Here is a 72,089-nt window from a genome sequence, read left to right on the forward strand (position 1 = left end):
AAGGAGTCTGGACCTCATGTTCAGGTCTAAAAGCAACCTAATTTCAGGTAACCTTTGAAACAGGGATAAAACTATAAATTAAATTTTTTTTACTAGAAAATTACAATCTATTTAGGTTTTTATTTTTAATATTTTTATTTCAAAATTTTATGAAAAATAAAAAATAGTAAAAACAATAAATTTAAAACTAAAAAATACTGAAATAAAAGTAAAAAATAAAAATATAAACCGATCAAATCTAAAGATAAATTATATAAATCGACATTTTTTTAAAAGAAAAAAACTATTAACACCGATACCTGCAATATTAGATAAACAAGTTTCAAGTATGTTAAGAAGGTGAGTCTTATTTTTCTAAAAATGATGTTAATTATATACATAGCTTCTAAACGCACTCAAGAGTAAAAAAGCTCGACCTGCATAGTTCAACAATTGAGGTTGTTATTCAAATCTCATTAACATTCTTGTAGATTTACAATTGTTAATTGTAGCTTTGATCCTATGGATTATGCTTAATATTTGCTTATCTTTTGTTTCAATGTTGTTCCGTGGTTCTTGAGTCAGTCGGTTGTGATGTGTTAGAATGAGGATCGAGACCTGAGCACGGCTTCTGAGGTGGAGGCTACATTAGTGGGTCGTTAGTTAGTCGGTGGATGGAGTTATTTATAAAGACATTTTGATATTTAAGTTAGTGTCCATACGATGAAACGATTAGTATTAAGATAACGATAACATACTCGAAGTGAGGGGTAGGAGGCTATGGCCCTCCAAATATTTATAAAACTAAAAGTGTGACCACTTATTTTATTTGATATAAATTATTTAATTAGTTTTTATTTTTGTTGTAAGTCTTCTACAAGTTTTTAATCTAAATTCAAAATTTACTACAAGCTTTTTTTTTCTTTATATATATATATATTTATTTTAAGGTCAACAAATTTTCACTTTTTCATTTTTATTTTTTAAGTTTATAATAAAAAAGATAATGTATTATTTTAAAGTAGAATGAACTAAACAAAATTCAACTATAAAATAATAAATAATACAAACAAATAATTTTATATATTTTATTAATTTTAATATTTTATAAAACAAAATTGTTTTTCAACTAAATTATAATATATATATATATATATAAAAGTCTAATATTTTAATTTTTTATATCGCTACTATTAAAATATGTTGCACAATATAATAATTGGTATCATAATATCAAATAAAAAATCTTATTATATTTTAAGTTTATTATTTTATATTTTTTATTGATCTTCAATATTTTTTTTAAAAAAAAAATTGATTTGGACAAAATATATTTATTATAAATTTGGATCCTATTATGTTAATTGTAATTTTTTAATTTTTTAATAATTTATTACTATAATTATAAATTTATAATGATAAAAAATAAAAATTAATACATTTAATTTAAATATAAATCCTCTTATATAATATATATAATTAATTATATATTTGACCCCTAACATCTTTTTTCAAGATTCGCCACTGGGTAGGTCCCTCTCTCTTATTTTTATACGCTCAGGTGGGCCTCCCTTCTTGTTAGACCCAACTTTTTCAAAGCTTCTACCAGTGGTTAGCTGTCAGAATCACGGGTTATGTGAAGGACGTCTGCCCGTACAGCCTGTTGGATTGGACCAGAACAAGCGCATTATAACACCCTACCACACAGAGTCTTACGCTTAAGTCGTAAAGTAGAGGTGGCAAGTTATTACAACCTCTAAAAGTAAAATACATACATAAATATAATTGAAAGAATTCATATCTAGGAGCTTTGAAGAATAAGCTAAACAAAAGCGAAAACAGAAAAAATTGTGTCACACTCGCAAGGTTAATCGTAAAACGGATAGGTGAAATCAAAAGAAGGCTAAAAACATAATATACAGATCAGAATTCCAAAACACAGATATCAAACTCTAGACTCGACCTATGAAGCTAAGGCTAGCCAGGGTATACATATATATACATAACCCAAAGTTTTTTCCCAAAAACATAAATAAAACACCTCTTTCTCCAAATAAAATAACCTCTAAGAGGGCAAAATACAAAATATACATATATACATAGCCTAAAACAAAATATAACATCCCAAAAGAAAGTTATTCGCATGTAAAGAGGGCTCCAGACGCTCAACGAGGTGCCTATCGACCTGCATCTGAAAAATAACAGAATATCTATGGAATGAGAATCGAAAGTTCTCGGCATGATAAATGTGCCCACATAGTTAATATAAAAAGTTTCGAAAAAGTCAGAGGCATTTCTAGAACTTCAACACTCAGATTTCAACTTAAAGATCTGACTAAACCAGAAATTAAGTAAGTTATCTAAGATGTTCAAGTTCTAAATCTAACTTTAACTTAACACTTCACTTTCTGTCTCCTCTATTTCTCCGAATCATCGGTAGAACAACTCCCTCACACCTCTGCCAAGAAGGGTCTCTCAGAAAATATACACATGCAAGTCAAGCAAGAAAATCATAGATAGATGTGCAATTACAGCAAGTAGAATAAGTAGCAGATAAGCAGAGTTAAGCAATTAAGAAAACTAAAATAATGCATACACAAACAAAACATACAATTGCACATGATGTATGCCTGTCCTATGGCTGATGAGTATCATTTGTCAATTATGTAGCCAACCCGACATGTCCTGGTGGGTAACCATTGGATAGTCCCTCTGTGCGCGCATCCCCAAGCTTAAAAATAATATCCATGGAGTCAAATTTCAAGTTCAATAATATAATATTCCATAGAGTCAAACTCTAAGCTCAATATATATATACCCATGGAGGAATCCGGAGAGTTAAAGTGTCTGGTTAAAAATTCATACTCAAAACTTAATTCATTCTTTTCTAAATAAATCAAACTTAAAGCGTAATCATTTTCTTAATAACTCAAAATCAAATCATAAAATCCTTAAACCCAAATATTTTTAGATAATCACTTCAAATGAAACCCACAATTTTCATAAAAACTTCGACAGCATCTCCTCTAAAACTTTGACTTTTGTCACCCTTTACGGATCCCAACTACCAAATCAAACACCTCTCAATCATTCAAATTATTTCCAAATCAAATTAATTCCAATATTAAATCTTTTTCAAAAACAACCAACTCTAATAGGGAACCGTTTTCAAAATTGAATCACCCATCACATACCATATACACAATTCATCAATAATTCATTCAGTTCATTTCCTATCTTAAGGTTTTCTAGTCTAAGTTTTCACATTAAACACTAACTATGAGAAACCAAAACATACTTTAGCCGATTCCTCCCTAAGCTCAGAACACCTCAAAGACCTCTCCTTTCACAAGCCCCAAGCTTCCAAACGATAATTCCTCAAGTTTAATCACCCGGATTTCATTCTAAACCGCCCAATTGAACTCCAAATCAACCAGAACACAATCTATTTCACACAATATCATTATAATCATCATATGGTTCACTAATTCAATGACTCACAAGGGTTTAATAGTTTCTTACCTTACTCACAGATTAATTGGACAAAAAATTAGTGACTATCCGCTGCTAGAGTTCACCGAAACCATCAAAATTATTCAATTCGTCAATACCCAAACTCTAAAATCACGAAATTGAGAGAGAGAACTGGGTGAGAAATGCAAATTTCTTACTGCTTTTTTCAGATAGAATTGAAGAGAATTCCGAAACGAACATATGGCCGCTGACGGCTCGTTAATCGAAGCTCCAAATTAAAAGTTACATACGATTGAATTTCGGAGACGTTAGGATTCTTTTCTCTTTAGGTGAATCTCTCTCTTTTCGGCGTATTTCATAGAAGAGAAGGAAGAAAGCTCATTTTAGGTGGTTTTATAGGTTGGACCTTGGGTTTGGTTTGAATTCGGTTCAATTAATTTGGTTTGTTGACTTGGTTTTAGACTAAAATATTTAAAATTAGTGACAAAATTTGTATTTTTAATATTTCTACTCTTCTAAATTATGAAATTTAATTTTCTTAATTTCTTTGAATAATAATTAATTTATTAACTAATTATTTATTAATTTTGCCGTGTATACACGCATACTTTGTCCCCCAACTTTTGATTTTCCGGAATTCAGTTTACTACATCTAAAGATGGTGGATGATGGTGATGTTGATATAATAGTAGAACGGTAAAAAATCCCCATGGCGTTATGCCATGACATCGCAAGAAATAGCAAAAATGTCGAATACCTAAAAAATGTCTAAGAAATTAGACTATCATCCCCTCCATGGTAGATCAAGTCAACCAAATGTGTAATGTGTGAAATCGTCAGCTTACTCAAAACCTGGAATACAACAGAACATATAGAAGTATAAGCATTATATTATGAGAATTCTTGATAGTTCTAAACAAGCATGTGCCACCATGTAAACTCCAACTGCCTTAGATTTTACACTCTTAAAACGTTTTCGTATCGAAGGTAAAATTCTTGATTATCCTAAGGGCGATGAAATCAAGCAATCACATCTATGTACCAGTTGAAGGCTCTTTACAATCAGAACCTTCACTCACAAGCCCTTAAGTCAACTAGAAAGTTTAATAAGATTAAGAATAACCTATTTACCTTAATCACAAGTCATTAAATAAATTAATCTGAAAAAGATTATAGAATGGACAAAAGAATTTCTTCAACCACACAAGATTTAAGATGGGGAATAAAAAAGAAAGCAAAGGCAAGTTTTTCTCTATGAAACAACAATGCTTCTACAACAAAAATTTCACAAAAGAAAGTCCATCCATCACTAACTTGAATAGCTATTAGCTAAATAAAAATCCTGAATTAGAATGAATACATATTAAGCATGGATGTAATTTGAGTACAGAAGGTGAAAACAAACGAAGTTAAAATTCCAACATTCACTTTAAGGATGAACATGAACCCTAAACCCTAAACCCTAAACTTGTAAAACAGGTTTATGATTAGAGTCGGGTTGAAACATTCTAGCTCTAGATGAAGTAAACAACTGAATTCCGGAGAATTAAAAGCTGGGGCACCAAGTATGCCCTGAAGCGGAAGACAAGCATAGGATTAAAGCTACAATTAACAGTTGCGAATCCGCAAGAATATTAATAAGATTTGAATAACCAACCTCTATTGTGGAACTACGCAGGTGGAGCTTTTTTACTCTGTTGAGTGCATTTAGAAGCATATGTATATAATAGAGATGGTCTTCCCCCTGGCATTCTCTAGGACAGAGATTAAGATCTGCTACTTTCACATTGTGCAAATTGTTGACAGTAAACTGGCTTAGTCCAATAAATAAGAAGAAAGTAAGATATTCAAGTGCCGGAGCGTCTATTTCAACTTCAACTTCTCTAGGTGTAGATAACTTGCAACCATGAACTTCCAGCCTCTTCAAGGAATTAGGAAAATTTATCTTGGGCGTGTTTCTTACGTTAAAATGGAGATAAAGATCTTCAAGGAGCGGGCAGCCAGAGAAAATCTTGTCCATGGGAAACGATCCACCGATGGAGAGTCTCATGGTCCTGAGGGCTGGCAAATGAACAGACGAGATATTCTTGACGCATATTAAACCATCCAAAGTGAGTGAAATGAGAGAAGTGCAACTGAAGATGCCACGTAGGACGCTGGAAGAAGGAAACCACATGAAGTTGTATGGACCCACAACATACAAAGAAAGATCAAGGTGCTGGAGTTGAGGTCCAATGGCAGCAAGCAACCAGTAATTCAGAGAACGTTCATGGAACGAGCCTTCAACGGCGTAGCTGGATAAGAGACGGAACTTGCGGATGTCTCGATTCCTACGCTGCACAAGAACTCCGTTTACGAAAGCAGAAAAGTGCACGAAGGACCAGTGGTATTGCTCGCCCTCGCCCTCGTCCTGGTCCTGGTCCTGGTCGTCTTGGTCGAGTTGGAAGTTGAAGTCTTGGAGATGCTGCCAGAGGTAGCGCCACCTGCGAGAGAGGAGGCTGGTGGAAACGGCGGTTTTGGTGGGGAGGAAGGACAGAATGTGGCCGATGAGGGAGTCCGGTAGGGCACTAATCCTGTCCATTTTTCTTTTTTCAATCCTCTCCATCTTGAACCTCAAGGGATGCTGTTAGGTTTTGCTTAATGGCAGCTGTGAATGGCAATTGAATTTGGATTCGAAGAGTTTTTTTCTTCACATTCCTTATAGGTTTTGCTTTCGCCGTTCAGAAAATGAAAAAGTCGAGGAACCAACTATATTGAACCAATTCAAGTTAATTTTTGTATTTTTAATTTCGGTAAAAATTTAAGTGTATTTAACTTTAAGTGAAGTTGATAGTTAAAAATTGTTAAATAATTTAAATAATTTAACTAAATTTTCATCTAATTCGTTTATCAATTTTACGTTAAGTCTAAGTTTTCACTTTTAATTTTAAAATTTGAAAAATTAAGAGTAGTGTAAATTATTTTTTTTATAACAGACCTCTCATCTTAAAACTAGTTGGCTCTAGTTGACTATACCTCTAATTTTAGTATTCCTTAATAAAAAAAAAAAAAGAACAACAAAATGACAAAAGTTTAAAAAATATTTCTAAATTTTATTTCGTTTTAATTTTGTCCTAAAAATTTTCGATTTGTATCAATTATACTCTTAATGGCTAATTTTTCAAAAAATTTAAAACCGATTCAACAATAATTTTATAAGAACAATCCACAACACAAGCAAATCAAACATAATTTTCATGCATTATTGTTAGATTGGTCTTAAATTTTTTAAAAATTTAGCCGTCGATGGTATATTTGATGCAAATCGAAAACTTTTGGGACAAAACTGAAACAAAATAAAATTTAAGAGTATTTTTAAAATTTTTGCCAAATTTTAGGGACAAAAAATATACTTTACCCTTTTGTTTAATTACAATCTTTTTATTTTATTATTTTAATTTTAATTTATTTTATTTTTGAGTTGATATTAAATTATTACAAAATTATAACAAAAATAAAAATCAAAATAAAAAAACTAAAAAGATAAAAGAATATTTTTTTATGATTAATTTTAAAAACTAAAATATTTTTTAATATTAAATTTATTTAATTTTAACTAAAATTTTAATTTAATTATAAAAAAATAAAATAATTTTATAATTAATTTTAAAAAGATAAAAATATCCTTTTAAGATAAGAGTTATTAATTGTTTGGAAGATTCAAAATTTATATTTAAAAGATTATATTACTTTTTAAGAATAAAGTTATTTAATTTGAATTAAAAATTTAATTTAATTTTAAAAAGAGTACACCTCATTTTAGTTTAATTATAGAAAAAAAAAATATACTATTTTAACTTTTTAAGATTAGAATTATTTAATTATTTTATAAATTAAATATTTATATTTAGTTATTTAAATTTAAATTTTAAACGCACCAAATCCATATAAACAAACAGAAAACCAACTCCAACCCGATCTAAATCCTATCCAACCCGGACTTAAGCCTGTCCTTTTCTTGTAATTCGTGTATCTTTGTTGTGACTTGCCATCATCGGACCTTGCAAACACTGTGTTGCGATAAAGAGACTTTCAAGGACTAGAGAAACCACTGCCATCGTTTTGATCCTCATGGCTGCCACTGTTCATCCTTCGCTTCTGCTTCTCTTCAGTGGTGCCGTTTTGCTGCGCCATGGCTTCTGTTCTTTTCTGATTTCAAAACGCTCCGCATGAGTTTCGGGGTTGATGCCAAAAATCTGGGTTAATGCCGGAATCGCCTAGAACCGCTTTGCATGAATTCAGGGGTTGATGACTTGATGCCCAAGAATACCTCAGGCGGACGTCAGCGTCATTGTGCCTCCCAAGCATCACCATCTTATTTGGGTGTCTCGTTTTCTCCTTCTGTCACCTCAAAAAAACTCTCATCAATCCCGCTACGTTACCAACAGCATTTCTGCCAACTTCTGCCAACTCTTGTTTATGACTGTGTTTAATGGAAGTGTCTTTGTAGATGTGTCTAATAAAAATGTCTTTTTTATGACCGTGTCTAATGGAAGTGTCTTTATATATGTATTTTCTGGATGTGTCTCCTTATACATGTATTTTAAAATATAGAATAAATGACCATTTGTACCCATAAAAGATGAATACGCTGACATTTGTACCCATAGTAGCCTGAAACTAAACTTGTACCAACGATAGATGCCCTCCGTGTGACAAAAGTGCCCCGCCTTGGATCTGCACTTGGTTCGTGGTAATCCGATCCTACGTGGCCCTCCAACCCTCCAAAGCCATATCTACGTGGATTTAAACGTTGGTATATGAAAGGGGAGAAGGTTGCACGCATCAAATCGAAACCCTAGGTAGCTTCCTCCCCCAATTCAAACCATACCCCCCAAAAATTGATGCTTGTTGAATCTCATATAGTGTGAAGTGCACCCACGGTCAAGAAGAATTAGCTCGTAACCCTCGGAATGTCTTTGCGCAGATTTAACTCTGCTGCAAATGATGGAAGTCGCAGTAGTTCTTCAAGTTCGAAGAAGATGAAGGTGAAGAAGCTGGACGGCAGATGCTTCTGTGGCAGAGAGGTTACGTTGATGGACTCTGGCACAAGAAGGAACCCTAATAGATGGTTCATCAGATGTCCTCTATGGGCGGTAAGAGCCAGACGCTGTTGGAGTTAAGGTGAGAAATTTTTCTTTGAATGTAAGTTGACCAATGTGTGCGTTTTTTTTTTTTTTTTTGTCAGACAAGAGACAGTAAATACTTTGTTTGGGTTGATGAAATCGAAGAAGGATGGGAGGACATAGCAAGATGTTTAGCCAAAAGACATTTGGAGCATTCTCATGCAAGGCATGATGATAGATTCACTTTCACTGTCACTGAACCTGGGGAAAATCAGCAAGCACCCTCAATGTTGGCGAGAAAGATAGACAAATTTAGGGTTGAAATTATGGGTGAAATTAGGGGAATTAGAGTGCTGCTTTTATCCATTGCGTTTTGTTTGATGTGTGAGTTGTATTTGGTAATTAAAATGTAAGATTTGTATAGAGTTGGGATCTTTGTTAATCATGAGAGAATGAATGTATTTCCTGATATTGGCATGACATGATCTCTTCCTTAAATTGTTCTGTTTTTTTTTTTTTTAATTTCCGATACAATAACATAGACACTTTGAACCTGTTGCTGCCATCTAAGTTCATTTCGATAAAGTTTATCTCTAGACACTCACATATCGAAATGCACATGAATCTCTGTTTTCTACTTAAGGATCCATAATTAAGCTGAATCTGTGACATGGAAACCTGATGGTTGTGGTTTTCAATATATGAGTGTCTTATAAAATCAGAAGAAGGTTCTGTTAGAATAATGATAAAATTAACCATAAATTAGTTGAGAACACTTATACATAGATGCTGCAAGTTCCGAGCATTGTCACATAAGCCAAAGAAGGTAAGTTTTGACAACTCAAAGCATAACCTCAAGACCAGCATAACTAACTCAACAACTAGACAGACCATGAAAATGCATAACAAAATACAAAAGTGTTGTATGTTTTCTTTAGTATACTAAACCAACCAAAAAGCAACCATAAGTAATCTTTGAGCACTGTTGATTACATCAAAACAGGAAAACATAACATTCTTATAGGATGAAATTCCTCTCTTGTGGACGTCCACCCACACATCAAAACACAGTCTATGAAATTGGCGTTGAGTTACTGCTCCCGCTTGAGAGACCATTTTTTTCTCCGCCTGATGTACCTATCCTGCCTCGACCTCTGCCTTCACCTCTGCCTCTAACAGTTGTGCCTTGGCCTCTAGCACTTGCAGCCACACCAGGTGTCGGCATAAACTGCACAAACTGTGTGGTTGTGCCTGCACTAGCACCTTGCAGTGGATGAGGTGTTGTTTGAGAGTTGTGTGTGGAAGGGGTTGTAGATGGATGGTTGGCAGATGGTGTAGATGCTTGTGTGTATGTACAGTCGGAGGAGGTCATTTGACACTTCTCCTTTTAGGTTGTTTTTTGGCTGTTCCACTGTTTGTTGGAGGTTGTGGTTGTGTGATTGCTGGTGGTGGCATCGGTTGCGGTTGCTGGATTCCAAAGATCAACCAAATCAAATGTGTGAGTAACTAAACAAGTGAAATTAAGGAATTTAATAATGCAATGAACTAACTTGTGCAGGTTGGGGTGTTGTGGAACCGTTTCCCACTTCAGTTGCTACTGCTTCAGCTTCTGCAGCTTCTAATGTCTCCTCCCAGTACATTTCAGCTAGCATATCCTCATCCTAATCACTTGCAGGGACTTGCGGTCCAGCACTCCCTTCACCCATTGCTTCTTTTCTCTTCTTATAGCTTCTCTTATTTTGACCAGTCTACGGAAAAAAGTACTCATTAAAATGTTCAACATGAATTTATAGAGTTGGAATAATTTCAACTAGAATTGACTGAACACACTTGGAGGCAGTATTTGCATACAATAGTTTCAATCCTCCTTTTTGTTCTATGAGGGTCACTCTTCTCCTTAGAGGCATCGTTTCTCTTGTCTCTCTTGGTTGAAGGTCTTCCAATTGGTTTTTTGTATTGTGATGGCAGAATGGGTAGGGTGTCAAGGTTCTCCCAAAACTTTTGGCTTGGAACTGGATGCATTGAAGTCTGATATGCTGCATTGTAAGCACCCATGGTGAGCCAGTTATGTGCATACTCTTCGGGTCTTCTGTTTTGGTATGCTAAAGCAGCACAAACATGTCTACAAAGTAGCCCAGTCAGTTGCCAGAGTCTACAACTGCATGTACCTTTGCCCAAATCCACACTAACCTTCATGGGTGACATTAAACTTCATACACATTTCCCGCATCATTTCCGGTAGAAAAAGGCCTCCATTTTTTTCTCTCTCTCTTCTCCCTTTCTAATATGCTCTATTGGGTTGGGGCTAACCTTCCGCTGTACCCAACCAAAGCTTTTTTATTCCTTGCCATGATCCGCATTATGTAGCACCTCACTTCCTCTAACATGGTAATAATCGGTTTCTCCCTCATCTTCTTCACCTTGGCATGAAACACCTCGCAATTATTATTTGTGTAGTTGTCCATCTTAGGGTATTCACTAAAATGTGCTCTGCTTCATTATTTTGGACTAATCTTGTCCAAGTATTTCCAAGCCCCAACATTGATCTTTTATAGCCTATCCATTGCAGCATTGAAATCTTGTGTTGTAGTGGCCTTAGCACATGACCACATACACTTTTTCAACTGCAAGTCACTTCATTTCTTGCGAAAATTTTGCCATATATGCATGGTACAGAATCTGTGGTTGGTGTTTGGGTACATTTCTTGCACGTCAGGTATTAACCCTATAGGTATACATTAAAATAAACAGCTTTCAATATATGACAATCTAATGGACAAGATTCTTCAATGTATGACATTCAAAAGATATGGTAACAACGACTAGCTATAATCATACTTCAATAATCATATCTTCAGTTATCATAGCATAATTATCATACTTCAATAATCATTCTTCAGGCATAATAGCATAAATATCATACTTCAATAATCATTTTTCAATTATCATACTTCAAATTAAGTCAACTATCTTTTTCATCAAGCATCTAAACCTAGTTCAATAATCATACTTCAATTATCATACTTCACTTACATATGCGTCAATAATAAGAAGAACTGTAATCAACTATCCAATAACAGACTTAAAAAACAAGTACCTTCTACATATCGGACATGAAGTTAAACCTGTTTGCCTGAAAATCTCCCACATCCTCCTGAAAGATCTCTAAAAACCACTTCCAACTTTTCTTGTTTTCTGATTCTACAATTACATATGCAACATGGTAGATATGATTATTTGTATCCTGTCCTATTGCTGTTAACAGCTGACCCCTATAATACCCTCTAAGAAAGGTGCCATCCAACCCTATAAATGATCTGCAACCACCCACAAATCCCTTCTTGCATGCATCAAAACATACATAGATCCTCAAAAAAAGAGGATTTGAATTAGGCATAGGATTAGTCTTCAGTATCTCATTAGCATAATCACGAAGTATTGCATATTATGCAATCTCGGACCCCTCAATCCTCTCCTTTGCCTTCTTCATAGATCTATAAATTTTTCTCTCGTTGATTAGTACATCATACTCAGATCTGAAGAACTGGTCAATCTCTCTCACTGTCAAGTTTGGCTGAACTCTTATCCTCTCCTGCTCATCTATCACCCATTTTCCATCTGCTGACTTGCAATGATTGTCTTTACTGCAAGTGTGTTCCTTCACAAAAGTCTTTACCTGATAACTTGCTAAAAATGTCCTCTTGGTACAGTATATTTGCCAAGGACAGTCCTCATCATAGCATATAGCCTTGGATCTTGTGGAGTCATAGCGTGTAAAGAATATGCTTCTTCCAATGTTGATATTAAACTTTCGGACTGCTTTCCTAAACTGGTTGAGAGTTTCAAACTCCATACCCAACTCCAACCGCACCTGGCTAACAGGGGCATCGGCATTATTCTGAGAAAAAATTGGACTCTCGTCAGAATCTTCATCACTGGCTATGCTATGCAAGTCATCTGACTCATAGTAATGATACCTAGTATTGTCATCAGAAAATCCTCCTCATCAACCGAGACATAAAAGGTTGGAGGCTTGTCCGGATCAGGGTTCGGAATGAAGGATTGTCCTGCAGGGAGAGGCCTTCTTGTTGATCTTCTCTTATTCCTCTTTGGCCGTCCCTCAATCTCATTTGAAGGATTGGTTTCATTATTTTGGGGAGTCATGTTGGAGTCACAGGGTGGGACTAACTCAGGGATTGATTGTAAAAGTTGATTTCTATAAGGCTGTGGGATGTATTGGATGAGTTGTTCAGGTGCAAGAGATTCAGAGACATTGGCTTCAGAGGGAGGGACTTGGTCTGAATCATCAGTGTGGGATGGTTGCTGGTCATGCTCAATAGGTGGCTGGGAAGCTTCAGAGACATTGGCTTCAGAGGGAGGGACTGGGTCTGTTCCATGAGTATGGGATGGTTGCTGGTCATGCTCAACAGGTGGCTGGGAAGGTTGGGACTGAGTTGATGGTGGTTCATTGAAAGAGCAAAACCGTCGGCTTAGAATTTCTTCTCGGTAAAAGAGGAAATAACTTCGTTGCAAGTATAGTTCCAAACCGACAAGTAATGCTCAAATCAAATTTTAATGTTTTGGTTGTCATAAGTACAAACCCCAATAAGAATTAACCGAAGTATTCAAACATCGGGTCGTCTCATAAGAAATTGCAATGAAGTGATCAATTATTGGTTATGAAGGAACAAGGGGGTTTGATTTGATATTTGACAAGAAAATATAAATGAAAAGAAAGTAAATGACAATTACCTAATAAAAGAAAGGGAAAGAACTCTTGGCTAGGCATAGGAATTGAGATCACCATCCTTGTCTACAAACCATGTGTTGAAAATTATGAGGGACCAACCCATTTAATCTACTTCTATGCTTGAAGTACGTACAATGTCTACTTCAAGATTAAAGTACGTCAAATAGGCTTGATCAACATCAATCCATAAATCCTAACCTAGCTACTAATTGACTTAGTAGTAGACTAGTGTCAATGGTTATCAAATTGACCACTAAGAGTTCTCAAATCACCAATTCCATGAGATCCAATGACTCAAGGACACTCAATTCCCTTAGCCTAGGCCAAGAGTAAAGAAAACTACTCTAAAACTAGTGAAAACATTTTATCAAACACCTAGTGTGCAATAAAAGTAAACATCACAAAATGCAAGAATTAATAAAAGCTATAACTAACAAAAGCAAGAAATCAACAATAGCAAGTGAGGTAAACATCAAGAAACATAGAAATATAAAATTGTATTAAAAGGAAATTGAAATCAACAAGAGTGCATCAACATAAAAATAACATGAAAAGGAAATTAACAACAAGAACTAGAAGAGCAAAGGTGTAATAACAAGGAATTAAAAGGGAAAACTAAATCAAAACAAGAATTGAAAGTTGGATCTAAGAAATTTTAACCTAAACTACCCTAAATTCTAGAGAGAAGGGAGAGCTTCTCTCGCTAGAATTCTAACATATAACATCATGAAAACTACGCTATGGCTTCCCCCCTCATTCCCTTGCAATCCTTGGGTTCAAAAGTATCAGAAATGAGTTGGATTTCGGCCTCCTTGAGCTCAGAAATTGCCCCCAGCATTTTGCCTTTAGTGAAGTCACGTGCAGCTTGTCACGCGTACGCATGGGTCACGCGTACGCGTCGCGTTGCAAAATTCCTCTTCACGCGTGCACGTGGGTAACGCGTGCGTGTCGCTGGCGAATCTCCTTCTCACGCGTATGCGTGGGTGACGCGTGCGCGTGGGAGTTCAGCGAATCCTCATTTCTTCATGAATTCTCCATTTTTGCATGCTTTTTCTTCATTCTTTCAACCCAATTTTTGCTTTCTAATCCTGAAGTCACTTAACAAATATATCAAGGCATCGAATGGAATTAAAGTGAATTAAATTTATCAATTTTTGGGCCTAAAAATCATGTTTTTACTCTTGAGCACAAATTAGGAGAAATTCACAAAACCATGCTATTTCATTAAATAAATGTGAGAAAAGTTGATAAAATCCCTAAACTTAACACAAGATAAATCACAAAATTGGGGTTTATCAAACCTCCCCACACTTAAACTAAGCATGTCCTCATGCTAAACCAAGAAAGACAAGAAAAGGGGTATGAACATTTATTCAATGCGAATAAACTATATGCACCTATCTATATGCATGCATCTAGATGCAAAATGATGCTACTTACTTGGTTAAAAATAAATCAGTTCTCCAAGAACGTATATGAACAAGTAAGGCTAAGATCATATCACGATTCATGAATCCCACCAATTCAAATATCAAAATGAAGTTCAAATAGACTTGCAAGAAGAGAGCTCATGAAAGCCGGGAACAAGGAATTGAGCATCGAACTCTCAACGAAAGTGTATCCGCTCTAGTCGCTCAAGTGTATAGGGTTAATTCACTCAATTCTCCTCTAATCATGCTTTTCATGATTTGTTTTTCATCTAACAATCAACAATTATTCAATGCATGCATACATTTATCATGAGGACTTATTCATAGGTTGTAATGGGACTAGGGTAAAGGTAAGTGTTCCGAGGGTTACCTGAAACTGTAGGTCGATCTCGATCGAGATCTGCGGTGGTGGCTGGAGCTGACATGTCTGACTTATTGGACTTGGTGGTGCTGCTGATCCTTCATCACCGGAGGGTGGTGGTACCTGCAAGAGACTCCGATGCTTAAGTTAGCATGGGCTTTAAGCAGATATTTCTTATAGAATCAGAGTATGAGTTATATCCGATGCTTAAGTGTATTTCATATACTCGAGAATTTTGCCTTTGGGTTGATCTCCGGTTAAGGCTTCTTGGATGCGAAGCGTTTCTCTTCTTTTTAATTGTAGCGCGCGTTATGCTTTTCTTGGAAACGTGCGAGGGTTTAAAATCTCATAAATATTCCTTCGCCGTTTCCTTTTTTCCTCTTTGCTACTTCATTTTTGAAAATTTTCAAAGTGTCACGTTACAGTTTCTTTCTCTAACTCCTCTTCGTCTTCTTTGCTCATCGTTTGCAAGGCGTTTTGCTCCTTTACGCCCTCTATTTTCGCATTTCCGTGCTTCCCCCTTTCCTCGCTTCGAAAGTGGTTGTTGGTGTGGGTTCGTTGCTATTTCTTCCTGATCCTCCCCTTGCACATAAGTATTCTTGGGAAAGTCTAGATGAGGTCGAGTAGGCCTTTGTGCATGTGTTGGAGGAAAATTAGGGAGAGCCTCCCCATCTCGACACGAAGAAGTTTCTAGGAGATCCTTCCCTTTTTCATGCTGAATTGGGTAGTGGCCAACTTCTTTTATGTTTTTACTTTGTGGTTGAATTTTTACCTCCATCTATTTGTGACTTGTTTTCTTGGTTCCTTCTTTGCAGAGATGGTGAAATCTACGGACTCCATGAAATATTTTCGTAGGGCTAAGAAAGCAATAGCTGCCCAAAACATCTCGGCCAAGACTGCAGAGGGAGAGTCTTCTCAGGTTCCTCCAAAGAAACCAACATCGGGTGCTTCTGGGCCGAGGAAGGTTATTCCGACCCCTCAGGTCCGGATTGTCCCCTCTGACCCAGTTCGACCATCTTCTGGTGTTGCCTCTTCTCCTACTGCTGGTCCTCCTCCTAAAAAACAAAAAACTGTTGATCCTTATGACTTGGATGCCCCTGACTTTGATGCCGTGGGGTTTATTGATAATCAAATTGCTCCTTATGGTCGACTTCCAATGGACGATGTGTCCATCCTTCATCATTTAAATTTTATTACCAGTAACAGTATTCGGATGGCCCATATGGGAGCAGCTCTATTCCGTACTATTCAGGGTTCCCCAGTCCATGCGACTAAGGCTTTTCTGGAGGATGCTAAATCGGATTTTGATAGAATCAAGGGGGTGAAGGATGAGCTTGATGCCAGGGTAATTAAGCTGGAGTTGGATTTGGAGAAGGAGAAGTCCCGTGCTACCAGGGCTGAGGCGGCTGCAAACTTGGCAGAGGAGATGGCAAAGAAACATAAGGAAAGTTATACACGCACTTATGCCGAGGTGTTAGAGCTGAGAGAGAGGCTTGATTCTGCCCGTGCGGATTACGCCGATCTCCAGGGTCATCTTGTAGATACTGTGACGGGTGCTTATGAAAACTTAAAGGCACAGGTGCGAGTTCTCGCTCCTGAACTCGACCTCACTCTCTTTAGCCTGGACAATGTGGTGGAGGATGGCAAGATAGTGCCTGCTCCGGATGATGAAGATGACGGGCCTCCTCCTGCACCGCTAGCCAAAGCTTCTGCAGCCACGACTTCTTCAAATCCTTCTGCTGAGGTCGACCATTTCGAACCTGATCCTGACTGTCAAATTCTTAATCGGGAGGATGGGACTGTGGATGCCACCCCTATGAAGATCGTTCCTCCTCCTTCAGCCACCGATGCTACTACTGGGGAAACTTTGAACCCCTTATGATTTCTTTGTTTTATCTGTACAGCCCGATTTGTGGACTTTTGAACTCTATCGTTTGATTCTCGTGACTTTTAGTTGCTTCTATGCAACTTCATAAGTAGAAAAACAAAATACGTTGAACTCTTGAGTCCTTCTTTCAGGTCACCTTCTGAGTTTTTAATGGTAGCTGTGTTTCTTTTGATACGTTTGATCGTTCTTTTGCAACCTTTGCAAATTTTTATAGAGAGCTGGTATTTCTGCTTGTCCGACCTCTTTTGATCATTTCTGGTTTTGTCCACTCTCTGCTTTGGTCGAGGTGATCTTTTGGGCTAATTTGTCCGACAACTTTTTTAGTGTTCTCGTAGAACCTTTTTAGTTAGTCTAAACAATTTTGATAGCCTTGTCGTAGAGTTATGGCTTTTTGGGCAAAGTTGTGTCCCTTTTAGCGCACGATTTTCATTGGTTCGACTTCTTTTGTCAATCCTTCCTAAGTTATTTTTAGTAATCCATTTTTAGTCAGACCCCGTCAGGCCACTTTTCATGGATTACTTTTTATAACTTTTTTGCATTGATCGGTTTGGTCCGACTTCTTCTTTGTCGGTCCTTCTGAAGTTATTTTTAGTAGTCCATTTTTTGTCAAACCTCGTCAAACGTCAGGCCACTTTTTATGGATTATTTTTTATAACATTTTGCGTTGGTCATTTTGTCCGACCTCTTTGTCGGTCCTTCTTAAGTTATTTTTAGCAGTTCATTTTTAGTCAGACCTCGTCAGGCCGCTTTTTATGGATTAATTTTTATAACTTCTTGCATTAATCTGTTTTTATTGCTTTCACCTTGCCGACTTCTTTGTGATCGGGTGATGAATTTGGTTTTCATTCTGCCGACTTTATTGTGATCGGGCAATGAATTTGGTATTCATCTTGCCGACCTTGTCGTGATCGAGCGATGAATTTGGTATTCATTTTTCCGACCTTGTCGTAATCGGGCGATGAATTCTTGCACTCAGATTAATGCGTCTTGGTAGGAAACTTTTTTTAGGAAATCTGAAAAACTTTATTCAAGTAGGAAATATAAAATAGGCAAGAATATATACATATAAGTGCTTACCCTTCTAAGTCGGGCAATTTTGTAGATCTTGGCCTGGTGTCTCATTAAAAAACCTTTTCAGGAAAAAGAGTACACCTTGACCTAAGATCTTTATCACTTTCTAACTATAGTACCTTCTTAGGTTACAGGCATGCCTTGGTAGCTCTTGCTGCTCGAGTTCGAACACCTTGTAGTAGCCTTTTCCCAGTACCTCTATAACTCAGTAAGGCCCTTTCCAGTTGGCTGCTAGCTTCCCTTCTCCTGATTGTCCTGCTCCGATGTCACTTCGGATTAGGATGAGATCGTTGATGGCGAAACTTTACTGGACTACCTTCCGGTTGTACCTTGAAGCCATTCGACATTTTAATGCTTCCTCTCTAATCCGAGCTCTTTCTTGGACCTCGGATAGTAGGTCGAGTTCTTCCCTTTGATTTTGGGAGTTGATGTCTTCATTGTAGAGGATCATTCTGGGGGATCCTTCCTATATCACCACTGGGATCATTGCCTCCATTCCATAAGCAAGTCGGAAGGGTGATTCTCCTGTGGTGGAGTGCGGAGTTGTCCGATATGCCTATAGGACTTGTGGGAGCTCTTCGGCCCAAGCTCCCTTTGCACCCTGTAGTCTCCGTTTTAACCCGACTAGTATGACTTTGTTGCCAACTTTTGCCTGCCCGTTAGCTTGTGGGTGTTCTACGGATGTGAATTGGTGCTTTATTTTCAAGTCAGCTACCAAGTTCCTGAAACCTGTATCAGTAAATTGAGTGTCATTATCTGTGGTGATGGAGTAAGGGACCCTAAACCTTGTAATAATGTTCCTGTATAGAAATTTCCGACTTCTTTGAGCGGTGGCATTGGCTAGGGGCTCTGCCTCAATCCATTTTGTGAAATAGTCCACTCCTACAATGAGGAACTTGACTTGTCCCGATCCTTGGGGAAAGGGTCCGAGGAGGTCTAGCCCCCATTTTGCGAATGGCCAGGGTGACGTTACACTGATGAGCTCTTCTGGTGGGGCGATGTGGAAGTTAGTATGATTTTGATATGGTGGGCATGTCTTGACGAACTCTATTGCTTCTTTGTGTATAGTTGGCCAGAAGAATCCAGCTCAGAGTACCTTTTTGGAAAGAGCTCGTGCCCCAAGTGGTTGCTACACATGCCACTGTGTACTTCTTCCAGGACTTCCCTTGTATTGGAAGTTGGTACGCATTTTAGGAGGGATGTTGAGATCCCTCTCCTATATAAGTTGTCGCCCACCATAGTGTAGTACTGTGCTTCTCGTATCAACTTCTTTGCCTCCTTCTTATCTGTGGGGAGTGTTTCTGTCTTGAGGTAGTTGATAATAGGGGTCATCCACCCTTGATCCTGACCAGATATAGTTAGAACCTTTTCTTCCTCTGTGATTGATGGGCTTTGCAATGTTTCTTGGATGAGGCTTCTATTATTGCCTCCTGGTTTGGTGCTGGCTAGTTTTGAGAGTACATCAGCTCGAGCATTCTGTTCCCGAGGTATATGTTGGACCTTATATTCCCTGAGTTGTCTGAGCTGCTCTTTGGTCTTGTCCAGATACTTTTTCATGGTGGGATCCTTAGCTTGGTAATTTCCTTCTATTTGTGAGGTAACTATTTGTAAATCGCTGAAGATGGTGAGCTTTTGAACTCCTACCTACTTAGCCAGCCTCAAACCAGCCAGTAATGCCTCGTATTCGGCTTGATTATTTGAAGCAGGGAATTTGAATTTTAGTGAGAGTTCGATTTGGGTTCCCTGATCACTTTCTATTATCACGCCTGCGCCACTCCCTATTTTGTTTGAAGAACCGTCCACGTAGAGATTCCATTTTGTGGGAGTTCCCGGGGTATCCGTGTACTCGATAATGAAGTCGGCCAGATACTGTGATTTAATGGCTGTCCGAGCTTCATATTGTAGATCGAATTCGGACAACTCGACTGCCACTGCAGGATTCTTCTAGCTAAGTTTGTTTTCTGCAAGATGCCTTTTATGGGCTGGCTGGTCCAAACCTTGATAGTGTGTGCTTGAAAGTATGGGCAAAGTCGTCGAGAAGTGAGTATGAGAGCGTATGCGAACTTTTCTATCTTTTGATAGTTTAGCTCGGGCCCTTGTAGAGCTTTGCTGATGAAGTAGATGGGTTGTTGCCCGCTTTCGTCCTCTCTTACTAGTGCTGAGGCTATTGTCCAATTTTCCACTGCGAGGTATAATATGAGTGCTTGGGGAGAGAATTGGGGTTGAGGTTGAGCAAGCTTTTGTTTATGTACTAGAAGAGAATTGGGGGGAGCCTCCTCATCTTGATACAAATAGGTTTTTGGGGAATCCCTCCCTTCTTCGAACTGAATTGGGTAGCTGCCGATTTCTTTGCTAGCTTTATCTTTGTTTATTTTGTTTGTTTTGTCGATCCATCTCTTTCTAACTTGCAACTTCGGTTTTGCTGCTTTATTTTTTTAGAGATGGTGAAGACCACTGATTCCATGAAGGCTTTTAAGAGAGCTAGGAAGGCAACTGGTGCCCAGAATATTTCGGCCAAAGGTCCTGGGGAGGGATCTTCCAATGTTACGCTGAGGACGTCGACCTCGGACACTTCTGGGCCGAGGAAGATCATCCTAACTCCCCAGGTTCGCTTGGCTTCTTCTGATCCTCCCCAGCCGACCCCTGGTGCTGCCTCTCCTTCTGCTGCCGGTCCTCTCCCCAAGAAGCAGAGGACTACTGAGCCCTTCAATTTGGATTCCCCTGACTTTGATGCTGTAGGGTTTATGGATAACCAGATCGCTCCTTATGGCCGACTTTCTATGGACGACATGTCCATTCTTCACCACCTGGATTTCATCACCCGGAGTAGTGTTAAGATGGCACACATAGGTGCAGTCTTATTTCGAACTGCTCAGGATATCCTAGTTCATGCAACGAAGGCCTTTATGGAGGAGGCCAAGTCAGAATTTGATAGGGTTAAGGGGTTGAAGGATGAGCTGGATGCCAAAGTAGCCAAGTTGGAGCTGGATCTAGAAAAGGAGAAAGCCTGAGCTACTACCGCTGTGGCTTCTGCCAATCTGTCCGAGGAGACGGCGCTGCAGCATAAGGAGAGCTATGTCCGTACTTATGGCGAGTTGTTGGAGGCAAGGGAGAGTCTGGAGAATGCTCATGCTAATTATACTGAGCTTCAGAGTCATCTGGTGGGTAGCGTGACTGACGCATATGAGAACTTAAAGGCTCAGGTCCGAGTTCTTGCTCCCGAGCTCGACTTGAGTCATTTTAGTTTGGACAATATTGTTGAAGATGGTAAAATTGTTCCTACCTCAGATGATGACGATGATGTAGATCCTCCTCCTAAGCCATCAGCCAAAGCTTCTGCTGCTCCGACTTTTCCAACTCCTACCGCTGAGGTCGGCCATCCCGAGTCGGACCCTGATGTTCAGATCCTGAACCGGCCAGATGGAACCGTTGATGCTGCCCGCTTGCGACCCGTCCTCCTTCACCTCGGGATGCCGCCACTGGGGAGTCTTTAAATCCTTTATAATTTGTTTGAGTATCTGTATGGCCCGACTTGTGGGTCTTTGAACTCTATTTTTGTAATTTTGGATGATTTGACTTTTGTTGATGTTAGGTTGCTTTACTTAGTAACCTTTGCCTTTAGAAAACAAATACTTTCGAGCTCTTGAGGTCAATTTTGAGGTTGCCTTCTTGAACTTTTATTATAGTATCTTTTTTGCTATACTGGTTTGCACTTTTGCCACTTCCAAGAATTTTTAGATTGTGGGAGTCTTGCTGTCTGACCTCTTTTGATTGCCTTTGTTTATTTCCTGCTTTAGTCAAAGTGACCTTTGAGGCTAGCTTTGTTCGGCTATTCTTTTTAGTATTCTCATAGAACACTTGTAAATTGATTTTGGTGAGGTCGTGGCTTTTTGGGTCGAGCTGCGTCCCTTCTAGCGCACGTCTTCTTGTTGGTTGGTTTCTCTCAACAAACCAGGGAGAGTTATTTCTAGTAATCCCTTTTTTTTTAATTGGACCTCGCTGATTCTCTTTTTATAGGTTTACTTTTTATAACTTTGTTGCTTTAATCGGCTTGGGATGACTTCTTCATGTCGATCCCTTCTAAGTTATTTTTAATAATCCATTTTTGATAAGGGCTGGCCAGGCCTCTTTCTATGGATTACCTTTTATAACTTTGTCGCTTTGACCAGTCTGGTCTAACTTTTTCATGTCGGTCTGTTCTGAGTTATTTCTAGCAATCCATTTTTTCTCAGACCTCGTCGGGCCTTTTTCTATGGATTACTTTTTATAACTTTGTCATTTTGGGGGGATTAGTTCGGCTTCTTCATGCCGGTCCTTCCCAAGTTATTTTTAGTGATCCATTTTTTCTTAAACCTCGTCGGGCCTTTTTCTATGGATTACTTTTTATAACTTTGTCATTTTGGGGGGATTGGTCTGGCTTCTTCATGCCAGTCCTTCCCGAGTTATTTTTAGCAATCCATTTTTTCTCAGACCTCGTCAGGCCTCTTTTTATGGATTACTTTTTATAACTTTTTTGCATTGATCTGTTTTTATCGCTTTTCATCTTGCTGACTTTGTAGAAATTGGGTAGTGAGTTTGATCCTCATTTGGCCGATCTTTGAGGAATTTTATTTTTATCTTTTATCGACCTTATCGTGATCGGGCAGTGAATTTGGTTTTCACTTTGCCGATCTGTAGCTTTATAATCGGGCGATGAATTTTTGCATAGTCAGATTAATGCGTCTTGGTAGAGAGACTTTGTAGAGAATCTAGAAAGTTTTATTCAAATAGAAAATAGAGATAGCAGCAAAAGAAAAAATATACACATGTGGGCGCTTACCCTTCTTTAGTTAGGTAATTTTGTAGATCTTGACTAGGTGCCTCGTTAAAAAACCTGTTCCGAGAAAAAGAGTGCATCTTTGATCTAAGATCTTTTATTATCTCCTAACTATAATACCTTCTTAGGTTGTAGGCGTTCCATGACCTTGGTAGCTCTCGCCCCTCGAGTTCGGACACCCTGTAGTAGCCTTTTCCCAGTACCTCTGTGACTCGGTAGGGTCCTTTCCAGTTAGCCGCCAGCTTCCCCTCTCCAGGTCAACTTGTTCCGATATTATTTCGGATTAGGATGAGGTCATTGTTGGCAAAGCTTCGCTGTACTACTTTTCGATTGTATCTTGAGGCCATTCGACGCTTTAACGCCTCTTCCCTGATCTGAGCTTTCTCTCGGACTTCTGGAAGTAGGTCGAGCTCTTCCCTTTGAAGTTGGGAGTTGGTCTCTTCACTGTAGAGGATCGTTCTGGGGGATCCTTCTTTGACTTCCACCGGGATCATTGCCTCCATTCCATAAGCCAGTCGGAAAGGTGATTCCCTTGTGGTGGAGTGTGGAGTTGTCCGATATGCCCATAGGACTTGTGGGAGCTCTTCAGCCCAGGCTCCCTTCACATTCTGTAATCTCGGTTTTAACCCGGCTAGTATGACTTTATTGGCGGCTTCTGCTTGTTCATTAGCCTGGGGGTGTTCTACAGATGTGAATTAGTGCTTTATTTTCAAGTCGGCTACCAACTTTCTAAAACCTGCATCTGTGAATTGAGTGCCATTGTCTGTGGTGATGAAGTGAGGAACCTCAAACCTTGTGACAATGTTTCTATATAGGAATTTCCGACTTCTTTGAGCAGTGGCATTAGCTAGGGGCTCTGCCTCAATCCACTTTGTGAAATAATCTACCCCTACGATGAGGAATTTGACCTGTCCCGATCCTTGGGGGAAGGGCCCGAGGAGGTCGAGTCCCCACTTTGCAAATGGCCAAGGTGATATTACGCTGATGAGTTCCTCCGGTGGGGCGATGTGGAAGTTAGCATGTTTCTGACGTGGTGGACATGTCTTAACGAAATCAGTGGCTTCTTTTTGTAAAGTCGGCCAAAAGAATCCGGCTCAGAGTACTTTTTTAGCGAGAGCTCGTGCTCCGAGATGGTTGCCACATATTCCACTGTGTACTCTTCCAAAACCTCTTTCGTGTTAGAGGTCGACACACATTTTAGTAGAGATGTCGAAATCCCTCTTTTGTATAGGATATTGTTTATGATGGTATAGTATTGCACCTCTCGCCTTAACCTCTTTGCCTCCTTCTTATCTGTAGGGAGTATTTCTGATTTAAGGTAGTTGACTATGGGAGTCATCCATCCTTGATCCTGACCTGATATTGCTAGAACCTCTTCTTCCTCTGAAATTGATGGGCTCAGTAGTATTTCCTGAATGAGGCTTCTATTATTGCCCCCTGGTTTGGTGCTGGCTAATTTTGAAAGTGCATCAGCTCAAGCATTCTGTTTTCGAGGTATGTGGCGGACCTCGTATTCCCCGAGTTGCCCGAGATGTTCCTTAGTTTTGTCCAAGTATTTTTTCATGGTAGGGTCCTTAGCTTGGTAGCTTCCTGCTATTTGTGAGGGGACTACTTGTGAATCGCTGAAGATGATAAGCTTTTGAACTCCAACCTTTTTGACCAGCCTTAAACCAGCTAGTAATGCCTCGTACTCGGCCTGATTGTTTGAAGCAGGGAACTCGAATTTTAGGGAGAGTTTGATTTGGATTCTCTGGTCGCTTTCTATTATCACACCTACCCAACTCCCGGTTTTGTTTGAAGAGCCGTCTACATAGAGATTCTATTTTGTAGGAGTTCCCGGGGTGTCAGTGTATTCAACAATGAAATCGGCCAAATATTGAGACTTGATGGTCGTCCGAGCTTCATACTGAAGATCGAACTCAAATAGCTCGACTACCCAGGCCACTGTAGAATTCTTCCATCTAAGTTTGTTTTCTGTAGAATGCCTTTTATGGGCTGGTTAGTCCGAACCTTGATGGTGTGAGCTTGAAAATATGGGTGAAGTCGTCGAGAAGTTAGTAGGAGAGCGTAGGCAAACTTTTCTATCTTTTGATAATTCAGTTCGGCCCTTTGTAGGGCTTTGCTGATGAAGTAGATGGGTTGTTGCCCATTTTCATCTTCTCTGACCAGTGCTGAGGCTATTACCCGACTTTCCACTGCGAGGTATAATATGAGTGCTTCTCCTTCCCGTGGTCGAGTAAGAATGGGTGGTTGTCCCAGGAATTTTTTGAAATCCTGGAAGGATTGCTCGCACTCTGTGGTCCATTCAAACTTCTTTCCCTTCCTTAATGTGGCGTAAAAGGGAAGAGATCTTATGGCCGATCCGGCTAGAAATATGGACAAGGCTGCCAGTCTTCCATTGAGTTGTTGCACTTCTTTAACACAGGTCGGACTTTTCATGTTGAGTATAGCTCGGCATCTATCCGGGTTCGCCTCAATTCCTCGCTATGTTAACATGAAACCCAGGAATTTGCCAGCTTCTACTGCAAAGGTACACTTTGCGGGATTAAGTCGCATGCCATGCTTTCTGATGGTGTCGAACACTTTGGTGAGGTCGGAAAGTAATGATTCCTCCCTTTGTGTTTTTACCAACATGCCGTCCACGTATACCTCCATGAGTTTCCCGATATGGTCTGCGAAGACCTTATTCATTAATCTTTGGTAGGTAGCTCTTGTGTTTTTTAGTCTGAATGGCATGACAACATAACAGTAATTTGCTTTTGGGGTTAGGAATGAGGTCTTTTCTTGATCAGGTGGGTACATTGGAATTTGATTATATCCTGAATACGCATCTGTTCCGAGGGTTACCTGAAACTGTAAGTCGATCTCGGACGAGATCTTCTGTGCTGATCGGCGCTGACGTGTCCGACTTGTAAGTTGTAGCCGGAGCTATCACTTCCGATGTGTTGGACTGGTGGTGATGCTGATCCTTGGCCACCAGAGGGTGGTGGTACCTGCAAGGGACTCCGATGCTTAAGTTAGCAAGGGTATTAGGCAGGTTTTTAGTAGAATCAGAGTATGAGTTATACCTGGGTGCTCCAGTGTATTTATAATAGTAAGGAGTGACCTTCTTGGAAATAAGATAGTTATCTTATCTTTTCTTATCTTATCTTTGAGTGAAGTCATCTTATCTTCAAGGAAATCGCCCTTATCTCTATAGGCTTTGGCTGTCTTTGGATTTGGGTCGTGTTCCTCTATTTGGGCCCTTCTTGGGCTTTCCTGGTGATTTGGCTGAGCTCTTGGAGAAGAGGCCAGATAGTCCTGACCTGAAGAGGTCGGTCGGCTTGTTGTCAATCATCCCGGGTCGGACATTTCGACCCAGGGTATGAACAGTGCCCCTGCTCGAGTGTGGTCTTCCTTTTGAGGTCGAGTCCTTAGTTTTAGGACTTCAATCCTTCTCTGGAGAAGCCGAGCTCGAGCATTGTCGATTCCTTCTTTGTAGAGTTTTCCTTTGAATACGGAGCGTTTTTTCTTTTCCTTCTTTAATTTTTGAAAACAGGCGTTCCTTGCTTTGGGAACGTGCGATTTTTACTGCCCCATTAACTCCTTAATGTTCTGTTTCTTTTGCCTCCCACTTTCTCATTTCATTTTGAATTACACCAAAGCTTTCTCTTTTCTGTTTCTCTTTCTCTTGCTTGCTGTAACTTCCCCCTTTTCTCTTCATTTTTCTGTTTCGTTTGGCTCGCCTGGGACTTTTGTTTTCGCGTTTTCATGCTCCTCTCTGTGGCGCCATTGATGGTTGTTGGTGCTTTACTTGTTCGAAAGGTGATTCCTGGTCTCGCTTCCCGTCTTCAACTTTTTCAGCGTTCCTCGTCTTCGTTTTGCAGGTTGGTTTTCTTTCTTCTTTATTCTTTCCATAAAAAAGTTTTGATCTTTGTTTTGTGAAAGCTTGAATCTTTTCTACTTTTGTCGTGTATCTGGTTAAATGTGTGCTCTGAGAATTCCTTTGCTATGCATGACTTTTTTCGTGCTTTCCTGCTAGTTAGGGTTTTGACTGCTGATATTGTTCACACCCTGGGTCGAGCTATCCGACCTGGGATGATTGGCGACAAAGCGACCGACCTCTTCAGGTCAGGCTACCCGACCTCTTCTCAAAGAGTCGGCCAAATCGACAGGAAATCCCAATAAAGGGCCCAAATAGAGGAACACGACCCAAATCCAAAGGCAGTCCAAGCCTAAAGAGGTAAAGGCGGTTCCCTTGAAGATAAGCTGACCCCACCCAAAGATAAGATAAGATAAGATAACTAACTTATCTTATCGGAAAGGTCAGCCCACACTACTATAAATACACTGGAGCACCCAGGTATAACTCATACTCTGATTCTACAATAAACCTGCTTAATACCCGTGCTAACTTAAGCATCGGAGTCTCTTGCAGGTACCCCCACCCTCCGGTGACCAAGGATCAAAAGTGCAGCCAGTCCAATGAGTCGGACACAATAGCTCCGGCCGCCACCAACCAGCTGGACACGTCATCTCCGACCAGTACAGAAGATCCACTACAAGAAAAATACCCATTCAACCACACTTTTTTTAAGCTACATTTGAAAAGCGTAGCCTATAGGCTATGCTTTTCTCCATGTTGCCTTTTTATAAGAGAAAAAGATACACAATTGTAGCATCATTTAAAAAGTGTAGCCTTAGGTATTATAGAAATCACTTATAAAGCGTAGCCGTATGTTGATATCTATGGGTTCACTTTTCGTATCAAAGAGAACACTTTTAAAGAGTAACTTATTTATTATGTTTTGGATGCGTTTTAAAAGTGATGCCTAATGTATGTGGGAGAAATTCTAACACTTAGTACATTTTTTATTCCCATTTCAATTCCCTCCAGAGAAGAACACACATGCACAGCCCACTTCGCGCACAACAAACCCTCTTCCCTCATCACCTTCACGCATAACCCTCACCTTAGCGAACCCTTTCACGCACAACACACCCAGTCACCCAGTCACCCAGTCACCCCCACTTAGCAAAAATTTGACTTCACCCAGTCACCCTCACTCACGCGACATACACCCTCATCCTCACTCCACACACACACGAAAGAGGGAAGAAATCCGAAAAGGGGGAGAACGGGAAGAAGAAGAGAAGAGAGGGAAGGTAGGAAAGGACGATGCCGGCTAGGGCTCCGCCGCCGTCGTTGTCGAGTGCCAGAGAGAGAGAGAGAGCTCGAGGAAAAGAGAAAACGCGATGGAGGAGAGAAGAAGGGGTTGCTCCGTCGCCACTGAAGCTCCACCGCCGCTGCTAGGGCTTGTTGCCATCGCCGTTCTGCCATCGTCGGGCTACTGTGCTTCCACCGAGGAGCTCGAAGGGATGTCTCGCCGCCGTCGTGCTCTGTCGCCAAGCCGTTGTGTCGCCGCCCATCACCAACGTCGTATCCTTTGTCACCAGGTAAACATTCTCTGTTCTGTATCCTCCCTTTCTCGCTCATTCTCTAACTCGCTCTCACTTTTCAGTTCGAAGGTGGGTATGGTTTCGATAGTGATGATGAACTGCAACGGCTAATTAAGATAGAGAAAGTATGTATCAATTTTCAATTGGTTCTGTGAATTTTTGGGTCGAATTTTAGGTTTTCAATTAGTTTAGCATCTTAAGGAAAAATTAGTGAAAAGAACAGGTTTCACACTAAAATATTTTGATTTACGTCTTGGTTCATACGCATTCCTTGAACATAGTGGTTGCTTTCAATTTCTAGCTTCAAGCTATATTCCTCTCTGATGCTTTTTTTGATTATGTTTTCTTTGCTTTGGGTGTTTTACATGGAAATTTGATAACCAATTTAAATTCTCCTTAATCATATAAACTAGGAATTCATCTGAAAACTAAAGAAGCCTGGAACTTCTTCCTGTGATATCTTTGTAGCCCTACTAATTAGGTGTGAGTTGCAGAAGTTCTAAATGTGGGTGTAAATGACTATTTTTATTCTTATTGTCATTACCAATAAGGTGATCTTTAGTTATTGTGCAATGTGCATGCATGATCATGAATATTTTTTGTTTTTAAACTGACTCATTTTTCTTTCTGCAGAGGCTCTTTAGGTGTTTGAGTCACATGATTTTGATGTTATTAGTGTCCTTTCTGCTAACACGATGAATCTCATACAGGTAATTAATATTGCTACAGAAAAAAAGCTTTGAGAATCTTCGTTCCTAGTGAACTGAGTTTTAGAACTTTTAGCAGATCAGTAGAAGTCTAGAAAACTTGATGTAGTTGGAATACTTTTGGCTTAGACTTTTCTCTATGAAATAAGGTATTGGATTTGCAGAATTGTGAATGTTATAAAATATAAAACTATCTTTGAGGAGCATTCTCACTACTAGGGTATGACTTGATTACTAGAAGAGTTGATACAGTTCAAATATGTCTAGTTTGATTGGACCAGAATTTTTTTGTGTGTGTTTAGAGCAGGGATGATCTTATTGTTATTGATTCTTTTGTTGTTGGTAGTACTGTCTTTTAAGTTGTGGAACAAGGAGAAAATGGTCATTTATTTACGTTTTTCTGGATGGAGAATGGAAGGAGAGGGTTTTTCAAGTTTTTGTGGGAGAAGATTTTGTCTGTTTGGGAATGGAAAATTTTGTTCTTCTAAAACTTCTATCTAGTGTCTATGCTTCATTTATTTTCATATCTCACTGCTAGTTGGTTATGCTGAGCAAAGATGTTATAGGCCTTAGCTTTATGTTATTATCATCTCTAGTTTTCTTTCCTTGCTAATTCTTAAAAAACTGCTCTGCTTCATTAGTGCTTCTGATCACTCTTGCTGGTTTCATTAGTGAATTTAGTTTATTATGCATATTATTTTTTATTATAAGGCATATTATTAGTGCTTCTGATCACTCTTGCTTATTTAATTTTTATTAGTGCTTCTGATCACTTTTGATTCCAAATTGATGATTCCATTGTTGATTTTATCAGAGGAAATATGAATTCAGAGGAAGCTGCACAAATTCCTAGAAGAACTACAAGGTCTTTAGCTTCATCTTCTGCACAAATTTCTGCTTCATCTTTAGTTAAGTTTTGTTTGCTTTCTATTTCTTTTTGGTCTTTAGTTTCATCCTATATTATTATTAGTTAACTGGTTTCAATATCGTTCCTTGGGTTTGAATTTCTTCTCCAAAATCCCTGGTTGAATCATGGATAAGATCATGTTAGCTGGTTTGGAATTACTTCTATAATAAATTAAAAATTTGCATTTTATATCCTAGTCAAAATTTTCAATCTCAGCATTCAAATCCAATCGTTATGGTGCTACATACTACATTATCTTGGATCAAAGGGTTTACAACTACTTGTGGTATAGATGAACATCAGTGAAGATGAAGAAACCCGCCATCTGCATCACAATCAAATAGTTACCATTGCATTAGGTGCCAACTAGTCAAAATTGGCAAATTTATAGCAATGTATGAGAATGAGAGGAAGATACTTACCATTGAAAATGCTGCTCCGTAATAGGGATATGCTGCTGGTATGAATCTCTCATATTCGTTGTGTCTAAAGGGACGGACAGGATCTACGTACAAAGTTCAAAGGCATTCAAGATCTTTGTGGTGAGCTTCATGTTCCTAAAATTCTAAGTTAGGGCAGCACAAATAGTTTCAGATCTTTGTGGTGCTTGTTCTGAAGCCGTAGCCAAGTTCTCTGTTAAACCAATGTAACCATTTTGAATTTTGCATCTGGACGTTAAGGGAACAACATTTTTAATTATTTAGAATGGTTAAGATTGAATTTTAATTCTTTCTTTAGGATCCGGAATTGTTTATCTCAGCTGTACGCCAAAGACATCACTCCTGATGATAAGCAAGAGCTTGATGAGGCTTTGCAGCAGGAGGTAAGTTGGTAATTCAATTTTTGTACTTAAAAGTAAATTGGTAATTCATATGCTACCTGATTGACTACTCTTAGATTTTATTTACTATTTCATATGGATATTTCATGTATTGTTTGGATTCCACCTTTTAAATCAGTAGAGAGATGACAAATCACAAGGAACAAAGTCATGTAAAAGTTTAAGAGAATCAGTTTCCATAGTTGAATCACCAATAAACTTTTATTATTGTAATCTTTCTTGTTTTTCTTTTTAAACAATTTTTGCTTTTAATAGGTGGATGTTCGGAAGGATCTGATAAGAAATTCCGCAAACACAATTGATCTTGATCAGCTAGATATTTGATGGTGCAACTTATTGTGAAGCTGAATGTTTTCCTTAGTAAATATAACACAGATATTTTCGTATATGCCATGGAATGCAGAGAAGCAAGCAAGGCCCCCATTTTTGTTGATGTCATTTGGTTATGAAAGAACCACTGTTGTGCACAAGGGGAATGGTCATTTGTAATGGAGGAATTTGATTTATACCAAAATGACTTCTTTTTTTTAATTTTTTTTCACATTGGAATGTAAATTTTCATTTTGTTTAAATGTTTTCAGGTTTTCTATCTTACAACAACCTGTAAACTTTAGAAGCTGTAGGCTAAAGATGGTACATGCAGATTGCAGATAACAGTGATGTTGTATACAAGACATGCATTGTTTTCTGTGGCAACTATTTCCTGTTTTTCTGATTACTTTATAAAAGTTTTTCAATTATGAAAAAATATTTTTCTCGGTAAAAAAAAGTAGGTATTTTGGATGGAGAAATATTTTTATTTTATAATATTTCACTAATTTAATTAAAAATATAGGATTATATAGTTATATTATTAAATATTATGTTTTAGAAAAAAATTATTAATATATATAAATATATATACAGAAAATAAAAAAAAAAACAATGAGGGATCTAAGGCTACACTTATATACAGTAGCTATGGTATACAAAAAAAAAAGAGGGACCTAAGGCTACGCTTATAAAAAGTAGCTATGGTATACAATATGGCTATGCTTTACAAGTGATGCAGTAGCGTTGAAAAGCGTAGCCTATTCTGGAAAAATGAAAGTTGAAAAGCGTAGCCTTTGGTCCTGGACAGCATCACTTGAAAAGTGTAGCCTATTCTCAAACGTCAAAAGCGTAGCCCTTGGTACAGAAAAGCGTAGCCTTTGAGAAATAGGCAACGGCCGAATAGGAATCACCCCAAAAAGCGTAGCCGTAGCCCAAAAAGCGTAGCCGTAGCCTAAGGCATCATTTTTTTTCACTTTTGGCTACACTTTTCAAGTGTACCTGAATGGGTGTTTTTCTTGTAGTGATCTCATCCGAGATCGATCTACAGTTTCAGGTAACCCCCGGAACATTGGCGCTGTTGCCGGGGAACCTGGAAGTCATCCCATCACCATGGCAGACGAACAGGATAATAACCACAACTCAGATTTAGAGGACAGAACGCCACACAAAAATACGGGTGCCACACCAAAGGACACTCCGGAATCTAACGGAGACAAAAACTCATCACATCCGGGAGTAATAGAAGCCCTTCAAGATCGCCTAAAGCAACTCAAAAAAGAAAGCCAGTACCAACAAGAAGTCGGCAAGGATCTACAAAGAGAGGTAAGGCGACGTCGAGAATTAGAAGATAAACTTCTACAACTTGAAGCCGATCTCAAAGCAAAGACTACCCGGACCACCCCTGAAGACAACTCTCGCAAAGATCAGGATCCTTCACTAGGGAAATCATGAAGATTAAAATCCCCAAAGACTTCAAACTTCCGGATATGACTTTGTATGATGGCACTACAGATCCCAACCATCACCTCAGCAACTTCAGAAGCAGAATGTACCTCACCGACGCCTCAGACGCCGTTCGCTGCAAAGCTTTTCCAACGACTCTCACGAAGACAGTAATTAGATGGTTCGACAACCTACCTCCAAAGTCCATCTCCAACTTTGACGACCTGGCCAAAAAATTCCTGGCCAGATTCTCCATCCAAAAAGACAAGGCTAAGCACGCCCCCAGTCTACTAGGTATCAAGCAAGGAGATCGGGAAAGTCTCCACAACTACATGGAAAGATTCAACAAAACGTGCCTAGACATACAAAGCTTACCAACAGAGGCTGCCGTCATGGGCCTCATCAACGGCCTACGAGAAGGACCCTTCAGCCAATCTATATCAAAGAAATATCCCACATCCCTAGACGAGGTACAGGAGCGGGCAGAGAAGTACATCAACATGGAAGAAAATTCTCGACTTGGAGAAGCCTCGAAATCCGGTTTCACCTACCGTGATAAAGATAAAGAATCCAAGAAGAAGGAAGATCAAACAGGCGAAAAAATAAAAAAGTATCATAATTATACCCCTCTTCGGGTGTCCCTGGTGGATATTTACAAAGAAGTCTGTAACACAGAAAAGATACCCCCAGCTCGACCACTCAAAGGCAAAAAAGGAGGAGGAAATCAGAACGAGTACTATGAATATCATCGGGTCCGAGGACATTCCACCAATGAGTGCTTCGACTTAAAAAACATCATAGAAAAGTTAGTAAGGGAAAGAAAACTAAATCGGTATCTAGCCACCCGAGATGATGAACAAAGAAAAAGACGAAGAGATAAAGACGTCGGACGAACTGAGCGATCACCTCGTACGCCAGAAAGACACGTCCATATGATACACAGAGGATTTGCAGGAGATGGAATCTCCAAATCATCCCGCAAAAGATACCTCAAAGAAGTGTATCATGTCGAAGGGAAGGAGGAAGCACCCGACATCCCTGCAATCATGTTCACCAAAGAAGACGCATCTGGTATCATCTCAGGACACGACGATCCCATGGTCATCACCATCATACTGGCAAACGCCAATCTCCACCGCACATTAATAGACCAAGGGAGTTCTGCCGACATCTTATTCAAAACTGCCTTCTACAAACTCGGCCTAGAAGGAAAGGAGCTTAGAGCATACCCGAACAGCCTGTTCGGACTGGAAGATACCCCAGTACAACCACTGGGATACGTGTCGCTACACACAACCTTCGAAAAAGGGAACCAATCCAGAACACTCAAGATAAACTACATTGTGGTCGACGTGAGTTCAGCCTACAATGCCCTAATAGGTCAGACAACACTAAATCAACTCGGCGCAATAGTCTCGACTCCACATCTATGCATGAAATTCCCAATTACAGAAGGGATAGCTACGATAAAAGCAGATCAAAAGATGGCACGCCGCTGTTATAACGAAAGTCTAAACCTCAGAGGTAGAGGAGAAGAGTTCTATACAATTGAGCTTGGTGGAGTTCAGAGACGTGAAGAACTCCGTCCACAACCCGAAGGAGAAATAGAGAAAGTTCAGATCGGGGATACCTCGGACAAAACAACTAATATTGGCACGATCCTGAAGGGAGACGCAAAAGAATTACTAGTACAGTTCTTACGAGATAATGTCGATCTCTTCGCATGGAAAGCTGCAGACATGCCAGGCATAGACCCCAAGCTAATGAGTCACAAGTTGGCGGTCTATCCAGGATCTCGGCCGGTACAGCAGAGACGAAAAAAACTTGGGCCAGAACGATCCCAAGCTATGGAAGAACAGGTACAAGCACTACTGGAGGCAGGATTTATAAGAGAAGTCAAGTACCCACTATGGCTAGCTAATGTCGTCTTGGTGAAAAAATCAAATGGGAAGTGGCGAATATGCACCGACTACACCGACCTCAACAAAGCCTGCCCAAAAGATCCTTACCCACTCTCAAGTATCGACGCCCTGGTAGATGCTTCCTCCGGATATAGATACCTCTCATTTATGGATGCATATTCCGGATACAACCAAATTCCCATGTATCCACCAGATCAAGAAAAGACCTCGTTTTTAACGCCAAAAGCAAATTACTGCTATATTGTGATGCCTTTCGGCCTCAAGAATGCGGGAGCTACTTATCAAAGGCTAATGAATAAAGTCTTTTCAGATCATATCGGAAAAATCATGGAAGTCTACGTGGACGACATGTTAATAAAGACACAAAGCGAAGAAACATTATTGTCCGACCTGGCCCAAGTGTTCGACACTATAAGGAAGCATGACATGCGACTCAATCCCACAAAGTGCACCTTTGCAGTAGAAGCGGGCAAATTCTTAGGTTTCATGCTCACACAAAGAGGAATTGAAGCAAATCCAGACAAATGCCAGGCTATACTCAACATGAAGAGCCCGACTTGTGTCAGAGAAGTACAACAACTCAACGGGAGATTGGCAGCCTTATCCAGATTCTTAGCAGGATCAACAATAAGATCTCTCCTCTTCTATGCCACTTTAAGGAAAGGAAAGAAGTTCGAATGGACAACAGAATGCGAGCAAGCCTTCCAGGATTTCAAAAACTTCCTGGGACGACCGCCTATCCTAACTCGACCACGAGAGGAAGAACCACTCGTTTTATACCTTGCAGTAGGAAGTCAGGCAGTAGCCTCAGCACTGGTTCGAGAGGACAACAAAGGGCAACAGCCTGTATATTTCATCAGTAAAGCGCTGCAGGGATCCGAGCTGAACTACCAAAAAATAGAAAAGTTCGCCTACACTCTCATACTGACATCTCGACGATTTCGCCCATACTTCCAGGCCCACACCATTAAGGTTCGAACCGACCAGCCCATAAAGGGGATACTGCAGAAAATAGATCTAGCAGGCAGAATTTTACAATGGGCAGTCGAGTTATCCGAGTTCGACCTCCAATACGAAGCTCGGACAGCCATCAAATCACAATACTTGGCCGACTTCATTGCAGAATTCACAGATACCCTGGAAACCCCCACAGAATGGAATCTCTACGTGGACGGGTCTTCAAATAAGACTGGAAGCGGCGCAGGTGTGATAATAGAAAGAAACCAAGGAACCTAAGTTGAGCTTTCCCTCAAATTTGGGTTCCCGGCCTCAAACAACCAGGCAGAATATGAAGCGTTACTAGCTGGTTTGAAGCTGGCTAAGGAGGTTGGAGCTCAAAAACTCAACATCTTCAGCGACTCACAAGTAGTCACCTCACAGTTAACAAGGAGTTACCAAGCCAAAGATCCCACCATGAAAAAGTATTTGGATATAACCAAAGAACAGCTCGGACAACTCAGGAAATATAAGATCTGTCACATACCCCGCGAACAAAATGCTCGAGCTGATGCACTCTCAAACCTAGCCAGCACCAAACCAGGGGGCAACAATAGAAGCCTCATCCAGGAAATGCTACAGAACCCGTCAATCTCGGAAGCAGAAAAAGTCCTAGCTATAACAAGTCAGGATCAATGATGGATGACCCCCATAATTAATTACCTCAAAAAAGAAACACTCCCCACAAATAAGAAGGAAGCAAAGAGGTTAAAACGGGAGGCTCAGTACTACACCATCATAAACAACACCCTATACAAAAGAGGGATTTCAATACCATCGTTAAAATGTGTGCCGACCTCTAACACAAGGGAAGTTTTAGAGGAAGTACACAACGGTATTTGTGGCAATCATCTCGGGGCACAAGCTCTCACCAAAAAGGTACTTCGGGCGGGATTTTACTGGCCAACTCTACAAAAGGAAGCTACAGAATTCATAAAGACATATCCCCCATGCCAGAAACATGCCAACTTTCACATCGCCCCGCCAGAAGAACTCATCAGCATAACTTCGCCTTGGCCATTTGCAAAATGGGGACTCGATCTTCTCAGACCCTTTCCCCAGGGATCAGGACAAGTCAAATTCCTCATAGTCGGAGTAGACTATTTCACAAAGTGGATTGAGGCAGAGCCCCTAGCCAACGCTACTGCTCAAAGAAGCCAGAAATTCCTATATAGGAACATTGTCACAAGGTTCGGGGTTCCATACTCCATCACCACAGACAATGGCACTCAATTCAAAGATGCAGGCTTCAGGAAATTAGTAGCCGACTTGAACATAAAGCACCAGTTCACCTCCGTCGAACATCCTCAAGCCAATGGGCAAGCTGAAGCTGCCAACAAAGTCATATTGGCTGGGTTAAAACGGAGACTGCAAGATGCGAAGGGAGCTTGGGCTGAAGAACTTCCACAGGTCCTATGGGCATATCGAACCACGCCACATTCCACCACAAACGAATCACCGTTCCGATTAGCGTACGGAGTGGAGGCAATAATCCCAGTAGAGGTTGAGGAAGGGTCGCTTAGAGGAGTCCACTACAATGAAGAAGCCAACTCGCAACTTCAAAGAGAAGAACTCGACCTACTTCCGGAAATCCAAGAAAGAGCTCGGATCAGGGAAGAAGCGCTAAAGCGCCAAATGGCTTCAAGATATAATCAAAAGGTAGTGCAAAGAGGTTTCATGGAGAATGATCTCATCCTAATCTGAAATGATATTGGAACAACTCAACCCGGAGAAGGAAAGTTGGCAGCAAATTGGAAAGGACCCTACCGAGTCATAGAAGTACTTGGGAAGGGCTACTACAGACTATCCGAACTCGATGGACGAGAGCTTCCCAGATCGTGGCACGCCTGCAACCTAAGAAGGTACTATAGCTAGAAAAGGTAAAAGATCTCATCATAGGATGCACTCTTTTTCCTGAAAAGGTTTTTTAATGAGGCACCAAGTTGAGATCCAGATATCATCCGACTTAAAAGGATGAAAAACTCCAACATGTATATATTTGTGCTTTCTTTTGAATAAAAAATATTTTAGATATTCTACAAATTCTCAAGACGCATTAATTTGAAGCATTCATCGTCCGATTATAAAGCAACAGATCGGCAGAAAGTGAAAAACAGATTCACTGCACGATCACGATAAAAGACCAATAAAGATGAAAACGCGATTCATCTAAAGGTCGACAGAAACCACCTTCTACAAATCGGCAAAGATGAACACAGAATAATGCAAGAAGTTATCGAAAGTGATCCAAAAAAAAGAACTTGACGAGGTCTTATGGATTGCTAAATAATAACTTAAAGACTGGCCGACGTTGAGAAGTCGGACCAAGTCAACCCAAGTTATCAGCAAATCCCTGGAAAGAGGTCTGGCCAACCCTATAAAAGAGGAATTGTTATAACTTAGAAGAGATCGACCTAACGAAGTCGGTCTCCTACAAAATAAGTTATATAAGTAATCCCTGAAAGAGACCTGACAAAGGTCCAAGAAAGAGAATTACAAAATAACTTAGAAGAGATCGACCTAACGTAGTCGGTCTCCTACAAAATAAGTTATATAAGTAATCCCTGAAAGAGACCTGACAAAGGTCCAAGAAAGAGGATTACAAAATAACTTAGAAGAGATCGACCTAACGAAGTCGGTCTCCTACAAAATAAGTTATATAAGTAATCCCTGAAAGAGACCTGACAAAGGTCCAAAAAAGAGGATTACAAAAATAACTTAGAAAAAGATGACGTAAAGAAGTCGACCTCCCACAAACAAGTTATAAAGAAGTGATGCCAGGGCATTTTGGCCAGTTTCACTGACCTTTTCTTTACTGTTTTAGGGTAGTTTCATGCATTTTCTTAGGAAATAAGCAAGTTTTGGGTAGAATTTTACTTACATATTGATTCAAGCAAACATTGTGCACTTTACATGATTTCATGAGAATTATGCAAGAATTGAATGACAAATTGGATGATGCATGTCTCATTGATTTGGATTAGAACTTTGATGCACTCTATTGCTTGATTTCAAGACAAAGGAAGCAAGGAAGAACCACGTTAGCAGCCACGTTAGTCTAACTAACGTAACCACTAACGTGGAATGGGAGCTAGCTTGCAACATTAATGAGAAAAGTAATCACCAATAACACCCTCGAAGCCATCATAGCCCACGTTAAGAGTCACGTTAACTAAGTTAACATGAACTCTAACGTGGAAGAAGAAAATGAAGCCAACGTTAGTGACACTCACCATTGTCACTAACGTTGGACCAAGCTCATATTGGCCACGTTAAGAGCCACGTTAACTCAGTTAACGTGGACTCTAACGTGGGGAAGCAAAAGAATGGCCAACGTTAGTGACACTCACCTTTGTCACTAACGTTGGACTAAGCCAGTTTGAGCCACGTTAACTTAGTTAACGTGGAAGCTAACGTGAAGGGAGCAAGAATCGCCAACGTTAGTGACACTCACCTTTGTCACTAACGTTGGAATGAGCCACTATGAGATACGTTAACTCCCACGTTAACTTAGTTAACGTGGAAGCTAACGTGGATTGAAGAATGATGAGCCAACATTAGTGACACTCACCTTTGTCACTAACGTTGGAGATGGCTATCACCACCACGTTAGAAGCCACGTTAACCTAGTTAACGTGAACTCTAATGTGGGAAGTAGGGGCGTTTTGAAACGTTAGTGACAAAGGTAAGTGTCACTAACGTTTTCGAAGATTTGGCAAGCCTACGTTAGAGGTCACGTTAGCCACACTAACGTGAACTCTAACGTAGGGGGAAGGGAGGATTCTCAACGTTATTGGAAAAGGTAAGTCCCAATAACGTGTGTGAAGGACCAAGAGGCAACGTTAGTGGTCACGTTGGTACCACTAATGTTGAAGTTAACGTGAATTATCCTTTGGTTAGGAACGTTAGTGAAAAAGGTGACTACCACTAACGTTCTCGAACCCACACTTTCACTTAACGTTAACGCCACCAACGTCCTAACCTAAAGTCCCTGCCCACTTCATACTTTCTCTCTGCAAGTAAAGCTAAGCCCACTGAAGAAGATAACTTCTTCAAACTCAAGATCTAAAGGCCCATATCAAAGATTTAAAGAACCAACTAGAAGATCAGAAGAGTAGTATATATAGGGGTAGTTTTGAATTAGAAAGGGGGTTGGAAATTTGAGAACTACTCTCTGTATTTTACTTTCTCTGTAGCTTCTAGTTTACTTTTCATAATGTATTTTCCATCTTTGTTTTTCATTCCCAGAGCTATGAACAACTAAACCCCTTTCATTGGGTTCGGGAGCTCTGTTGTAATTTGATGGATCAATATTAGTTTTCATTATTCTTCTTCTATCTTTTCTCTTGATTTTACTAGAAAGTTTTCAATCTTCATTCAATTGGGTAGTTATCTTGGAAAAGAAGCTATTCATACTTGGATCTCTTCGGAACTTTGGAAGAGGAATGAAGAGATCATGCTAGAAATTCTTTCTCATGTTGGACTAAATTGGGGTTTGGATGGATATAGTGACATATAATCCTACCAACACTTTGATTTGGAAATACATGTGGTATAATCAGTGACCATACTTCATCTCTTCTCATGAGCAATTGACCAAGGAATTGGCTATTGATCAAGATTTGAGAGATTGAATTACCAAGAAATTGGAATTCGATCACTTAAGATTGCCAAGGAGATCAATGAATGCATTGATTGAGGAAGAGATGAAAATGAACTTGATCCGGAGAATGCAACATCTCCTAAGCCTAATGAATTCCCCATTTCTGATCTTACCTTTTCTCTTTACTTTCTGCTATTTACTTTCATGCTAAACTCCCCTTCCCCATTTAAGATTCCGTAATTTACTTTCCGCTATTTACATTCCGCTCTTTATTTCCAGCATTTACGTTTCTGCTATTTACTTTCCCGCCATTTAATTTTCTGCAAATCTCAAATCCAATTATGCTTAGTTCAACTAGAACATTCCTCTAATTAAAGTTGCTTGACCAATCAATCCCTGTGGGATTCGACCTCACTCTATTGTGAGTTTTTACTTGACGATAATTCGGTATACTTGCCGAAGAAAAATTGTTGAGAGACAAGTTTTCGTGCATCAAGTTTATGGCGTCGTTGCCGGGGATTGATTTTGTATCAACAATGATTAAATTGGAGGATAACTAGATTGAGAATTTTTCTTTTGTTTGATTTAAAATTCTGTTTGAGCTATTTACTTTCAGTTTAGTTATTTTCTCCCCTTTCCCCTACTTTTTTTTAGTTGTTTACAATTCAGTCCACTAACCTACTAACTGTTTGATATATTGCATCACTCACACTAACAGTAATTCTAACAGAAATACTTTCTGCATCTATTTCCTTGCTTATGCCTTGTTGGTTGTATGACAGGGAGAAGAAGCGGGGCTTCAACTTCTTTTGATTCTGAACCTGAGAGGACCTTCCTTAGATTAAGGAGGGAAGCAAGAGGAAAGAGAGTAGTTGGTGCTGAGGAAGAGGAGGAGTATTTTGAACTAAACATGGATGAAAATATAGAGAACCATCATGAAGAAGAGGCTCACAACCATGGCAGAGAAGGTCTAGCAAATCATGCTGGGCAGGAGAGAAGAGTTTTAGGCTCTTATATCAACCCAAACCCAGGAAACTGTGGGAGTAGCATTCAAAAGCCAACCATACATGCCAACAACTTTGAACTAAAACCACAGCTTATCACCCTTGTTCAGAACAACTGTTCGTTCGGAAGAGGTGTCTAAGAAGACCCCAACCAACATTTAACCACCTTCCTGAGGATATGTGATACTGTGAAGTCTAACGGTGTTCATCCTGACACCTATAGACTACTCTTATTTCCCTTCTCACTCAAGGACAAGGCATCTAAATGGCTGGAGTCCTTTCCGAAGGAGAGCTTAACAACCTGGAAAGATGTGGTGAACAAATTCTTGGCAAGATTCTATCCTCCTCAAAGAATCAACAGATTGAGAGCTGAGGTTCAAACTTTCAGGCAACAAGATGGTGAGACTCTCTACGAAGCATGGGAGAGGTTTAAGGACCTGACAAGAAGGTGTCCACCAGATATGTTCAATAAATGGGTGCAGCTGCACATTTTCTATGAAGGCCTCTCCTATGAATCAAAGAAGGCAGTAGACCACTCATCCGGGGGATCTCTAAACAAAAAAAGACCATTGAGGAGGCCATAGATGTCATTGAGACTGTAGCAGAGAATGACTACTTCTATGCTTCTGAAAGAGGCAACACTAGAGGAGTGATGGAGCTAAATAATGTGGATGCACTGCTGGCCCAAAATAAGTTTATTACCAAGCAGCTGGCTGACCTCACTAAGAAGATGGAGAGGAACCAAGTAGCAGCAATCACCACCTCATCAACAACCCAAGAGGGGGTGAATGCAGAGGCAGAAGGTGAGCATGAACAAGCCAACTACATTGGAAACTCACCCAGGCAAACCCATGATCCATACTCCAAGACCTACAACCCTGGTTGGAGGAATCACCCAAACTTTGGGTAGGGAAATCAACAAGATCAAGGCCAAGATCAGAGACGTCACAACCCCAACAACCATGCAGCTCACTAACAGTCCACACAGAGATCATATCAACACCACCCTAACAACACCTCTCCACATCCATACCAAAACCAAAATAACCCAACTCACCCCTCCACTCTTAACTCACCATCATCTGAAGATAGACTCTCCAGAATTGAGACTCTACTTGAAGGCATATGCAAGGAGATTCAAGATAATAAGGTGTTCAAGGAGGAGGTGCGAGCCAATATCAAGAATCAGGGAGACACCATCAAGAGACTGGAATTTCAAGTGGGATACCTCTCCGAGCAGATTCCCAAACCTACAGACAGCTTCCCAAGTGACATAGAGAAAAACCCGAGAGGTGAAGCAAAGAAAGTAAGATGGGAAGATTACAAGATGGTCACTATAAGTGATAAGGAGACCGAGGATGAACCGAACAAACCATTAGAATAACCTGGAGATACATCAGCAGAGAAACAGGAAGAGGAGCACCAAGCACCTAAAATTTCACAGAAGGAGCTGATAAGACTCTATGCACCTTTTCCCCAATTACTCAATGGTGGTGTAGAGAAGAGAATATACTCAAGGTTTCTTGACATATTTGCATCTCTCCATGTAAACATACCATTCATCAAGGCCCTCCAACAAATGCCCTCATACATTAAGTATATGAAGGAGCTTCTGACCAGGAAAAGCTCACTCAAAGGAGGACAAACAATAGTGATGAATAAGGAGTGCAGTGCTCTCATTCAACCAAAGTTGCCGATAAAGAGGAAGGACCCCGGGAGTTTTCACATCCCCTGTGCCATAGGAGAAACAATGTTTGATAAAGGACTTTGCAATCTGGGAGCAAGCATCAACTTAATGCCTTTATCCCTTATGAAGAAGCTACAGATCAATGAGATAATACCCACAGATGTAGTTACCAGGCTGGCTGACAAAACTCAAAAACAAGCAGTAGGAGTGGTTGAAAATGTGCTGGTGAAGGTTGGAAAATACTTCCTGCCCACAGACTTTGTCATATTGGACATGGAAGAGAGTCACCTCCACCCAATCATATTGGAAAGACCATTCCTAGCTACAACCAGAGCACTTATAGATGTGGAGCGAGGGGAACTAATTTTGAGGATCCATGACGAACAACTCACCTTCAATGTATTCAAATCCTCACAAGAAACAGATCAAGAGAACAAAGAATCAAGCAAAGATCACAGTGAGATACTGAAGGAAGAAACAAGCACTGAAGCACAACTAGCACATCTGGGAATCCCCTTGGTTGATGAACAAGGCAATCAGCAGCTGTCACAGCTCAAGAAAAATCAGGAGGAACCTAAACCACCAGAGTTATATGAGACCAGCAACAAAATCTCCTTGGAAAAGGAGGTCACAAAGAGCAAGGCAACATCAAAAGAAACAAAGAAGAAGGTACCAAGGAGGTAGAGGAACAAGAAGATCCCTACAGAGGACTTCTCTCCAGGGGATAAAGTAATCTCAACTTACTTCCTAGCCATTCCCCCCGATCTCCCCACCATCCCATCTCAGCTACCTAAAGTTTTTACCATCAATAGAGTTCTCTCCTTAGAACATGTGGAGATCCTTGATGAACCCAATGGAGATAGATTTACTGCAAGGGGGGAGGACTTGAAGCACTACTAACCACCCTGACAAAGGAAAAACGTCAGGCTAGTGACGCTAAAAGAGCGCTTTGTTGGGAGGCAACCCAACCTAAGGTAGTTTCTTTTTCATCGTCATTTCAATAAAGATCACAAGTTGTTTCCCCTGTATTACGAGGAGCTAAGTTTGGTGTTCCACACCAAAACAATCTAAGAGTGAAAGTGTAATTCTAAGTTTGGTGTTCCACCAAAGATATTAGTTAGAATCACACTACACTCCAATGGCAAAATGCTAGCTCCAACCAGTCAGGGGAACCACTTAGCAGTAGTTTAGTCTTTAGTTAATAATTATTTAGTTAATAACAACATATGAGGCTCTCTGCAAGTATGCAATCTGTCGTACTAGGCAAGGAACTAAGTTTGGTGTTCACACACCAAATTAAGTTCAGAAATTCACAAGCATACATGCAAGCTAACTATTTCTCAAGTGCTTTGGGAACAAGCAACTTCCAATAACTTTGCATAAACCTTCTGAGGAAATGGTGCACCATCACCCAAAGAAGTGAAGGAGCAAAAACTATGGATGATGACAACAAGGGGACAGCTAGAAACCATCACCCGAAGGTTGTATTGTCACTTAATTCCATATACTTGAAATGCTAAAAAATTGGAAGTCCCAAGGTGCCCTTGATTAATAGTTACTCATTAGTTTAAATCATTAGAATTTAATGTTTGTTTTTATTGTTTTTTTTTTGTCATATATGTGCTGGTTTTAATGTCAATGCTGCATCTTTCACCTTGTTTACTTGTATGCTTGTCCCTTTTAAGTTAAATAAAAATAAAAAGAGAATGTTTGTTATAAAAGACCAGAGTGGAATTCATATTATGGAGTAAGTGCCTAATTTTGTGGTGTGGTAATAGATTAGCTAAGTTAGTTCACCAATAAGGTGGGAAGGCAACTATCTGTCCTGAATTATATGATTGAAACACACCCCATGAGACTAGCTAACTAACAAGATCCTAATAGAAAAAGGGAAAAAGAAAATGAAAGTTGAAAAATAAAAGAAAAAGAGTAAGAAATAAGGCTAGGCACCAAGGGTTTGAATCTTGAGGCAAGTGTCTGTGGTGTTCCTGTGTAAGGGATTTACTTGGATGAATAAGCTCTTAGGGGTGCCTTATCACTTGGTAACTTGGGTTAACTAACCCGGGATTATCAGCTGAAAGTCCACTATCAAGAGTAACCTTTGCTACAGAACACTTAGTAACCCAAAGAGGTGCTGGACACCAAGGTCTCAAGAAAGAAAATAAACAAATCATGTGCCTGTGCTGGACACCTAGCACCTTGAACCAACTGGTTCGGGAGTGCTGGCTGAAAGCTTATCTTAAAAAGTCGCCCCCTCACAGAGCACTTAGCCTAAGAGCACAATCAAACCCTGAAAACAATAAAAGGATCAATGAATAAAAGCCTCATAGGGTGCAATCAAGTGAGTATTCCAGGACATGATAAAGGTCTGAAAGCCAGTGAAGGAATGAACCTAAGTTGCTATGCATGAAACCACCATAAAACCAAGGACATGACTTCCACAATAAGGACTCATTTCTCTTGGCATTTCATTCATCATTCTCTTGTTCCAGTACTTGCTTAGGGACAAACAAGCTTTAAGTTTGGTGTTATGATGCCAGGACATTTTGGCCAGTTTCACTGACCTTTTCTTTACTGTTTTAGGGTAGTTTCATGCATTTTCTTAGGAAATAAGCAAGTTTTGGGTAGAATTTTACTTACATCTTGATTCAAGCAAACACTGTACACTTTACATGATTTCATGAGAATTATGCAAGAATTGAATGACAAATTGGATGATGCAGGTCTCATTGATTTGGATTAGAACTTTGATGCACTCTATTGCTTGATTTCAGGACAAAGGAAGCAAGGAAGAACCACGTTAGCAGCCACGTTAGTCTAACTAATGTAACCACTAACGTGGAATGGGAGCTAGCTTGCAATATTAATGAGAAAAGTAATCGCCAATAACGCCCTCGAAGCCATCATAGCCCACGTTAAGAGTCACGTTAACTAAGTTAACGTGAACTCTAACGCGGAAGAAGAAAACGAAGCCAACGTTAGTGACACTCACCTTTGTCACTAACGTTGGACCAAGCTCATATTGGCCACGTTAACTCAGTTAACGTGGACTCTAACATGGGGAAGCAAAAGAATGGCCAACATTAGTGACACTCACCTTTGTCACTAACGTTGGACTAAGCCAGTTTGAGCCACGTTAGTTGCCACGTTAACTTAGTTAACGTGGAAGCTAACGTGAAGGGAGCAAGAATCACCAACGTTAGTGACACTCACCTTTGTCACTAACGTTGGAATGAGCCACTATGAGCAACGTTAACTCCCACGTTAACTTAGTTAACGTGGAAGCTAACGTGGATTGAAGAATGATGAGCCAACGTTAGTGACACTCACCTTTGTCACTAACGTTGGAGATGGCTATCACCACCACGTTAGAAGCCACGTTAACCTAGTTAACGTGAACTCTAATGTGGGAAGTAGGGGCGTTTTGAAACGTTAGTGACAAAGGTAAGTGTCACTAACGTTTTCGAAGATTTGGCAAGCCTACGTTAGAGGTCACGTTAGCCACACTAACGTGAACTCTAACGTAGGGGGAAGGGAGGATTCTCAACGTTATTAGAAAAGGTAAGTCCCAATAACGTGTGCGAAGGACCAAGAGGCAACGTTAGTGGTCACGTTGGTGCCACTAACGTTGAAGTTAACGTGAATTATCCTTTGGTTAGGAATGTTAGTGAAAAAGGTGACTGCCACTAACGTTCTCGAACCCACACTTTCACTTAACGTTAACGCCACTAACGTCCTAAGCTAAAAGTCCCTGCCCACTTCATACTTTCTCTCTGCAAGTAAAGCTAAGCCCACTGAAGAAGATAACTGCTTCAAACTCAAGATCCGAAGGCCCATATCCAAGATTTGAAGAACCAACTAGAAGATCAGAAGAGTAGTATATATAGGGGTAGTTTTGAATTAGAAAGGGGGTTGGAAATTTGAGAACTACTCTCTGTATTTTACTTTCTCTGCAGCTTCTAGTTTACTTTTCATAATGTATTTTTCATCTTTGTTTTTCATTCCTAGAGCTATGAACAACTAAACCCCTTTCATTGGGTTCGGGAGCTCTGTTGTAATTTGACGGATCAATATTAGTTTTCATTATTCTTCTTCTATCTTTTCTCTTGATTTTACTAGAAAGCTTTCAATCTTCATTCAATTGGGTAGTTATCTTGGAAAAGAAGCTATTCATACTTGGATCTCTTCGGAACTTTGGAAGAGGAATGAAGAGATCATGCTAGAAATGCTTTCTCATGTTGGACTAAATTGGGGTTTGGATGGATATAGTGACATATAATCCTACCAATACTTTGATTTGGAAATACATGTGGTATAATCAGTGACCATACTTCATCTCTTCTCATGAGCAATTGACCAAGGAATTGGCTATTGATCAAGATTATTTGAGAGATTGAATTACCAAGAAATTGGAATTCGATCACTTAAGATTGCCAAGGAGATCAATGAATGCATTGATTGAGGAAGAGATGAAAATGAACTTGATCCGGAGAATGCAACATCTCCTAAGCCCAATGAATTCCCCATTTCTGATCTTACCCATTCTCTTTACTTTCTGCTATTTACTTTCATGCTAAACTCCCCTTCCCCATTTAAGATTCCACAATTTACTTTCCGCTATTTACATTCTGCTCTTTATTTCCAGCATTTACGTTTCTGCTATTTACTTTTCCGCCATTTAATTTTCTGCAAATCTCAAATCCAATTCTGCTTAGTTCAACTAGAACATTCCTCTAATTAAAGTTGCTTGACCAATCAATCCCTGTGGGATTCGACCTCACTCTATTGTGAGTTTTTACTTGACGACAATTCGGTATACTTTCCGAAGGAAAATTATTGAGAGACAAGTTTCCGTGCATCAAGAAGTCCCTGAAAGAGACCTAGCAAAGGTCCAAAAAAGAGGACTGCAAAGGTAGCTAAGACGAGGACTGGTATGCGAAATTGCTACTCAGGTTGTGAATTGTTGTTCGAAATTGATTCCCTGGCAATGGCACCAAAAACGGATGCACAGGACTATGGTCTAAACATATCTTCACAACTTCGCATAACTAACCAGCAAGTGCACTGGGTCATCCAAGTAATACCTTACGTGAGTAAGGGTCGAATCCCACGGAGATTGTCGGTATGAAGCAAGCTATGGTCACCTTGTAAATCTCAGTCAGGCGGATATCAAATGGTTATGGAGTTTTCGAAAATAATATAATAAAATAGGGATAGAAATACTTATGTAATTCATTGGTGAGAATTTCAGATAAGTGAATGGAGATGCTTTCGTTCCTCTGAACCTCTGCTTTCCTGCTATCTTCATCCAGTCAGTCTTACTCCTTTCCATGGCTGGCTTTATGTGATACATCACCATTGTCAATGGCTACTTTCGGTCATCTCTCGGGAAAATGATCCAATGCCCTGTCACGGCACGGCTAATCGTCTGGAGGCATCACCCTTGTCAATGGCTTCATCTTATCCTCTCAGTGAAAATGGTCAACGCACCCTGTCACGGCACGGCTATTCATCTGTCGGTTCTCGATCATGCTGGAATAGGATTTACTATCCTTTTGCGTCTGTCACTAACACCCTGCAATCGCGAGTTTGGAGCTCGTCACAGTCATTCAATCATTGAATCCTACTCGGAATACCACAGACAAGGTTTAGACCTTCCGGATTCTCTTGAATGCCGCCATCATTCTAGCTTGCACCACGAAGATTCTGGTTAAGAGATCTAAGAGATACTCATTCAGTCGAAGGTAGAACGGAAGTGGTTGTCAGGCACGCATTCATAGGGAATGATGATGATTGTCACGTCCATCACATTCAGGTTAAAGTGCGAATGAATATCTTAGAAGCGAAATAAGATGAATTGAATAGAAAACAGTAGTACTTTGCATTAATCTTTGAGGAACAGCAGAGCTCCACACCTTAATCTATGGAGTGCAGAAACTCTACCGTTGAAAATACATAAGTGGAAGGTCCAGGCATGGCCGAGATGGCCAGCCCTCAAAACGTGATCACAGGATCAAAATACAATCCAGGATATCAAATACAATAGTGAAATGTCCTATTTATAATAAACTAGCTACTAGGGTTTACAGAAGTAAGTAATTGATGCATAAATCCACTTCCGGGGCCCACTTGGTGTGTGCTTGGGCTGAGCTTTGAGTGTTGCACGTGTAGAGGTCCTTCTTGGAGTTGAACGCCAGCTTTTGTGCCAGTTTAGGCGTGCAACTCTGGTTTTGGCTCCTTTTCTGGCGCTGGACGCCAGATTTGGGTAGAAAGCTGATGTTGAACGCCAGTTTACGTCGTCTATTCTTGGCCAAAGTATGGACTATTATACATTTCTGGAAAGCCCTGGATGTCTAATTTCCAACGCAATTCGAAGCGTGCCATTTCGAGTTCTGCAGCTCCAGAAAATCCAATTTGAATGCAGGGAGGTCAGAATCCAACAGCATCAGCAGTCCTTCTTCAACCTCTGAATCTAATTTCTGCTCAAGTCCCTCAATTTCAGCCAGAAAATACCTGAAATCACAGAAAAACACACAAACTCATAGTAAAGTCTAGAAATGTGAATTTAACATAAAAACTAATGAAAACATCCCTAAAAGTAACTAGATCCTACTAAAAACATACTAAAAACAATGCCAAAAAGCGTATAAATTATCCGCTCATCAAGGACCAACGTAAAGAAATCGGCTATGGATTGCTAGAAATACAAGCAAGAGCAAGAAAATTGAGAAACAAGTTAGACCCGCCCATTCACGACCTCAAAGGAGTCAACCCGCAAGCAACAGGTGCAAAGCGATCCAAAGAGGCCGAGAAGCAAGGCTCCAACATCTCCAAAAGTGCTAAGACAAGCGCAAACGAGCAGGATATAAAATACAATATTATAACGAGCTTCAGGGTCAGCCCCAAAAGCTTGAAAACTACTTGTTGTTTTTCAAAAATAAAGTTGCTAAACAAGCAACCCAAAAGAGTATCCACAGTCGAGCAAAATATTCAAACTACAAAAAAAGAGTTCAGAAGCCCACAAGCCGGGCTATTTACATAAAATATTCAAGAGAAATCAGCAAAGATCCGGAGCCTTTTCGACACCATCAGTACAAGGAGAAGGAAGGCGAGTCTGAATAGGCACAGCATCCACGGTTCCATCATCCCAGTTCAGAATCTGGCAATCCGGATCAGACACAACTGGAGAAACTGAAGAGGTTGACACTTTGGCAGAAGACACAGGGGGAGGTTCAACATCATCATCATCTTGGTCATCAGGGACAATCTTACCATCCCTCTCAACATTATCCAGGCTGAAAAGAGTAAGGTCGGCCTCGGGAGCAATAATCCGAACCTGCTCCCTCAAGTTCTCATAGGCAGCAGTTACGCTGCCAACAAGATGACCTTGGAGCTCGGAGTAATCAGCTCGGGCATTCTCCAACTCCTCCCTCAGGCGCACCACCTCCCGATAAGATGTCACATAACTGTCCTTATGCCTCAATGCCGTGTCCTCGACCAACCGCACAGAAGCCGCCAGAGCAAGGGAACTCGCCTTTTCGTTCTCCAAATCCTTCTCCAACTTGGCTACCTTTACCTCAAGCTCTTCCTTCAGGCCCTTCATCCGATCGAACTCCTATTTAGCCTCCTCCATAAATTCTTTGGTGGCATGGAGAGGAAGATTCTGAGCAGTTCGGTATAGGGCAGCCCCCATATATGCCATTTTAACACTGTTTCGGGTCATAAAATCCAGATGGCGAAGGATTGACACATCATCCATGGGGAGGTACCGTAGGGACCGATTTGCTGATCTACGAACTTGATTGCATTAAAATCAAGGGCGTAAAGGTTAAAGGCCTCAATTGTTTTCTGTTTCTTATTGGGAGGAGCACCAGAAGTCTGTGGAGGATCAGTCAGACGAACTCGAGGAGTGGGGATCACCTTCCTTGGCCCAGGAGAACTCGGCACGGGCGGCTTCACTGGAACTTGGGAAGATCCCTCTCCAGCCGCCTTGGCCGAGATGTTTTGAGCAGCAGCAGCGTTCTTCGCCTTCTTGTAGGCTGATGAGCGGATAATTTATACGCTTTTTGGCATTGTTTTTAGTATGTTTTTAGTATATTTTAGTTAGTTTTTATTATATTTTTATTAGTTTTTATTTAAAAATCACTTTTCTGGACTTTACTATGAGTTTGTGTGTTTTTCTATGATTTCAGGTATTTTCTGGCTGAAATTGAGGGACCTGAGCAAAAATCTGATTCAGAGGCTGAAAAAGGACTGCAAATGCTGTTGGATTCTGACCTCCCTGCACTCGAAGTGGATTTTCTGGAGCTACAGAAGCCCAATTGGCACGCTCTCAATTGCTTTGGAAAGTAGACATCCTGGGCTTTCCATCAATATATAATAGTTCATACTTTACTCAAGATTTGATGGCCCAAACTGGCGTTTCAAGTCAGCTTAAGAATTCTGGCGTCAAAACGGCAGAACTGGCATAAAAGCTGGAGTTAAACGTCCAAACTGGCACAAAAGCTGGTGTTTAACTCCAAGAAAAGTTTCTACACATGGAAGCATCAATGCTCAGCCCAAGCACACACCAAGTGGGCCCGGAAGAAGATTTAGGCATTAATTACTTGTTTCTGTAACCCTAGGCTACTAGTTCTCTATAAATAGGACTTTTTACTATTGTATTTGACACACATCTTTGGACGTTTAGTCCCTAGACTTTGGAGGCTGGCCATTTGGCCATTCCTAGACCTTGTTCTTATGTATTCTCAACGGTGGAGTTTCTACACACCATAGATTAAGGTGTGGAGCTCTGCTGTTCTTCATGAATTAATACAAGTACTACTGTTTTTCTATTCAACTCAAGTCTATTTCTTCTCCAAGATATTCATTCGCACCCAAGAACATGATGAAGGTGATGATCATGTGACGCTCATCACCATTCTCACCTATGAACGCGTGACTGACAACCACTTCCGTTCTACATGCAAACAAGCTTGAATGTGTATCTCTTGGGTTTCTAATCTAAGATTAGAACCTTCGTGGTATAGGCTAGAATTATTAGCGGCCATTTCTGAGATCCGGAACGTCTAAACCTTGTCTGTGGTATTCTGAGTAGGATCTGGGAAGGAATGACTGTGACGAGCTTCAAACTCGCGAGTGTTGGGCGTGTGACAGATGCAAAAGGATCAATGGATCCTATTCCAACATGATCGAGAACCGACAGATGATTAGTCGTGCAGTGACAGCGTGTATAGAATATTTTCACTGAGAGGACGGGAAGTAGCCATTGACAACGGTGATGCTCAACATAAAGCTTGCCATGGAAAGGAGTATGAATGATTGGAAGAAGGCAATAGGAAAGCAGAGGTTCAGGAGGAACAAAGCATCTTCATACGCTTAACTGAAATTCCAACCAAAGAATTACATAAGTATCTCTATGTTTATTTTATGTTTTATTTATCTTTTAATTATCAATTCTCCATCACCATCTGAATTCGCCTGACTGAGATTTACAAGGTGGCCATAGCTTGCTTCAAGCCGACAGTCTCCGTGGGATCGACCCTTACTCACGTAAGGTATTACTTGGACGACCCAGTGCATTTGCTGGTTAGTTGTGTGGAATTGTGACAAAGTGTGATTCACGTTTGAGAGCTCCAAGTCCTTTGGCGCCATTGTTGATGATCACAATTTCGTGCACCAAGTTTTTGGCGCCATTGTCGGGGATTAAACGGACAACAATTTTGCATTTGTTTCCGGCAACAACAGTGCCAAGTTTTTGGTCCGGCAACAACACCAAGTTTTTGGCGCCGTTGCCGGGGATTGTTCGAGTTTGGACAACTGACGGTTTATCTTGTTGCTTAGATTAGGTAATTTTATTTTATTTTTATTTTCGAAAAATTCAAAAAAAAATTTTCTATTTTGTTCTTCAGAGTTTTTAAGAATGAATTCTAGAGTTTCATGATGATTTGTTGAAGTCTGGCTGGCTGTGAAGCCATGTCTAATCTTTTGGACCGAGGTTTCAACTTATTATCACAAGAGCTTGTTTATTTCTATCTATTTTGCTGTTGTTAGCAATGATTTGCTAAAGCTTGGCTAGCCATTGGCCATGTCTAGTGTTTTGGACCGGAGCTTTCACTGAAAGCTTGGCTGGCTAGTAAGCCATGTCTAATTCCTGGACCGGAGTCTTAGACTAACATTGCAATGATTCCTGGAATTCTTATTAAAAATTTTGAATCCCTTTATTTTCTTTTCCACTCAATTTTCGAAAAACCACAAAAAAAATTTATAAAATCATAAAAATCAAAAATATTTTATGTTTCTTGTTTGAGTCTAGTGTCAATTTTTAAGTTTGGTGTCAATTGCATGACTTTCTTCTTCTTGCATTTTTTCGAATATATGCATATTGTTCTTCATTGATCTTCAAGTTGTTCTTGATGATTTCATTGCTTTGATCTTTAAATTCTCTTGTCTTGTGTGTTTTGTTGTTTCTCATATGCATTCTCAATTTGTTAGTGTCTCTTATATGAAAATTTTTAAGTTTGGTGTCCTGCATGCATTGCTTGTTTGATTTGAATTTCCTAAGATTAGTTGTATTTTGATTGTTTCTCATCATTGAAAAATTAAAAAAAAAATTCAAAACTATGTCTTTTCAAGTCAATAATACAGAGAATTGAAGATTCAGAACATTCAGCAGAGGAATCAAATAGAAAAAGTTGGGCGTTCAAAACGCCCAGTGAAAAAGAAAAACTGGCGTTTAAACGCCAGCCAGGGTACCTGGATGGGCGTTTAACGCCCAAAAAGGTAGGATTTTGGGCGTTAAACGCCAGAATGGATGCCATTCTGGGCGTTTAACGCCAGGAGGACACTAGAGGGAAGATTTTGTTTTTAATTCAAATCTTTTTCAAATTTTCATAATTTTTCAAAATCAAATCTTTTTCAAATTATATCTTTTCAATCATATCTCTTCAAAATCAATTTCTTTCCATTTTTTATTATTATTATTATTTTCGAAAATCCTTGCTATAATTAATGATTTACTTCAAAATTTTCAAGTTGTTACTTGCCTATTAAGAAAGGATCAAATTTTAAATTTTAGAATCATATCTTTTAATTTCTTGTTAGTCAAGTAATCAAATTTAATTTTAAAACTTTCTTTTTTTAATTTGATTTTCAATCATATCTTCTCAATCATATCTTTTCAATCACATCTTTTTCAAAATTAACTCTCAATCATATCTTTTTGATTTCTAATTTCAAAATCTTTTTCAAAAATCACTTAATTCTTTCCCAATCTTAGTTTTCGAAAATCAATTACCAAATTTTCAAAAATTCTTTTAACTATTTCAAAATCTTTTACTTTAATTTCGAAAATTCTTCCCCTCTTCTCACATCCTTCTATTTAAGGGACTAACACTCCTCTTCAAGGTGCAATTCGAACTCTATCCTTCTTGATAAGTTCGAATTCTCTTCTATCTACCTTCTCCTTCTATTCTTCTTTTCCTCTGACACCTCAAGGAATCTCTATACTATGACATAGAGGATTCCCTACTTTCTTGTTCTCTTCTCTTTCATATGAGCAGGAACAAAGATAAAGGCATATTTATTCAAGCTGATCCTGAACCTGAAAGGACCTTGAAGAGAAAGCTAAGAAAAGCTAAAGCACAATTCTCTCTAGAGGGCCTAACAGAGCTTTTCAAGGAAGAAGAAACCATGGCATCCGAAAACAACAATGCCAACAATGCAAGGAAGGTGCTTGGTGACTTTACTGCACCTACTCCCGACTTCTATGGGAGAAGCATCTCTATCCCTGCCATTGGAGCAAACAACTTTGAGCTTAAGCCTCAATTAGTTTCTCTAATGCAACAGAATTGCAAGTTTTATGGACTTCCATAGGAAGATCCTCATCAGTTCTTAGCTAAATTCTTGCAAATCTGTGACACTGTCAAGACCAATGGGGTTGACCCTGAAGTCTACAGACTTATGCTCTTCCCTTTTGCTGTAAGAGACAAAACTAGGACATGGTTGGATTCACAACCTAAAGAAAGCCTAAACTATTGGGAAAAGCTAGTCAATGCCTTCTTGGCAAAGTTCTTTCCACCTCAAAAATTGAGCAAACTTAGAGTGGAAGTCCAAACCTTCATACAGAAGGAAGGATAATCCCTCTATGAAGCTTGGGAAAGATACAAGCAATTGATCAGAAGGTGTCCTTCTGACATGCTTTCTGAATGGAGCATCATAGGTATCTTCTATGATGGTCTGTCTGAACTATCCAAGATGTCATTGGATAGCTCTGCTGGAGGATCTCTTCATCTGAAGAAGACGCCTGCAGAAGCTCAGGAACTCATTGAAATGGTTGCAAATAACCAATTCATGTACACTTCTGAAAGGAATCCTGTGAATAATGGGACAACTCAGAAGAAGGGAGTTCTTGAGATTGATACTCTAAATGCCATATTGGCTCAGAATAAAATATTGACCCAACAAGTCAATATGATTTCTCAGAGTCTGTCTGGAATGCAAGCAGCAACAGGCAGTACTAAGGAAGCTTCCTCTGAAGAAGAAGCTTATGATCCTGAGAACCCAGCAATGGAAGAGGTGAATTACATGGGAGAACCCTATAGAAACACCTATAATCCTTCATGGAGAAATCATCCAAATCTCTCATGAAAGGATCAACAGAGACCTCAACAAGGTTTCAACAACAGTAATGGTGGAAGAAACAGGTTTAGCAATAGCAAGCCTTTTCCATCATCTTCTCAGTAACAGACAGAGAATTCTAAGCAGAGCCCCTCTGACTTAGCAACCATAGTCTCTGATCTAATTAAAACCACTCAAAGTTTCATGACTGAAACAAGGTCCTCCATTAGAAATTTGGAGGCACAAGTGAGTCAGCTGAGTAAGAAAATTACTGAACTCCCTCCTAGTACTCTCCCAAGCAATACAGAAGAGAATCCAAAAAGAGAGTGCAAGGCCATCAACATAACCCACACGGCCCAACCTGGAGAGGAGGAAGAGGCAGTGATTTCCACTGAGGAAGACCTCAATGGACATCCACTGGCCTCCAAGGAGTTCCCTAATGAGGAACCATGGGAATCTAAGGCTCATAAAGAGACCATAGAGATTCCATTGAATTTACTTCTGCCATTCATGAGCTCTGATGAGTATTCTTCCTCTGAAGAGGATGAAGATGTTACTGAAGAGCAAGTTACTAAGTACCTTAGAGCAATCATGAAGCTAAATGCCAGGTTGTTTGGTAATGAGACTTGGGAGGATGAACCTCCATTGCTCATCAAAGAACTGGATGACTTGACTAGGCAGAAATTACCTCTGAAGAGACAAGACCCTGGAAAATTCTTCATCCCTTGTACCATAGGCACCATGACCTTTGAGAAGGCTCTGTGTGACCTGGGGTCAAGTATAAACCTTATGCCTCTCTCTGTAATGGAGAAGCTAGGGATCATTAAGGTATAAGCTGCTAGAATCTCACTAGAGATGGCAGACAATTCAAAGAAACAGGCTTATGGACTTGTAGAGGATGTCTTGGTAAAGTTTGAAGACCATTACATCCCTGCTGATTTCATAATCCTAGAGACTGGGAAGTGTATGGATGAATCCATCATCCTTGGCAGACCCTTCCTAGCCACAGCAAAAGCTGTGATTGATGTTAACAGAGGAGAATTGATCATTCAAGTGAATGAAGACTCCCTTGTGTTTAAAGCTCAAGGATATCCCTCTGTAACCATGGAGAGGAAGCATGAAGAGCTTCTCTCAATACAGAGTCAAACAGAGCCCCCACAGTCAAACTCTAAGTTTGGTGTTGGGAGGCCACAACCAAACTTTAAGTTTGGTGTTGAACCCCCACTTTCAAACTCTAAGTTTGGTGTTGGGAGGTTCCAACATTGCTCTGAACATCTGTGAGGCTCCATGTGAGCCCACTGTCAAGCTATTGACATTAAAGAAGTGCTTGTTGGGAGGCAACCCAATCTTTAATTATCTATGTTAAATTTCTCTTTTCTTTTGTTATTTTATATTTTCTATCGGTTGATGATCATGTGAAGTCACAAAAACAATTGAAAAAGCAAAAACAGACTGAAAAACAAAATTAAAAACAGAACACCCTGGAGGAGAAACTTACTAGCGTTTAAACGCCAGTAAGGGTAGCAGAATGGGCGTTAAACGCCCAGTCTGGCACCATTCTGGGCGTTTAACGCTAGAAATGGGCACCAGACTGGCGTTTAATGCCAGAAAAGGGCAAGAAGCTGGCGTTAAACGCCAGAAATGGGCAGCAACCTGGCATTTAACGCCAGGATTGGCAGAAAGGGGCGTTTTTGCACGCCACTTGGTGCAGGGATGAGATATCCTTGACACCTCAGGATCTGTGGACCCCACAGGATCCCCACCTACCCCACCTCTCTCTCTCTCTTCTTCACCCATTCACCAATCACCTCAATACCTCTTCCCCAAAAACCCCTCACCTATCAAATCCCACCATTCTCTTCACCACTCACTTCCATCCTTCATAAAACCCCACCTACCTCACCATTCAAATTCAAACCACTTTCCCACCCAAACCCACCCATAATGGCCGAACCATACCCCCTTCTCCACTCCTATATAAACCCATCTTCACTCCTTCATTTTCACACAACATACACACTACCTATCCCCCTTGGTCGAACCACTAAGCCCCCTCCACCTCCTCTATTTCTTCTTCTTCTACTCTTTTTTTTTCTTCTTTTGCTCGAAGACGAGAAAACTTTCTAAGTTTGGTGTGGTAAAAGCTAAAGCTTTTTGTTTTTTCATAACCATTTATGGCACCAAAGGCCGGAAAACCTCTAGAAAGAGGAAAGGGAAGGCAAAAGCTTCCACCTCCGAGTCATGGGATTCCTCTCAAGGGTGCATCAAGACCACTTCTATAAAGTTGTGGCCAAGAAAAAGGTGATCCCCGAGGTCCCTTTTAAGCTCAAAAAGGGCGAATATTTGGAGATCCGACATGAGATCCGAAGAAGAGGTTGGGAAGTTCTCACCAACCTCATTCAACAAGTCAAGATCTTAATGGTTCAAGAGTTCTATGCCAATGCATGGATCACCAAGAACCATGATCAAAGTGTGAACCCGGACCCTAAGAATTGGCTTACAATGGTCCGAGAGAAATACTTAGATTTCAGTCCGGAAAATGTAAGGTTGGCATTCAATTTGCCTATGATGCAAGGAGATGCACACCCATACACTAGAAGGGTCAACTTTGATCAAAGGTTGGACCAAGTCTTCATGGACATCTGTGAAGAGGGCGCTCAATGGAAGAGAGATTCAAGAGGGAAGTCGGTTCAACTAAGAAGGCATGACCTCAAGCCTGTGGCTAGGGGATGGTTGGAGTTCATCCAACGCTCAATCATTCCTACTAGCAACCGATCTGAAGTTACTATAGACCGGGCTATCATGATTCATAGCATCATGATTAGAGAGGAAGTAGAAGTTCATGAGGTTATATCCCAAGAACTCTACAAGGTGGCAGACAAGTCCTCTACGGTGGCAAGGTTAGCCTTCCCTCACCTCATTTGTCACCTCTGCAATTCAGTTGGAATTGACATAGAGGGAGACATTCTCATTGATGAGGACAAGCCCATCACTAAGAAAAGGATGGAGCAAAAGAGAGAACCTCACCAAGAGCATTCCATCCTCCTCCATGAAATTAGAGAAGACCAAAGGACCATGAGAGAGGAGCAACAAAGGCAAGGAAGAGACATTGAGGAGCTCAAGCACTCCATAAGATCTTCAAGAGGAAGAACAAGCCTCCATCACTAAGGTGGACCCGTTCTTTAATTTCCTTGTTCTTTATTTTCTGTTTTTTCGAAAATTATGCTTTATGTTTATCTATGTTTGTGTCTTTATTACATGATCATTAGTGTCTAAGTGTTTATGCCTTAAAGCTATGAAAATGAATCCATCACCTCTCTTAAAATGAAAAATGTTTTTAATTGAAAAAGAAAAAGAAGTGCATGAATTTCAAATTTTAAAATAGTTTAGTTATTTTGATGTGGTGGCAATACTATTGTTCTTCTGAATGAATGCTTGAACAGTGCATATTTTTGAATTTGATTGTTTATGAATGTTAAAATTGTTGGCTCTTGAAAGAATGATGGAAAAGGAGAAATGTTATCTGATGATCTGAAAAATCAAAAAATTGATTCTTGAAGCAAGAAAAAGCAGTGAAAAGCTTGCAGAAAAAAAAGGATATATGCGAAAAAAAAAGAGAGAGAAAAGAAAAAAAGAAAGAAAAAAGAAAAGCAAGCAGAAAAAGCCAATACCCCTTTAAACCAAAAGACAAGGGTGATAAAAAGGATCCAAGGCTATGAGCATCAGTGGATAGGAGGGCCCACAGGAATAAAATCATGGCCTAAGCGGCTAAACCAAGCTGTCCCTAACCATGTGCTTGTGGCGTGAAGGTGTCAAGTGAAAACTTGAGACTGAGCGGTTAAAGTCGTGGTCCAAAGCAAAAAGAGTGTGCTTAAGAGCTCTGGACACCTCTCACTGGGGACTTTAGCGAAGCTGAGTCACAATCTGAAAAGGTTCACCCAGTCATGTGTCTGTAGCATTTATGTATCCGGTGGTAATACTGAAAAACAAAGTGCTTAGAGTCACGGCCAAGACTCATAAAGTAGCTGTGTTCAAGAATCAACATACTTAACTAGGAGAATCAATAACACTATCTGAATTTTGAGTTCCTATAGATGCCAATCATTCTGAACTTCAAAAGATAAAGTGAGATGCCAAAACTGTTCAGAAGCAAAAAGCTAAAAGCCCCGCTCATCTAATTAATACTGATCTTCATAGATTTTTTGGAATTCATTGTATATTCTATTCTTTTTATCCTACATGATTTTCAGTAGCTTGGGGATAAGCAACAATTTAAGTTTGGTGTTGTGATGAGCGGATAATTTATACGCTTTTTGGCATTGTTTTTAGTATATTTTTAGTATATTTTAGTTAGTTTTTATTATATTTTTATTAGTTTTTATTTAAAAATCACTTTTCTGGACTTTACTATGAGTTTGTGTGTTTTTCTGTGATTTCAGGTATTTTCTGGCTGAAATTGAGGGACCTGAGCAAAAATCTGATTTAGAGGCTGAAAAAGGACTGCAGATGCAATTGCGTTGGAAAGTGGATTTTCTGGAGCTACCGAAGTTCAATTGGTGCACTCTCAATTGCGTTGGAAAGTAGACATCCTGGGCTTTCCATCAATATATAATAGTTCATAATTTGCCCAAGATTTGATGGCTCAAACTGGCATTCCAAGTCAACTTAAGAATTCTGGCGTCAAAACGGCAGAACTGGCATAAAAGTTGGAGTTAAACGCCCAAACTGGCACAAAAGTTGACGTTTAACTCCAAGAAAAGTCTCTACACATGAAAGCATCAATTCTCAGCCCAAGCACACACCAAGTGGGCCCGGAAGAAGATTTATGCATTAATTACTTATTTCTGTAACCTTAGGCTACTAGTTCTCTATAAATAGGACCTTTTACTATTGTATTTGACATACATCTTTGGACGTTTAGTCCCTAGACTTTGGAGGCTGGCCATTCAGCCATGCCTAGACCTTGTTCTTATGTATTCTCAACGGTGGAGTTTCTACACACCATAGATTAAGGTGTGGAGCTCTGCTGTTCTTCATGAATTAATACAAGTACTATTGTTTTTCTATTCAACTCAAGTCTATTTCTTCTCCAAGATATTCATTCGCACCCAAGAACATGATGAAGGTGATGATTATGTGACGCTCATCACCATTCTCACCTATAAACGCGTGACTGACAACCACTTCCGTTCTACATGCAAACAAGCTTGAATGTGTATCTCTTGGGTTTCTAATCTAAGATTAGAACCTTCGTGGTATAGGCTAGAATTATTGGCGGCCATTCCTGAGATCTGGAACGTCTAAAGTTTGTCTGTGGTATTCTGAGTAGGATCTGGGAAGGGATGACTGTGACGAGCTTCAAACTCGCGAGTGTTGGGCGTGTGACAGACGCAAAAGGATCAATGGATCCTATTCCAACATGATCTAGAACCGACAGATGATTAGCCGTGCGGTGACAGCGTGCGTAGAATATTTTCACTGAGAGGACGGGAAGTAGCCATTGACAATGGTGATGCCCAACATAAAGCTTGCCATGGAAAGGAGTATGAATGATTGGAAGAAGGCAATAGAAAAGCAGAGGTTCAGGAGGAACAAAGCATCTTCATATGCTTATCTGAAATTCCAACCAAAGAATTACATAAGTATCTCTATCTTTATTTTATGTTTTATTTATCTTTTAATTATCAATTCTCCATCACCATCTGAATTCGCCTGACTGAGATTTACAAGGTGACCATAGCTTGCTTCAAGCCGACAGTCTCCGTGGGATCGACCCTTACTCACGTAAGGTATTACTTGGACGACCCAGTGCACTTGCTGGTTAGTTGTGCAGAATTGTGACAAAGTGTGATTCACGTTTGGAGCTCCAAGTCCTTTGGCGCCATTGTTGATGATCACAATTTCGTGCACCATAGGCCTTCATGGAATCATTATTTTTCGACATCTCTGAAAATACAGAATCAACCATAATGACGAGTTACAACATAGGAGAAGAAAAACTCAGAAACAAGTATAGAAATAAGTCAGACAGTACCCAAAGCAGTTCGAACCAAAGATGGATCACTCAAGAATCTTTTTGTATCCAGATGGGGTGGTTCCCCCCCACAAATCTTCAAGAACAACTACAAAAGCCCGCTCAACCTCATTAAGCATCTCCCATGTATAACGTGGCACTCTCACATTCTTTTGCCACTCTAGAGGAAAAGCAGGCTCGTCATTTTCATCAAGAAAAAAGGGGCGGACCCCCTCAACAGCACAGACTCGAAAGAAATAATTCTTAAAGTCTTTAAAAGACTCATCATACATAGCAAAAACTTTATGCCCCTGGGCCGATCTGAAAGAAACCCAGGAAGCTTTCTTTTTGGAAGAACCTCCCGGCTTGGCCGAGACAAAAAGATAGAGGAAAAGAGTTTGAGAAGGTGTTATTTCTAACTCTTGGCAAAGCAGCTGAAATATCTTGATAAAACTCCAGGAATTCGGATGAAGCTGGGATGGAGCAATGTTACATGACCATAACAAGTCGGTCTCGAAAGCAGTAAAAGGAAAAGTAACGTCCAACTGGCTGAAGAAATATTCATAGGCGTAGAAGAAGGGACGCTCACCCTCGACGAAAGTAGGAAAACAAGCCCTCTCATCAGAGTCAGGAGCTACAAGCTCATAATCCCTCTCCCGAGCACTGTTACCACAGATCCTATGACGTTTCCTCAGCTCTACAAAAAATTTAGCATCCACGACAGAGACACACATTAGGACAAGGGAGTCCAGCCAATCGGACATCCCCTCGGGAACTTTGGAAGACATCTCTACAACGTTATTATGAGAAGACATGAGGCCAACTAATCCTACAAAAAGAAAAGAAGATTGGATTACTAAAAAATATCTCGGGGGAGGGGCAAAGCAACTCGACTAATATGATACAGACGAACAAACAGAAAAGGAAAACCCCAAGACTCAAACCAAAGTCCTGGGGCATCCTTTGGAGGCAGTGACAAAGCAAGGTTTTCAGGAAAATCTACAGCTTACGTCTCAGCATCCCCCAAACAAAAAATATACAAAAAAGTCATCAAAGCCACTATCTTTTTACAAAAAGCTTCGACAACACCAAACATGCCAAGCAGAGAATCGTCAAAGACACAGTCTTTCCTCCAGAATCAAACAAAAACCATCATCGAAAGCACAAGCAGAAATGGTGATAACATGCAAAAGCCCTAAAAGCATCAAGCAACAGGAAAGACGAAAAAATTCATACAAAAGACGAAGAAACTTCAGAACACGCAACAGTCAGGCGCAGTAAAAGCAGAAAGATCCAAACTTTCTCCAAAAAAAATCAAATTAAGACATAAAAAATGACAGAGGAGGAAAAATCGAACCTGGAAAATAGAAGAAAACCTCGAAAGAAAGCTGAAGAAGCAAGAAGCGACAGAGCCACCCCTCGAACGGAAAAAAAACTCACCGGAAGAAGACGGAGGGTGAAATCCAGAATCACTCTTTTTCCACAGAAAGCGGTAGTAGAGAAGGCGTCGCAGGAAGAAACTACGAAACTCTAGGGAAAAACAGAAAATGAGAGAGTAAAGGGAGAAGTTACGAAGAGGAACGAAGAAGAGAAACCGTTTTTGATGGCAAAGTTCAAAATAAAAACCATGGGAAACGGGGCATTTGAAGTCAATTAATGAGGGTATTAAACCCTCGCACGTTCCCAAAGCGCTGATATAAAAGCACGCGCTTTTAAAGGAAAACGTTCCACATTCAAAAAGGCTCTACAAAGAAAGGAATCGACAAAATGCTTGAGTTTGGCTTCACTAGAGAAGGACCGAAGTCAAGAACTCGACCTCAGCAAAAAAGACTGAGCTCAAGCAGGGGCACTATTCACACCCTGGGTCGAACTATCCGACCTGGGATGATTGGCGACAAAGCGACCGACCTCTTCAGGTCAGGCTACCCGATCTCTTCTCAAAGAGGTCAGCCAAATCGACGGTAAAGCCCAATAAAGGGCCCAAATAGAGGAACACGACCCAAATCCAAAGGCAGTCCAAGCCTAAAGAGGTAAAGGCAGTTCCCTTGAAGATAAGCTGACCCCACCCAAAGATAAGATAAGATAAGATAACTAACTTATCTTATCGGAAAGGTCAGCCCACACTACTATAAATACACTGGAGCACCCAGGTATAACTCATACTCTGATTCTACAATAAACCTGCTTAATACCCGTGCTAACTTAAGCATCAGAGTCTCTTGCAGGTACCCCCCACCCTTCGGTGACCAAGGATCAAAAGTGCAGCCAGTCCAACGAGTCGGACACAACAGCTCCGGCCACCACCAACCAGCCGAACACGTCATCTCCGACCAGTACAGAAGATCTCATCCGAGATCGACCTATAGTTTCAGGTAACCCTCGGAACAGATATTATCTTCTACTTGTATCTTCTTGGTTTGCGCCTTTGATGATTTCCATTTTAAAATGCTAAACCATCTGATTTTGAGAGAAGGTTGTGCCCTTGATGATTACTTCTTTGCAAGTTTAGATGTTTGATATTTTCTGATGATTTTACGATTTTCTTCTCGGAGTATTGCTTGTTAGAAGAGGATTCTTTGCTGAGAGTTTTGTTGGGATGTAGCCTTGTAGATTTTTCGGAGTCCTTATTCTGTCACTGCCTCCAAAGGATGCCCCTGGACCTTGGGTTGTGTCCTGGGGTTTCCTTTTGCTATTGTGTTCGTTTTTGTCCGAGCTGTTTTCTTTGTTATGCCCGAGTTGTTTATTTTAGTAATCCTTCTCTCTTTTTCTTTGCTGTAGGACTAGTTGATCATGTCTTCTCGTGAAAATATTGTTGAGACGTCTTCCAAGGTCCCTGAGGGTATGTCCGACTGGTTGGACTCCCTCGTCCTGATGTGTGTTTCCGTAGTTAATTCTGAGTATATCGTGGAGCTTAAAAAATATCACCGGGTCTGTAGTAGTAGGGATCAGGAGAAAAACTATGAATTGGTGGCGCCTAACTCTGACGAAAGGGTTTGCTTTCTTTTAGAATGGCAAAAAAATGTAGTAGTGTCTAGGTATACTTGGGAGATGTTGGATGAGGTTGAGCAAGCTTTTGTAACTATGTTGGAAGAGAACTGGGGGCAGCCTCCCCATCTTGATACAAAGAAATTCCTAGGAAATCTCTCTCTTCTCCGAGCTGAGCTAGGTAGTGGTCGACTTCTTTTGTATTTGTTGTGCTTGTTTATTTTTGTCGAGTTCATTCCTTTCCCTTCCTATTTGTAACTCGATTTCTTGCTGTATGTTGTTTTCAGAGATGATTAAAAACAATGACTCCATGAGGGTCTTTAAGAAGGCGAGAAAGGCCACCGCCGCCCAGAACATCTCGGCAAAAGCTGCAGGGGAGGGATCTTCTCAAGTTTCTCCTAAGAAGCCAATCTTGAGCTCTACTGGGCCGAGGAGGATGATTCCAACTCCTCAGGTCCATTTAGTTGATCCTCCTTGGCCCTTCTCCAAAAAGACAGAGGACTGTCGAGCCCTTCAATTCGGATACTCCTGACTTTGATGTCGTTGGGTTTGTTGATCAGCAGATTGCTTCTTATGGTGTTATTCCTACTGACGATGTCTCTCTTCTTCGTTATTTGGATTTTATTACTCGGAGTAGCATTAAGATGGCACATATGGGATCAGCTTTATACCGAACTGCCCAGGATCTTCCTATTCATGCAACGAAGGCTTTTATGGAGGAGGCCAAGTCAGAGTTTGAACGGATTAAGGGTTTGAAGGAGGAACTTGAGGTAAAGGTGGCGAGGTTAGAAAAAGAGTTGGAGGGTGAGAAGACTCGGGCTACTGCTGTTGTGGCTTCTGCGAAGTTGGCTGAGGATATGGCGCTGAAGCATAAAGAGAGCTATGTCTTGACTTATGGGGAGATGATGGATCTTAGGGAGAGTTTGGAATCTGTTCGAGCTGACTATACCAAACTATAGGGTCATCTTGTAGGTAGTGTGAATGCTGCTTATGAGAATTTGAAGGATCAGGTTCGAGTTCTTGCGCTCGAGCTCGACCTCACCCTATTTAACTTGGACAACATTGTAAAAGATGGTAAGATTGTCCCTAACGACCCTGATGATGATGATGTAGATATGGATCCCCCTCCTGTGCCATCTGCCAAAACCTCTGTTGCCCTGCCTTCCTCAACTCCAGCAGCTGAGGTCGGTCAGCCCAAGTCCGATCCTGACGTTCAGATCCTGAACCGGGATGATGGGATGGTAGATGTGGTACCCCTTCAGACTCGTCCTCCTTCACCCCGAGATACTGCTACTAGGAAGTCTTGGATCCTTTATAATTTTTCTCTGATGTATTGCGTATAACCCGGTCTGTGGGCTTTTGAACTCTTTATTTTGTAGCTGGTGGTCTATTTGACTTTGGATATTTTTAGTTGCTTTTCTTTTAGCAACTTTATTTAGGAAAAACAAAGTAGTTTCTCAAGCTCTTGGGGTCGGCTTCAAGCGGCCTCTTGAGTCTGTTATTATAACAAACTTGTTTCTGTGATATGCGTATCTGCATCTTTTTGACACTTTTCTGGAATCTTGAGAGTGTTAGAATCTTGTTGTCCGACCTCTTTTGATTGCCTTTGTGCTTTATTTCCTGCTTTAGTTGAAGCTAGCTTTGTTCAACTAGTCTTCTTTGCATTCTTTCATACAATACTTGTAGCTTGATTTTATTGAGTTCATGGCTTTCTGGGTCCGCCTTGAGTCCCTTATAGCTCATGCCTTCTGTCGGCCGACTTCATCATCTCGGTTCGTTCTAAGTTATTTCTAGTAATTTATTTGGACCTTTGTCAGGTCTCTCTGATTACTTTCTATAACTTTTTGAAGTTTGCCTGGCCGACTTCATTATGTCAATCCCTTCTGAGTTATTTCTGGTAATCCATTTTATTTGGACCTTTGTCAGGTCTTTTTTATGGATTACTTTTTATAACTTTTGTAGTTTGTCGGGCCGACTTCATCATGTCGGTCCCTTCTAAGCTATTTTTGGTAATCCATTTTATTTGGACCTTTGTCAGGTCTCTTTTATGGATTACTTTGTATAACTTTTTGTAGCTTTGTTGGGCCGACTTCATCATGTCAGTTTCTTCTAAGTTATTTTTAGTAATCCTCTTTTTTAGGGCTGGCCAGGCCTCTTTCTAGGGATTTACTTTTTATAACTTTTGTTGTTGTAATCGACTGGTCCGACTTCTTTATGTCGATCCGTCTTTAAGTTATTTTTAGCAACCCACTTTTATTAAGACCTCGTCAAGTCCTTTCTTATGGATCACTTTTTGATAACTTCTTGTATTATTCTATTTTTTCTGCTTTTCATCTTGCCGATTTTGTAGAAATTGAGTTTGATCCTCGCTTGGTCGACCTTTGATGAATTCGGTTTTCATCTTTGTTGGTCTTTACCGTGATCGAGCAGTGAATTTAATTTTCACTTTCTGCCGATCTGTAGCTTTATAATCAGGCGATGATTTTTTGCATTTCAGATTAATGCGTCTTGATAAAAGGATTTGTAGAAAATCTGAAAAAACTGTATTCAAAATAGAAAATATGCAAATATATACATGTGGGTGTTTACCCTTCTAAGTCGGGCAATTTTATAGATATTGGCTTGATGCCTTGTTAAAAAACCTTTTCAGAAAAAAGAGTGCATATTGACCTAAGATCTTTATTACCTCTAACTATAATACCTTCTTAGGTTGCAAGCTGATGCGTGAGCATCTTTCCTATCTTTTCCTAGTGAATTTGCATCTAATTTGTTGAGTTTTATAAAGAATTAATTATCTTTTAGCCAATATGGATGCTACTTTGAGTCTTTTGCAATTTTGTTTATTTTAGGTAGCATTCGGCTGGATTTGATGGAGTTTCTGCAACACAAGAATCAAAGGAGATGGCAGCAAGGAGCGATGCGTACGCGTGACTGATGCGTACACGTGATTTGGAGCTTTCCATGGCGACGTGTGCGCGTGACTGACGCGTACGCGTGAATTGAAGATTTGCACAGCGACGCATGCACGTACCTGACGCGTCCGCGTGACTCGCAGAAAAGACCATCGACGCGTACGCGTGACTAACGCGTACGCGTGACATGCGCCACGTGCTGAAAATGTAGAAAAATATTGGGGGCGATTTTTGGGCTGTTTTGACCCAGTTTCCAGCCCAGAAAACACATATTAGAAGCTGCAGAATGAACAAAACAAGTGGTCCCCACCCATCAGCTGAAGACTTGTTAATTAATTCTAATTTAAATTCAAATTTCAATTTTAGGAAAAGATATTGTTTTAATTTAAGATATTAGATTTTAAATTATTAGGATTAGATATAAAAGGGAGAGGAAACCTCTCTTTTGGAGGGGGTTCCGGGTGGGAACAATGGTGATCCACAAGAAGACGGGTGTAGAAGCAAGGTTTGGGACCCTGGAATTCATTCTCACAATCAACACTCTGGGGACCTTGTCACTTGCTTCAACTTGCTCGAAGGAGTTATGCGCCTAGTTTGGAATCCCGGTGGCCATTGGTTTTATAAATATGGTGGAGATTCCTGGATCGGTACAAGCACAAGCCACCATGACAAGGAGCTCACCACATGTCCAACTTAAGGACTTTAACTAAAAGTGCTAGGTGGGAGACAACCCACTGTGGTATGATCATTCCTTTTCATTCTTAGCTCTATTTTGTTTTATTTTTATTAGTAGTAGTTTTCTTACTTATTTGATTTATATTGAGTTTTTACTGTTTCTCTGATCATGCAGCTATTTTATCACAGGAACCGAACACCTCAGGCGATCAAAAAAAAAGAGCACATGACGCGCAAGCGTCGTACGCGTCAGAAGGGTGTGCGTGAAAAAAATAAAGTGGACAGAGAGTTGCGCGGGAGTGGCGCAGGAAGTGTGCTTGGGCACAAATTGGCTCACGCGTGCGTGTCATTTGCGATTTTGGAACTCCACGCGTACGCGTCAAGCACGCACACGCGTGGATGAGTAAAATCGGCGTAAAAGGTGTTTGGCCAGAGAGTTATGCTGGTGTTGGGCTGGAACTATGCTGGGCGCACAAGCCCCACCATGCAGACGCGTCCCTAACGCGCTCGCGTCGTTTTCCCATCCTAGCCGTCCACGCGTACGCATCCCTGACGCATACGCGTCACTTGAAATTCATGCAATCCACGCGTACACGTGCCTTACGCGTACGTGTCGCTTGCGACGCCTAATTAAATCACCTTAGCGCCAATTCCAAATCAACCACCCCCCAAATCCTAATTCTCTCTTGTTCTTTTATCCTTTTCTTTTTCTTTCGTCATAATATTTGTCTCTTTCTATTTTCAGTTCTTCTTTGCTTGAGGACAAGCAAACCTTTAAGTTTGGTGTTGACGCTTCACTTAAGGGTTTTCTGTTTATTCCTATGGCACCAAAAGGGAGGCGAATCATCTTCACTGAGGAGCACAACCTGAAGAATAAAACGACCGCTAGGATAACTAAGGTGGTTGAGTTCCTTTCATTTTTTATTCCTCTCCTCTTTTTCTATATTTTGTTCCGATTTTCTGATATTTTTGCTTTATTTGTTGCATGATCCTTTATTAGTTAGAATCCTAGGTCTAGTTTAATTTTCTCTTAATTGCTTTAATTCTGAAAAGATGTCTCATGTATTACTCACTGAGCTTGCATTCAAATAAAAAATACAGAAGTAGTGTAATGCATGAGAAATAGAGTTAATTTTAAGAGTAGTCTTATTTACTTAAATGTGGTGGTATTTTCTGTGATTCTGAATGCATGATATGAACAGTGCATCTTTTTTATAGTGAAGTTTATGAATGTTAAAATTGTTGGCTCTTGAAAGAATGATGAAAAAAAGTGAAATGTTATTAATAATCTGAAAAATCATAAAATTGATTCTTGAAACAAGAAAAAGCAGTGAAAAACACGAAGCTTGTGAAAAAAAAGAAAGAAAAAAAGAAAAAAAACAAGCAGAAAAAGCCAATAACCCTTTAAACTAAAAGGCAAAGGGTAAAAAGGATCCAAGGCTTTGAGCATTAATGGATAGGAGGGCCCAAAGGAATAAAATCCTGGCTTAAGCGGCTAAATTAAGCTGTCCCTAACCATGTGCCTGTGGCATGAAGTTGTCAAGTGAAAAGCTTGAGACTGAGCAGTTAAAGTCGTGGTACAAAGCAAAACGAGTGTGCTTAAGAACTCTGTGCACCTCTAACTGGGGACTCTAGCAAAGCTGAGTCACAATCTGAAAAGGTTCACCCAGTTATGTGTCTGTGGCATTTATATATCCGGTGGTAATACTGGAAAATAAAATGCTTAGGGTCACGGCCAAGACTCATAAAGTAGCTGTGTTCAAGAATCAACATACTGAACTAGGAGAATCAATAACATTATCTGAATTCTGAGTTCTTATGGATGCCAATCATTCTGAACTTCAAAGGATAAAGTGAGATGCCAAAACTATTCAGGATTGCAATTGTAAACCCCACTATAAGAAGAGACATGAGCTTAATCGAACTCTCATTCTCATGCAAATTCACATTCTAAGCTTATATTAGTTTTGGTTGCTTAAGGACAAGCAACAGTTCAAGTTTGGTGTTGTGATGCGTGAGCATCTTTCCTATCTTTTCCTAGTGAATTTGCATCAAATTTGTTGAGTTTTATAAAGAATTAATTATCTTTTAGCCAATATGGATGCTACTTTGAGTCTTTTGCAATTTTGTTTATTTTAGGTAGCATTCGGCTGGATTTGATGGAGTTTCTGCAACACAAGAATCAAAGGAGATGGCAGCGAGGAGCGACGCATACGTGTGACTGACGCGTACGCGTGATTTGGAGCTTTCCATGGTGACGCGTGCGCATGACTGACACGTACGCGTGAATTGAAGATTTGCACAGCGACGCGTGCGCGTACCTGACGCGTCCGCATGACTCGCAGAAAAGACCATCGACGCGTACGCGTGACATGCGCCACGTGCAGAAAACGCAGAAAAACGCTGGCGCGATTTTTGGGCTGTTTTGACCCAGTTTCCAGCCCAGAAAACATAGATTAGAAGCTGCAAAATGGACAAAACAAGTGGTCCCCACCCATCAGCTGAAGACTTGTTAATTAATTCTAATTTAAATTCAAATTTCAATTTTAGGAAAAGATATTATTTTAATTTAAGATATTAGATTTTAAATTATTAGGATTAGATATAAAAGGGAGAGGAAACCTCTCTTTTGGAGGGGGTTCCAGGAGACATCCCAATTCTATACAAATTTACATTCCGTATTCCATAAATTTCTACTCTGAACCATGAGCAACTAATCCTAAATTGTTAAGGTTAGGAGCTCTGTCTATTTGTATGGATTGATTTTATTGCTTTTTCTATTTTAATTCATGTATGGGTTTATAATTTAAGAATTGTTTTCGCTCTTTATCTTATGAATTTGGGTGGAACGGAAGTATAACCCTCTTTTTATTTGAGTTTTTGTAAAACTTGGAAAAGCTCTTTACTTGAACAACAGCTTGAAAACATATTCTCCTAAATTTTAATCATCTGGATTTAACGGGATACGTGACATATAATCCTTTTATTTTTGGGTAATTAGAGTTTTTGTGGCATATAAACTGGAATTTGATCATGTAGCTTCTAATTGGAATTAATTGACCAAGGAATTGGCAGTTAATGAATTTTAGAGGAGACTAGAAAGGTCTAAGGAATTAGGGTTTAGTCACATATAGTTTGCCATAAATTAAATCCTACATAATTAAAATAGTTAGTAAGAAAAGTAAATCCGAAAAATAGATAACTCTGAAATCTTAACTGCCTTTTCAATATTTTATTCCCAACTTATTTATCTGTCTATCTTTAATATTCTAAATTTACTGTTAATGCTTTTGAACTTCCAAACACTATTTTCTGTTTGTCTAACTAAGCCTATCAAACACTATTGTTGCTTAATCCATTAATTCTCGTGGGATCGACCCTTATTCACGTAAGGTATTACTTGGTACGACCCGGTGCACTTGCCGGTAAGTTTGTGGGTTATAAATTCCGCACCACCTGACTAAGTGAATCACACAATCATTGTTGCTTGGTCCATCAATTCTTGTGGGATCGACCCTCACTCACCTGAGGTATTACTTGATACGACCTGGTACACTTGCCGGTAAGTTGTGGTTAGAAAATCAGCACCATCAATTTTACTTACATACCAAAATCGAATGTTATTAGCTCTTTAATATGCTAATTGTTCATATTAAATTTAACTGTAAGACAATGTTAAATTTGCTTGAAACTTTTGAAATTAAAATAAAATGTTTGAAACATTGAGACTAAATTAAGACTTTATTTAAATATTGAAGACCAAAATACTACATTACCAATAATTATAAACCCGGTCACTTGATGATCAATTTGAATTGGGTCATTATTTGAATTGGTTAAGCAATTAGATCGGTCAAACTTAGTCAAACTCGGTAAAATTAGGATAGATCAATTCAATCAAATCCAAAAAAACCTAATCAAACTAGATAAATTTATTTATTATACATAATTTTTTATATTAAATATATTATTAAACAAAATTAAATTATATTTATAAACTTAAAAAAATATTTTTTTATTAATTAAAATATATTTTCTATTTTTATGATTATGATTTTTATTTTTTCTAGTAATACCTGAAGAGTAATATAAATATAAACTAATTATTGAGTTATTAAAATAGAAATGTTAGAGAGATAACAAAATTTATT

General features: G+C 39.9%; 2 protein-coding genes across 2 annotated transcripts; one reads left to right on the top strand and one right to left on the bottom strand.

The window, feature by feature from the left end:
* Window positions 1-4,221: 4,221 nt before the first annotated feature.
* Window positions 4,222-6,058, bottom strand: LOC107645923 (FBD-associated F-box protein At4g10400-like). Its single transcript, XM_088502500.1, has 3 exons — window positions 5,111-6,058; window positions 4,915-5,025; window positions 4,222-4,305 (listed from the first exon to the last, which is right to left on the bottom strand). The coding sequence occupies exons 1-3, from the start codon at window positions 6,056-6,058 to the stop codon at window positions 4,222-4,224; spliced, it is 1,143 nt and encodes a 380-aa protein (XP_088358626.1).
* Window positions 6,059-28,109: 22,051 nt separating this feature from the next.
* On the top strand, window positions 28,110-31,422 carry LOC148575694 (uncharacterized). The gene is made up of 5 exons (XM_088502501.1): window positions 28,110-28,310; window positions 28,376-28,438; window positions 30,688-30,750; window positions 31,144-31,253; window positions 31,350-31,422. Exons 1-5 carry the CDS (start codon window positions 28,110-28,112, stop codon window positions 31,420-31,422), a joined length of 510 nt encoding a protein of 169 aa, XP_088358627.1.
* Window positions 31,423-72,089: the final 40,667 nt, after the last annotated feature.

The sequence above is a fragment of the Arachis ipaensis genome, chromosome B1 (genome assembly GCF_059453495.1).
Source record: "Arachis ipaensis isolate K30076 ecotype BB chromosome B1, ASM5945349v1, whole genome shotgun sequence".
Classification (NCBI taxonomy): Eukaryota; Viridiplantae; Streptophyta; class Magnoliopsida; order Fabales; family Fabaceae; genus Arachis; species Arachis ipaensis.

Coding starts and splice junctions, on each gene's coding strand:
- LOC148575694 (XM_088502501.1), top strand. CDS start 28,110: ATGGAGGAGAGAAGAAGGGGTTGCTCCGTCGCCACTGAAGCTCCACCG. Junction 28,439..30,687: donor GGCTAATTAAGATAGAGAAA/GTATGTATCAAT, acceptor TGTTTATCTCAG/CTGTACGCCAAAGACATCAC. Junction 31,254..31,349: donor CACAAGGGGAATGGTCATTT/GTAATGGAGGAA, acceptor AAATGTTTTCAG/GTTTTCTATCTTACAACAAC.
- LOC107645923 (XM_088502500.1), bottom strand. CDS start 6,058: ATGGAGAGGATTGAAAAAAGAAAAATGGACAGGATTAGTGCCCTACCG. Junction 5,026..5,110: donor TGCGTAGTTCCACAATAGAG/GTTGGTTATTCA, acceptor CTTCCGCTTCAG/GGCATACTTGGTGCCCCAGC. Junction 4,306..4,914: donor ACCTGTTTTACAAGTTTAGG/GTTTAGGGTTTA, acceptor GTTGTATTCCAG/GTTTTGAGTAAGCTGACGAT.